The sequence below is a fragment of the Micropterus salmoides genome, unplaced genomic scaffold (genome assembly GCF_014851395.1).
Source record: "Micropterus salmoides isolate LMB-PRFRI ecotype aquatic unplaced genomic scaffold, ASM1485139v1 Ms_hic_scaffold_4, whole genome shotgun sequence".
NCBI lineage: Eukaryota > Metazoa > Chordata > Actinopteri > Centrarchiformes > Centrarchidae > Micropterus > Micropterus salmoides.
In genome coordinates, this window is record NW_024043372.1 from 37459856 (window position 1) to 37531944 (window position 72089).

General features: G+C 39.8%; 3 protein-coding genes across 7 annotated transcripts; 2 read left to right on the forward strand and 1 right to left on the reverse strand.

Annotated features, from left to right (window-relative positions):
• Positions 1-20725: 20725 nt before the first annotated feature.
• barx1 (BARX homeobox 1) lies at positions 20726-24719 on the reverse strand. Its single transcript, XM_038695492.1, has 4 exons — positions 24156-24719; positions 22552-22843; positions 21887-21971; positions 20726-21262 (listed from the first exon to the last, which is right to left on the reverse strand). Exons 1-4 carry the CDS (start codon positions 24355-24357, stop codon positions 21095-21097), a joined length of 747 nt encoding a protein of 248 aa, XP_038551420.1. The 5' UTR covers positions 24358-24719; the 3' UTR covers positions 20726-21094.
• Positions 24720-30208: 5489 nt separating this feature from the next.
• Positions 30209-50227, forward strand: ptpdc1a (protein tyrosine phosphatase domain containing 1a). 4 transcript variants are annotated; one of them, XM_038697236.1, is made up of 10 exons: positions 30209-30390; positions 34994-35077; positions 37536-37707; positions 39789-39869; positions 41775-41893; positions 44655-44792; positions 44874-45973; positions 48415-48600; positions 48926-49036; positions 49125-50227. In XM_038697236.1, the coding sequence occupies exons 2-10, from the start codon at positions 35002-35004 to the stop codon at positions 49236-49238; spliced, it is 2097 nt and encodes a 698-aa protein (XP_038553164.1). In that variant the 5' UTR covers positions 30209-30390; positions 34994-35001; the 3' UTR covers positions 49239-50227. The 4 variants fall into 4 exon arrangements, with proteins under 4 accessions (XP_038553164.1, XP_038553166.1, XP_038553165.1 ...); XM_038697238.1 differs by lacking the exon at positions 30209-30390 and adding an exon at positions 36958-36998; XM_038697237.1 differs by lacking the exons at positions 30209-30390; positions 34994-35077 and adding an exon at positions 35084-36998.
• Positions 50228-56867: 6640 nt separating this feature from the next.
• wnt7aa (wingless-type MMTV integration site family, member 7Aa) lies at positions 56868-66780 on the forward strand. 2 transcript variants are annotated; one of them, XM_038697547.1, is made up of 4 exons: positions 56868-57100; positions 57822-58048; positions 60790-61061; positions 64905-66780. In XM_038697547.1, exons 2-4 carry the CDS (start codon positions 57952-57954, stop codon positions 65382-65384), a joined length of 849 nt encoding a protein of 282 aa, XP_038553475.1. In that variant the 5' UTR covers positions 56868-57100; positions 57822-57951; the 3' UTR covers positions 65385-66780. The 2 variants fall into 2 exon arrangements, with proteins under 2 accessions (XP_038553475.1, XP_038553474.1); XM_038697546.1 differs by lacking the exon at positions 56868-57100 and adding an exon at positions 57107-57462.
• The last annotated feature ends 5309 nt before the right edge of the window (positions 66781-72089 follow it).

Here is a 72089-nt window from a genome sequence, read left to right on the forward strand (position 1 = left end):
GGGACATGGAGAAGGAGAGACATGACAAGTCAAGCTGTCACTGAAGAATGCTACAGTATAGCGCAGGTGTACTGGATGCTCAGATGGATTAATACGCTATTAATGAAACAAAAACATGTCAAAATTACCCCGTGTTCAATATAGTGTTTTAACACCTGCGGTTTGCTCTGCTGTTTGCATTTGTATGTCAGTTTATGCTGCATTTCACAGGCTGAGGGCAGACCAGAGGAATTAGGCTATCATAACATCTCCATGAAATATGACATTTCGTTCCTGATGACTGCAAAGCACAGAATTACAGTTACAAAGGGAGTGCAGTGGTGATTAGTATGGAAGACAAAACATATTGTTTCAGACACAGAGTATGCATCATATCTGTGTGTGGTCTCTTGTTATTTTGTTTTATAAACTGCCTGATATTTATTCCGTTAGCTAAATGACATTGTAATTAACAATGTGAATGTTTGCAGAAAATACTGAAGAAGTGCGGTCATTACATTTAACTAAACTGGGGCTCTGGCAATATGTTTTCTGACTCTGTTTTCTGTTGACTGAGTGCAATTACTTTCTTTTTTAAGTTATTCTCAGTTTTAAAATGCCGCATCACAAATTAAAATTATTCATTGGTGGAAGACCCTTAACTTAGTAAAAGTACAGAGGGTTATTGGCGAAATGTATATAAAGTATCAAAAGTAAAAGTACTCATTATACATCAGATTGGCCCCTAACAGAGTTACATTGTGTCAATATTATGGTTCTGGTTTATTAGATGCCTAAAGCTTAAGCAGCAATTTAATGTTGCAGCTGGTTTTAACTATATTTACCCACTGTAGCTTTCAGATAAATGTAGTGGGTTAAAAAGCACAATATTACCCTCTTAAATATAATGAAGTAAAAGTAAAAAGTAGGGTTAAATGAGGGTACTTCAGTAAAATACAAATACTTAAACATTTTACTCAAGTACATCTGCTTCAGTAAAAGTACTGTATGTGAGTATGCCATTAATTGCATTTTGTTAAATACCCTCCTATATTAAAGTGCACTAGCTGTGATGAGAATTCCTCTGGTGTTTGAGCTTAAGACGTGGAAAATGTCTCAGTTTATGACTTTGACAGATGGTGACAAATGTCTTATTGAAAGGTATGAATTTCTGATGAATTACGCCACAATCCGTTCAGTGAAACCTGATGATGTAGAGCCAAGCCTGACTTTATATGTGGAAATGCTGCGTCGCCCATCTTGAATTAATATTAACAGCTTTCACCGCTGCAGCAAGAATGGCCTCGTCTCTGTGATGGAAGTAATAAGAGCGTTAATGAAAAGTTTTTAATGAAAAAAAAAAGGAGTGTCATTTTCTCACTAATGTCTCCTATTATTCTTTCCAAACCTTTTCAGGAATTTTCCTTAGTAGGGTACAACCTGTCACACTTGCAACACTTGTAAGAGCCATTTGGCAAAAATGTGAACTTCAACTGTACCAGCAGGCTGTTACTGCAGAGCGTTACTCCTGAAAGTGAACCTTAACCGCTCTCTCTGCAGTGACTGAAATGCAACAGAGCATTACACACAAAATTAATTAATTCCAGCATGACAGGAGGAGGTCGTTGCTTTAAGAGCTGCGACATCACCTTGACACTCAACTGCCACTTTTTATTCGAAATTCAAACTAGTTGTTGAATTGGGGACAAATGCAATGTTTGATCAGTGATATGTTCAACTTCAAAACTAAAATGCACTCTCTATGTGACCCACTGCAAGCCCCGTTGCCTGCTAGGCTATTATTCTCTTACAATAATGCGAAATGGAAATAATGAGTGAGCAATGCTGAACTGATAATCATCACACCAAATCATCTGAGAAGTAATGCTTGAAAACATTTTAGATTCAATAGCCCACATGGAAAATAAACGTAAGGCTGATGTTGTAAAACGCTACTTCCCAGTAATGTTAGCTTGTCATCAGAGAGGAACTAGAGGCTGTGAATGAACAGAACAATGTTAGCTCTGTTAGTTCACAGTTTTGGATTAAACTACATCAAATTAATTCAAACAAATTACGCGTGGGTTGGAATTTGTTTGAACTTGATTTTTTGAGAAACTTACCGCTTTAAAACACTCAGAGGGAAAGCTGCTGTGACTGAGACGGTGAGAGGCAGCTGGGAAATGACGGCTCTTATATACAAACATGCAACTAGAGCAATCTTCAGCCGCCATCCATCAGAGGCTTCCTTTGTAGGTGCAGGTAGTTTGGCAGGAGGGTCATTGGTCAGCGTCTGGTTTACACCTCTCTCTCAGTTCCAGGCTGGAGTAGACTGACTAGAGGGGGGTCATTGGTATTGATCGGAGCCTTGGATGGGAGCCCTTGACCTGCGCCTCCATTTAAAAGCTATAAAGGAAGCCGTGCTCCAATCTAATGTTTTCCACCGAGGTGCCAGGGGAGGCGGTGGACACCTGCACTATGTCACTCTGTTTAGATTGGGAGCTGAGGCTGATAGGGCCAGCTGGGCCTCTCTATCATTAGATCCAACAACGCTTACAATAACAGAGAAGAAGGCAACTCAGAAACACATTAGATTTCGCCTTATTTATGGCATTTGATGACAAGAGTACAGCTCACAATCCAACTTGGACGTTAGCTGGCTAAATTGATGCAAAGCACTTACGGAGCTCATCCACTGTGTCTAGTGTCTAGTGCGAACATGCTTGTCTGTTGTAAATATTAGGTTTGAGGAACATTTTTAGCTTGTCAAAACAAAGCCCTGCAATTGCTTTTAACGTCCTTAATCTTTGGATGATTGTTCAAAACAGATTCTTGACTCACTCTGCAGTACATCTGCTCTAACAGCTCCCTTCACAGCTTTCTAAAACCGTACAGCTGTAGAGGACAACAAAAAGGAATTTCAGTTCAAATTTAATTTTATTACATTTATTAGAAATAACAAATTACACAGTGAAAATTAGCTTATGAAAGTCGTATGAATAAACTTTTTACCATAAATGCAGATTTGCAAGGTAAAAATATCTCTAACAAATTATTAGTGAAATGTGAGGTTTCTGAACATTTTTCCTCTTGCTTCCCAAAATATTTGACCTGTAAACATATTCATTTCATTGTGGGACTTTAGCATGAAAAATAATCTGATGAATGATCTTAATGATGAACCTAATCATAGAGCTTCATACTGATGTTTCAGCATGTTAATAAATCATAGTTTAGCCCATTCTGTCTAAAGCCTACCACCACTTTGGCTCCAACATTTGCTAAAGATCATACTATTAAAAGTAATGTTTCAGTGATGAGTCCAGACTTTAACCAAACAATGCAGTCCTGAAATCAAACTTTTTGTTGACTTTTGAAATTTGCTTAAAAGGATGATAGTGGCTGTAACCTATATTTTTATTCTTGTCAGTAAATCTCATGAAAAGACCAAAACAACAATGAGTTGATTCATTTACTAATACTTTCCGCATTCCCTACCATGTCTGTGGCTTTCGTTGAGCCAGTGGCTCCTACTAAATACATTTTTAGTTCAAAAAATTTAAACAGGAGGAAAAAAAACAGTGGCTCTCATTGATCAGATTTTATAGACAACACTTATTAGTGGGATCAGTATCATTGTGAGGGAAGGCAGTGCAGTCATATCAAATCAGTTAAAGCTTAAATTGCATTACTACACAATAATACAAGGACTTTAACAAGAAATGAGCTTGATTTCCATTGTAGTAATTTAGTGCCCAAATTGATTTTTATATTGTATATAAATGAATGAAAAACAGTGATTGTAGGAGAAATGGTAGGAAAAATAGATCCACATTTTGCAAAACATAAGAGTGAGGCTTTAGAAAATGGTAAGCTATGATGTAGATATCGTAAACGGGTTAAATACAAAAAACAATGGTATGGTCCTTAAAGCAATGGGCCAACTTTTATTGATAAAATCTCTTTAGTTTTAGTGAGACCTTTGAGATGTTTGAGAAACTCCTTCCCTTGTAAGGGAGGCGAGGAGCGCATACAGAGGCTGAGCTGCTCTGTTTCACTCAGTGTAAGTGTGTGTGTGTGTGTGTGTGTGTGTGTGTGTGTGTGTGTGTGTGTGTGTGTGTGTGTGTGTGTGGTAGGTCCCATTGCTAAATCTAAATTACAGCTAATTACTGGGTTGTTTTCTGTCAAAGTTTTCCTTTGCTGTTTCCATACACATTAACACCTACCTAACAAGGTTTATAATAGGACGTCTATGCTCGACAATTCTGCTGCCCATAACCACAGAACTTTTTGTTATGCTGTCTCTTGTCTGCAATTATCATGAGGGACATGAACTTTTATTCATAGCCAGCATACGCTTTCATTTAAAAGGAAATTAGGATCATGGTAGGCAGTTTTTGACAGAGCTCACAGTGCTGGGGTCGCAGGAGAGAAAGAGAGAAGAGAGGCAACAACGGAGAGGAAAAGCAGGGAAAGAGAAAGACAAGGAGAGAGAAATGCTGTGTGGCTGAGCAGCCTTGGGCAAGGTTAGCAGAAAGGCACCCATCTGGCAGTGTGAATTTTGACTGGCACATAGTTAAACAGTGATGCAGTTTGACAAATTTCAAACAGAGCTTATGAAAAGATAACATAAACACAATAGTCACTCCAGGCTCTGCGTCCACCTGTGTGTGTCGCCCCGGAGTGTGAGTTAAAGGCCACTGCTAATGAGCAGAGCTGCTCCGAGCTCTTGGATTAAGGTCTTTGTAAAGTAAATCACTGTCAGATAAAGGCACAGTGTTTATAACGTACCATTAATATTTTGATCGGTATGTTTAAGAGAGCCAGCTCCTTAATGCACACTGTCCTGGGCTTTAATGGGATGCCCTGGCATATCTGTCTCTGCCCCCCAGTGTGTTAACAGGTCATGAATCTTTTACCAATTTAAGCGCCATACTGTTAAACAGGCCTTTTTGTTCTTCATAGAGACGCGAGTCCGTGTATGGCTCGGTGAAATATTCTTGGCAGCTGCAGTGTTATTTGGTTGATCTTGCAGGTGGATGCGGGAGGCAGTGGGTATAAGAAGAGGGTGAGGGATCAGGGACATTTTTGATTGAATATCCATTTTTGATTTGACTGTAGCAAAGTAAAACTAGAATAATATAAAAACGTGTCATCTGGGCTTGTTGCCCAACGTTTTTTTCATGTTAAGTGTCATGAGAAAAGTTTAAAACTCTTGTGGTTTGGCAGCAGAATTTTCAGCTTTCATTCATTCATTCCTGCAGCGAAAACATTATGCTTCTGCAGGAAAATGAAACTCTAACTTTGTTCATTCTTCAAATATAGCCATTTATGTCATTGAGAGTAAAACATTTTGTGTAGTTACAAAAGGTAATTGATTATCAATTTTAATACCAATGCAAGCCTTAGTGCAGCAACAAAATTTATACAAAATACCTATTTTAATTCAAATTGATTTTTTGGACGTAGAACTTAAAGTGAGCAAACCCGAAAAGTGATAATCCCTATGAATTCCAAAATCTTGTGCAGCAAGTGTGGTACACCTAAGTTGGCCAGCTAAGTTGGCCAGCAAATTGTGACGTTTACAATGTTATTTCATAAATGATGGTCAAAACTACAAAATATATGTTCATATACTGTTATTATCCTCTAAGCTAAAGGTCCTATATGTAACATTTTTTAACGGTACTGTGTCATTACACTGCGATGGACTGGCGACCTGTCCAGGGTGTACCCCGCCTTTCGCCCGATGTCAGCTGGGATTGGCTCCTGTACGCAGGATAAGCGTTTGACGATGGATGGATGTCATATTATACTGATTGAATTTAGCGTTCAAATGTGGTCACAACATATTTTGGAAACAACTCCATAGAAATCCTTCACATGAAGTTTTAAATTTGGTGACTTCGACAGCAAAGTTGCAGCACTGACGTATAGTAAGTGTCTGGACAGGGTTGACCTGTGAGGAAATTAGAAACTGGGGACTCCACAAAGGACTAAGCTATCGTAACTTATAATTGTGTTGCACCATCCAGTTTTATTTAAATGTTGTAATCCGCTTCTGTCAGGGTTAGCATTAGTGGCTGTCTAGCATGTTAGCAATTAGCTTGCCAGCTAGAGTAGCTCACCAACTTCCCTAACCACTAGGGCCTACTGGCTGAGCTATATCATCAAGTTTGAAGATAATCTTCATTGTGCCATATATTGATCTACCCATTATCAATACATAAAACCGTGCATAAGTCTCTCCTAAAGTCTGTTGTTTCCTGCTGCAAAAAGAACGTTGCTTCTAGTCTGCCAGACATTTTTTTCCAACTTTACTAAACAGATAAATATGTTGGAAAGCAATTTTTGTTATGAGTGGCCTTAGTTTAAAGAGTTGATGTTGACTGTTGGTAGGAACAAAGAACGAACAGCAGTCTCCTGTGTTAATGTCCAACTCTCTGTTCAATCATCCAACCACCCCGACCACCTGACTTCCTCATTTGCTCCTGTCATAATTCATATGGACTCTAGAGGGCGCTGTCACATGAACGTGAACATATGTTGGTTTTGCGCATTTACTGAAATAACTTGCTTTTCTTGGGAGGACAGTCTCACTAACTGAGATGTACTGAAGAATTGATCATATACCTTAAACAGATAGGAGGATGGATAGATGGTTAGATCCTCCAGTTTAGTCCAAGTCATGTCCAAGTCATGTTTTCCATGCGCATCTTTTACATCCATGTGAAGGAATCTCTTCCACATATCTAGCCACTAGTCATGGCTATACAACAGTGATTATAACTGTCACCTCTTGTTACTGTCTCCAAGGCCATCATAGAATTACTTACAGTTCCTGTGCCAGGAGTTGCTGATTGTTTTACTGAAATCCACATAAGGCCTGAGAGGGAAACGTCTCCAGTGATTCCAGAGCCATGTGAGGCACATCTGGGAGATAACTACAGCTGTGTCTTCCAATTGACAAGCACCGAAGGCCTTCTGCTATTTTAATCCACACTGAATATTCCAACAGCCGGCAATCAAAGCAAATGAGAGAGGATTGGAAACACAACAGAAGGTTGTAAAATAAAAAGCAATTGCTGGAAATTGGGGGGTATGATTGTTATGTGCATGTACTGTCTTGTTCAAATGAATATCCAGACGTATCCTGAAACTGCAGCAATACAAATTCTTTAAAGATGTTACTTGTAGGACTTTATAATCGTTTAATGTTGTTGTGATGTACTGTAACGCAGCAGCTAAAACAAAACTCTGAAAATTTATGATTGTGGCTTTTGAAATAACCACACTAAGTTTGTGTTCTTCTTGTTTTGTCGCTGATATTAGTTTGATCGATTAAGAATCTTTTTTACTTATAATTGCAATAATATGATGCAGTGTTTGTAATAAGTGTAAGGGGAATAATTTGTCCATTCACACACATTATTCCAGCAATGTATTAATCATCATCACTGTCTTCCACTGTCAGAAAGAAAAAACATAAAAGGGGAAGAAAAACAACGTCAAAGGATCAGTGTGGAAGCTGGAGTGTGGGTGCAACCGCCTTCGATGTATTTCTCTCGTTTGGTGGCTGTGTCAGAGGTGTTACTCAATCAGCAGCTACGTAAATATAAACGTGCCATATTCAAAAGGCAGTGAATTGTTCAAGGCACTTCCATTTCCATTTAAATAAACATGTTGCTATGTTTTCTCAGGACTGAATTCGGCCCTGGTGTCTGTGTCATTCCTGTGCTGGCAAGCGACGGACAGCCCCAAACCATGATTCCCCCTCCACCATACTTCACAGTTTGGATGAGGTTTTGATGTTTGTGTGCTGTGCATTTTTCCTTCACACATAGGGTTGAGTGTTCCTTCCCAACAACTGCTGTGAAACACCCTTGTGCTCTTTTGCAAACTTCAGATGAGCAGCAGCGTTTGGACAGCAGTGGCTTCCTTGTGGTGTCCTCCACTGAACTCTGTTCTTGTTTAATGTTTTACGTATGATAGTCATCAACAGAGATTGTAGCATGTTCCAGAGATTTCTGTGAGTCTTTTTCCACCCTGTACTATGAATGTTTAAACAATGTGTTGAACATGAAAATTTGTTTGTGCGGTATCAGTTTAAGCAGACTGTTTTTGTCTATTTTTGTGACTTGGACGAAGATAAGATCACGTTTTGTGACCAATTTATGCAGAAATCCGTCTTTTAATCTTTATTTAATTGGAGAAAATTCTGGCATATCCAGTCATTGATTTGTTCAATGCAGTTGCACGGAGCTTTTGTGGAATTATAGTTCCATGGTTATGTAAATGTGTGTGAATGGTAACATGTTGTTGCTGAGCCAGTTTATGCAGGTAGATGTTATTATACAGATTAAGCCTCAGAATAGGGCCTTGGGGAATTCCATAGTCATTTTGTTAGTTCAGATGTGTAATTACCTATTGACAGAAGAAACCTATAGACCATGTCAAATTTAGTACTGAGATCCAGTAATACCAACTCTGCCACCAAAATTCTGCCACTGTCTGTGTTTAGGTCAATGTCAAGACCTTAATGAGAGCAGTCTCAGTGCTGTGGTGTGGTCAAAATCCTGACTGGAAGACATCAAAACAGTAGTTTAATTCCCAGTTGTTCTGCTGTTAAAAACAACCTTTTCAATGATTTTACTTAAAACTGGGAATTTTGATATGGGCCTAAAACTGCTCATAAGTGACGTGTCTAGAAAGGGAGACAAGCGCTCCGCGAGTAAACGGCAGGTGTTCTATGGACAGTAACCATGACAACGGCTTCTGTGCGCTACACAGCTGTAGCCTATTTAACTTAAGTTAAAATGATAGGCCACATAACTTGACCTGATAGGCCTTCATCTAGTTTTGCGGGGATGCTCTGCCATGTGAATTCCCTCCTGTTGATGTCCTATTTAGTGAACAGTAATAGATTCTGGAAAGTCACAAACAGCGAGGATCAGTCTCTCTTCCAATGATTTGTGCTGCGCGTCGCGTACAAAAAGTTCAAGACAATTCAACTTCAGCAGCGGGTGGGCATGTGCGTGAGGCGACCACTTCATCTCACTCTGACAGGTTTCAACTGTTTCAACTGTTTCTGCTGCTCCCTGATAAAAGAAAAAATGTTTCTGCTGATACCTGTTCAGAAAAACAAAACAAAACTGATGGTAACTTGTTTTACCAAGCTAGATAAAAGGTAACACCCTGGCAGTGGCAAATAGCTTTGGTTTTATATTTGATTTGATTACATTAATGTTTAAGTTGAGATTTACAGGAATATTTTATTGCTACTGTGTAAAGGGAATACTGCTGGTAAAAAGCACCTTATTTGTTTAAAGTGTTTCACATGTTAGTGCACTTTTGTGTATGTAGCAGTACATTTAAATTAAAAGTGTACAATACACTACTTTAGAATTCATTATTAAATTTTTTCAACCATGCGATTGATCGCAATTAAAATTTTTAATCATTGCCCAGCACTAAAATATTAAATTCAAATCCTGTTTTTTAATTTTCTATTAATTTATTATTTAAAAAAAATAAGCATCTTTAGTGATGAAAAACAACCAATAGGAGTTTTGACAAAAGTAGTAGTATCAATAAAATCCTAACAATACACTGTAAGAAAAAACCTTGAGAATTTACTCAATAAACATGAGGTAACAATTTGCACTCTATTTGTTTGGGTAGATATCACCACATGTTTTTTGTGTAGGGTGCCTAAATGTAAGAAGTATTACAGACTAAAAAAATTAGGTAAAGTCTACTTAACATTTTTTAAGACATTATACAACTGGTAACTTATAAAAACTGAGTGATTAACGCTTGATTGCAATGATTTTAACAATATATATATATAATATAATATAAAAAACAGAAAAAATTGTACAATATAACTAACTAACTATCACTTATTCAGGGAATCTCAGCTTTACTTAACAAATGTCAGAAAAGGGACACTGATGATGCAGTGCAAGTCCTTTCTTATTCAAACAGTCTATTTGTGTGGCTACTACCAATGTGGTGACGTGGTGCCAGCAGAGCAATATCAATATATAAAATATAACATTAACAGATACTACTTCATTTACTTATCAAACAGTGTTAAAGTTTTGACCCAGGTCAAAAGCACAGTCCCTAGTTTCCCAGCAGGGTACTTTCCTGAAGACTCTCTTGTCTTCAGCCAACCGGTGTGTGTAGGACTACGTAGTGTGGGCAGGGTGACACGATCAGAGTCAGGAGTAAGAAGTTCAGTTAATATTTATACAATTTCACTTACAGGTTTGATTCAGTGACACTTTGTTTTTACACTCGGTTATACACAAACAGAGTCAAATATAATGGATCTGACTGTATCGGAGTAGAATTAACTCTACATTTACTCAAATTTCACTAACACCAAAAATTACTTATTACATATTTTCTTTGGAATCAACATTAAAACATGATCAGTTACCATAAGTTGCGGCACTAGCTCAAACTCAAACTGCATTAATACTTACAGAATAATGGCAGAGCCACATGGAAGCATGACTGATTCTGCAACTTGAAGACAACCCTTCAAATCAAGTGGTGCTTTAAAGGAGCTTCTTTAAAGACCCTCTGCAGATCCACCTGTTTGTAGTGAACACACCAACTTCAACTACTAATACTTAAGATAATAACATGACTTCAGAGAATACCCTCTGAACTACATATTTTATGTTTAGCTTTGTGAGCCGCTGTGAATGATAAGAATCAGGAATCAAAAGTGCAGTACCTCTGAAGGCTCTAATGTTTTCTCAGCGTTTCTTTGCTGTTCAAATTAAGTTTCCTCTTTATGTTTCGTTTTATCTGTTTTCACTATCTGTATCACTTAAGACAGAGTGCTTCTGCATGTCCGCTGGTTTTGACCACTGAAATACTTAAGACTATCAGCGATGTCTAAATGAGAAGCAAAATATGAACACAGAACACATTTATAATGAATTATGAAGGGCTTTAATGAGAAAGTAAGCTGTTTCCACACAATTGGGCCATGATAGGATGTCTGTGGTGATGGATCTGTCCAAGCAGCCCCTGGGAAGCAACAGCAAGAGAGCATGGCAAACAGTCATGACGTTTGTAGCCTATTTTGTTTAAAGGGTTGGGAAGAAGGCCTCAGAAAAATGGTGGGGGGATTAATAAGGCTTTTCATGAAGAGAAATGTTTTTGGAAATTTGTGTAAGAGGTACAAGATTTGGTCGGGTTCTGAAAGAGTAAACTAAAGAGGAATCTTTCAGAACAAACAAACCACTGGATACATTCTTTAGCTATGCACCATGGGTAACATAAGTCTTGAAGTTGTTACCAAAGATAGATTGCTGCCTTGTCATGTCTTACTTTTGAAAAGCCCTAGAAAGTGGGATTGTCTTTCAAGCTGGATTTTAAAAGGGAAAGGGTTTTGTGCTGTAATTGCTATATAATGAGGCTTTCACTGACCTCCTGCCACATCTTGGCCATGTTTTTTTATTTACTCGTCTAGAGAAAAGCAACGACTCTGTTAAACAGATGGAAAAAATATATATCTCCAGCTCCTGCAGGAATTTGATTTCTTCCAACAGCTGTCTTGCTTTATACAAGCATGAAGTCAGGGGATCGCTCATCTCAAATCAATCAAGCCGGCTGACGTTTCCTGCAAACTGTGCTCACAGAGCTGACGGGAGGGGTGGTGTGCTGAGAGGGGAGCATCATCATGGCGGAGGAGCTGACGGGCTGATGTGCTCTTGTTTATGTCCTCTAATGCCTTCTCCCATTAGCTGCATGACTAAGAGCCGTGATCTGAGCCACAGGAAATCACCTGACACCTGCAGGAGGAAACTTTACTTTAACACAACTCCATTAGGTCTGAGAATGACTCTGAGTGCATTGTGATGATGATAGACCAGTTTGCTACTATTTCATTTAAAACATTTTTTTAACTGTGACTGTGAAAGGCAGCAATACCATTAAAGTAGAAACCCATGATAATTTTAGATAAATAAATGGCTCTGCAAAACTTTTTTTAAAAACCTGTCGACTGAAAACTCATCTGATCAGGCTTTACCTTGGCCCCTAAAATAAAAACAATTAAGAAGAAAACAATCTAGAAGTCCACATAGGAACGAGTTAGGGATGGATGGAAAGTCAACGTTCACTTATTTTAAGTTACGTACTTGACACTTGTGCGTGTCTTGACTGATGTCACTACCTACTGGCTAGTTAAGAGGAGTTAGGTGTCAATGATGGCATAAAACAGAGCAGTCAATAAACAGGTTTATCAAAAATTGTGAATCACTCCAACCACGAGACTTCCTTGTGAATACAGTCATAAATGTGCACAAAAAATTGTAGTATGTAAGATTATCTTCAGACAGACACACACACACAACCAAGTGCATGATCCAGTCCAAGCTTATGCCTGGCAGAGGTAAAAAGGACTTTCTCTCTCTGTTGTTCATTTCTAAATGTAGCACGTGAAGCAGTTCAGCATATTTGATAAAGCTGATGTACTTGATGGGTTGTATCCACATTGTTGAAATGCACTTATTGCGATTTGGATAAAAGTGCCAGCTAAATAATTCTAATAAATTGAAACTTGGTGCAAACTGAGGTGTGTCCCCAGGTCAGATTCCTATGCAAACAGATGTGTTTTCATTTGTCCAGATTTTGAGAAAAGTTTCATTGGAACAACTTTCTACCAAACAAATACTTCCCTTATAATAGGTGAGAGAATGTGTTTTCTGTTGCTGGATAGCATGAGCATGAGTTAAGGCCTACAGAGAAAAGAGCACTACAGAAAACCAAAGGGTCCATTTACCCAAATTATAAAAATAACTTCATCGCTCAATGCCATTTTTCAGTGCTGTGAGCAGCTCCAACTACAGTACCACAGATGAAATTGCATGTAGTAATACTATTGGCCTTATAATGACACACTCATTTTGTTGAGTAGTTGCCTCTTTTGTATTTTTGTTTAATAGTCATGTTGGCTGTACCTTCATGTTGTGTTGGCCACTTGGCCGCGGAGTTTTCTTGTAAACAAACAAAAGTTAAGTTTAAATAGTGTTAACACGTGTACACATGTATCCTTGAGGCCTACACACATGTTGAGTGCCTTTCCTTGTCCATCAGACATTTGCAAAAAGGATTATTTAATTATTTCAAATCCTTTCAAATTGTTTACATCCATGCATCTTGGCTTGTTACCGTCACCTGTAGTCACACGTGCATATGCATCCTTGTTCGCGTGCATGAGACAAACCGGGGCAGGGACACACTCATGGAAAAACAGCTTCATAGCACTACTTGAGGTCAAAACCTACAAAGGGTACTTTTCATTTTTAAAATGCCATTATTCTGTTAGAAGCAATTCCACTCACCTCCAATGTACTGAGGTAGCAGTGAAAATCTCAGATGTCTCAAAACCTACATAAATAAAAATATGACTATCTGCAAGGCTTTCTAAAGCTAAGTGAGAAAATATAATTTTTACATTTTACATTTTTGTAAACAGACCATTTGAACCTCATCATTAATAGAAAACTATATCATAAAAGACGCAGAAAAGTGATTTATGGGAAATGTAGTGCAGTGATGAGATTTCTGAACACAATATATACAAACATTTAATAATAATAATGGTCATGATGATCACAACAGTGTCTATATTAATGCTGCCATCGCCAAGGGGTGTATTTTCTGGAGAGAAAAACAAAAGTGAATGATATCCTAAGAATAATCATTTTCCCTCAAATGGCAGCTAGAATGTTCATTCTGGTCATTTTGAAGTTTGAGTACACAGAAAATAGTATTTATTTAAACTGCAGTCCTGGGTGAGTGCCCACTCACTGGCACAAGTTGTTGTAGAGAGCGAAACAGTGAGGACTTTATTCCCCGACACTTCAAACTGCAAATGTTGCTCTGCGGTTCACTTCATGTCCCACTCAGAAAGCTGAGAGTCCTGCCTCATAATGAATGGGAGTCACACTGAGCTACTTCTAAAGCTGAGGGTCTGTGTTAATGTGACTGCAGCTGATTACCAGGATAATTGATTATCATGCATAATGGAGAATTACTTTGGAAATGAATCACACAGTATTTGTATTTATAGTGCATCTTTACACCGTGACTGTTGAATCAGTTACTAACAGAAGTGTTGGTAAATGATACCTAGCTATGATTTATGATAGAATCCAATTGGTTTGCAGCTAGTCCACCATCCTTAATCCTTTCAGGTTTTTCTTACATTTAATATATGAAAAGCTCAGTTCACTCATGTTGCAAATGATGTACCTTCTTACTTTTGTGGTATTTAGCCATTCACATAGTTGTGTTTTCATTTGTACAGATTTTAAGATATCACTGTCTGAGTTTCCTCCCTCCACCTCACTTTCTGAACTACTTTCTACTGAAGATATATTCCATTAACACAGCAGACACCTAGGTCTGCAGATACTCCAGAGCAGTGATGACACTGTTTCTTAAAGGAGATTATGCTCTTATTTATTATATTTATATTTATTTATTTAATTCATTAATGTTTTGAGCATCATCGTAGCTGAAGTAACAAAAGGGAGGGTCCTGGAGCAAACATTAGTTGCTGGGCACCTGTTAACACCCTATTCTTCATACATACTCTCTGTGGGCTGTATAAGATATAAACAAAAAAAGACAGAAAAAGGTCTAAATTCTGTCACTAAAGCGGGAAGTAATAAAGCACCGTAAACATGACACTGACCTACTGCCACCTTAAAAAGTTGTTTTGGAGGCGTGGGTCTGCCCACCTGATTTATTATTTATCATCTGCCCCATACTATGCAAAATTAGTCAGCTAATACGACGTCTAGCTTAGCTAACTAGCGGCAGCTACAGTAGTTTGCAGCTAAAGTAACTGCTAACAACAGCTAAACTCCGTGAATCACCAAATGTTGAGGTGGAGCAGCCGGAGGACGTCAGAGGGAAAACCAAAGAATTATCCAGTTTCACCAAAATTAGTGAATATATATATATATTTATAGGGTGAGGTACTGAAGCAATGGACAGTATGAGAAAAATAATGTATTTTTTAACATTAAAGCATGTAAACATTTTCTAGTAGATGACCAAAATGAAAGTATGAACTTTATTATGGGACCCTTAGGTCCAATTTTAATTTTTTTTTAGCTTTGTCTTGGTCAACGGGGAAATATCAGGACCTTTTGCATAATTGCTACACTTTCTTCATCAGCTATAGGCACTAACTGTGTCTGTCTACTGTTTGGTGCTGAGCAGGTGCTGGTGCTGGCTGCATCAGAACTTTTTCACTGAAAAAAGCCGCCTGCCGCTGGTTAATGAGAGCTATGAGAATGAACCATAACATTAAAGTTGTATGGGCTGCAGAGTTAGGTAGTAATTCTTTGTGGGTTGATTAAGTGATTCCTTTCACATTACACACAGCTTTAAGGCCTTTATTATGTCAGCTGATACTGTGATTTAGTGGTAAATACTCCTAAATAAAGAAGCACAAACCAGTTAACACAACATGGAAGCTTTTGGGGCATTTCCCCTGTTGTCCAACTGGTAATCCAACCTTTGGACCACAAAACAGGAATCTATTAATTTTAAGGTGGAGGCAGTTCCACAGTCAGATATCTCAAAATCTGAATATATCAAAATGATCTAAATGGCCAGATACCACAAGAGGCAAGTGAGAAAATATGTTTTTATAATATGGACAAATTTGAATTCAAACTTGAAATGTTCTGGTGAACACAGATTAAAAGTGACTTGCCTATAAACTGACATTACACAATTATTTTTTAGCACCCCAATGACATCAGTAGTATCTATAATACTAGTAGGCTTATAATGACACTCATTTTGTTGAACATTTGTCTCATCCAGTCTTTTCCTTTTCCCTATGTCATTTGTACCTTTGTGTTCTCTTGGCTACTTTAGAAATGTTTACTATCTAAGCCCCCTGCTTGCATTCCCATCAGAAACAATGATAACATACCTCCCCTCAACATCAACAGCATTCAGTTACAATTATATCCACACACAGAATTTACAACAGTCTTATAAAAAAAGGCATGTTGTCAGGGAATGTCCAGAAAAAACAAAGAGAAAAATGGCAGAGCAAATGTAGGGCTGGGCCTGCACAGAGTTGGGTTTCAATCTAATTGGGATCATACGCGGCATGTGCAGTTTTGGCACATACGTTAGATTAATCAGGGGCTCTTTAATCGTGGAGAAATTCTCCTGTGCGTGGCTGGGCGGATGCTGGGTTCCCCCCAGACCCCCAGCCTGGGCTCTGTCTAAGCACAGACCTTTTGACTCCATAAACACCCGCTCTCAAAAATTGGGGTCAACCTCTCATTGCTCGCACCAGAGCACTATCATGCCACCACAAAGGGTCCCCTTAATGATTAAATTGCGTCGAGTATGGATGTTCCGAATCTGCAGATTCCTGGCGGCTGACTCTTCCTCCTGATTGTAATTTATGTCGGAAGTCGTTGCTGTCCAACACACGCCTCGTTCAAAGCCCAGGAGAGAGGATGTGCACGTGGATCAAGCCTGCATCGTTCAGTCTGCTGCAGCTTTAATCTGCGCTGTGAAGCCAAGGCGACCTCACACATTCACCTTGTACCATTTGCAAATTGACAACAGTAATAAAGGCATTTCTAAAATGTGCTCATGTTTTTCTTTCTTATTGCTGGGACTCTTTTGCCAGCCGCGTCTCTGTTGTTTAGGTTAACCTGTCATTAATCTGCATATGATTAGGCCTTGACATAAATGTGACATTCTGGGCAAGGACTGATTAGCCATTTGCTTGGATGATGATGATGGTGGTTTTTTGTGTGTGTGTGTGTGTGTGTGTGTGTGTGTGTGTGGTGGGGACTTGCAGATGTCCATGTGGATCTGTAGGTGAAACTAAGAACTGTTATACAAGACCACCAAGTAAAGGAGACGTGCACTTTGAAAAAAACAACTACATTATGGATTATCAGCAGGAGTTTTAAGAATCTGGATTCCATAATTTGTAAAGAGCTTCCCCTGAAAATGAATATAGAGACTTTATTAAGTCTCAGAGGCACTTCAGCTGGATGAAACTAATATAAATATTATGAAGTACGTTTCATCATTTATACCATAAGGTTATTTCATCCATGCATTCTTGCAATTTAAAATATGCAGCTTTGTCATCATGAGAATTCTATATTTAATATACATTATAACGTTGATAAAAGGGTGTTGTCTTTATATAATACTGACTCTTAGGTTAAGTTCTGAACATCACTGATGAAAGCAGCTCTTTGAAAAGTGCTGGTAATTTTATAGTAAAGGAATGGATTAAAAATAAGCAGACGCCCTGTAAAAAACAAAAAAACTAAAAAAAAACTTTAAGTATGATGTGTGTGGATACAAACTAAAACTTGTGGAAGTTTCAAACACCAAACTGTGTGTTTTGAGCCTCAAGATTCAGACCTTTCATTTTCAGATTTAAGAAGTGTTTAAGACATGTCTGCTTTGAAGAGAATTATCTAGGGGCTTTTGCTTTGTTCTTTTGTTTACAGCACTTTAACTTTGCTGACATGAGCGCTGAAGTTTGCCACATTATGACCCAGCTGCTTATTGATCCCACACACTACCAGCTTCAAGGATAACTCTTTAACCTCAAGGTCATCAGGCCCAAAATAAAGCTTATGGAAAAGAAACAGGAGCAATTCAGACACATGTTGATAGGACATTTCTAGGATGTTTTTTCTGATGCATAGCACCTAATGTTATTTTTATGATTAAATGAGGTGTTTTAGGGAAATCTAATGCCATTGTGAAGAACATTTCCTGCTCTCAAAACACAGTTGTTATTCAAAGCATTACCCATCATCAGCTTTGTCATAATTTATCACGGTAAACAAATAATTTTAAATACAAAGTATGGGTAAAACGTTTGCTTTATGGGTAGCCTATATTTACAGGTTGAAGAGGCTGAGAGTAGTGCAGAACGATGCACAAATATTAGAGGTATTGGAATTATGGCTACTGATTATTGACTAAAATATTTTTTTAAATAATTAACAATCTTTGTTTCTTCTATTTTTTTTAAATACTGTCCTATATACAAGCTTTAGCACATTTGTCATTTCAGGTGTAATACTGATGTTTTTTGTGATTAAATTTTGAGTTTTGAACTGCAAGTGTGTGTCAGTGTCTGTGTGTGTGTGTGGGGGGGGGGGCGGTAAGACAAATTGTCTCAATCAGTAGGCTATTCAATAACGAGCTATATTTTAGATTTGTGAAAAATATATATTAGCATATTAACAGAATTCCCTGCAAAAATACCAACTGAGTGTTAAGTTTTCAGCATACTGTAACTCCATATAAAACAGTTTTGCAGTGCTGAGATGCGTGTTTGGGTGAAATGCACAGCTGTATCTGCTTTGTTCATTTACACAATCAATTGGGCGTTTTACAGTTTAATGAAAAGCATGACTAAGCCTATAAAATGAAGCTTGGCTGTGCGCTACTGACCTGCCTGAACAGTGTGATGGATAGACTTCTCTTGATGTGATCACTTTGGCCTGTTTTACAGGTAAAACCGTCTTGCTTGTTTGCAGAGAAGGCACATCTTATTTTACCCTTGCTAAGGAAAAACTGTTTCCTTTTCCTTGAAAGCGGTATTAGATAATGAGCAGGGTGTCGGGCTGAGCTAAATCGGTTTTGCAAGTGTGTATTTGGGCCTACATGAAAGGAAAAGTTAACGATATCCTACCTGTAATACTCTCCCACGCATGAGGACTTTATCCGGCTTAATATTATTGGGCCTGCACTGTGCGCACAGCGGGCCTGCAGTGATCCTGACTTACTGTCGTCTTGACAGAAGGCTTGAAGCATAAGGCCAAGTGCGTAGGTTACAATTTAAATATTTCAGAACAAATTAAAACAGGCCTATAATACAGAAGTTTACAACCATAACAGCAGCAGCAGTGATAATACAATAGGCCTATAGGCTACGGCATGAAAAAAATTATAATCACTTTTCCGCATTTTGAGCTTGAAACCAAATCCTCCACTGACGTGAAGGCCGGCACACACACACACACACACACACACACACACACACACATACACATACAAATACCTATTTGCATAGTTGGATGTTGCATATTTCAGTAGCCTATAATGTTTTAAGAAGAAAGATATCCCCATTGATCAGCGTCTCATAAAGCTCACTGGGTCTCTGTTAAACCTTCAGCCCGCACATTTTCAGCGCAGACTGGACCGTGAAGAGCGAGAAGACGTTTTGACGTATAGGCTTATTTCTCTTCACACACAAGCAAAAATGTCCCCCCCAACCCCCCCCCCCCCCCCCCCCCCCCCCCCCACCTGCAATTCAAATAAACCCGGTGTAATTCTACATTTGCCCCAATAAAGGACAAACCGGCTGATTAAAAAGTTTAGCCAAGAACATAACATCAGGGGCTCCACTTCAATTTTCGTTGAAAAACTATAGCCTGTTGTTAAATAAATTGTTAAATTTATCACAGTGTCAGATATTGAAGTGATGTGAAAGCTGCAGCTCAAAGACTTGAGCGAGATGAGAGCCAAAAAGTGCACACAGCAAACGGATGCACAAGTAATGTTTCAGGAACATCAATTAGACCAAAGCATTCTGCAACTCTGGGCTCAATGTTAATGAACACCGCGTGCACAGAAAGTTGGGGCGTCCCTCACATCGGACAATTATTCGACGAAGCTGCAGCAGAATGTTTAGGCCTAAATGTTATTCAGCGTTTTTACAGAGTCTGAACTCCTCAGCCCCTTTACGCTTATTCTGTTGTTCTCCCATAAAGTCAAGGCAAATTCAACTCGTCAAAACCAAAACAAACCAGAAAACCTACTCGAATCTTTGTCCAGTGTAACTCATTGGACCCTTTGGTTTAAAAACCGCATTCAATAAAAAAGGAGTCACTGCACAAACAATGTAACACTGATTCTATCTGTTCTTCTCCAGCTGTTTGCTTATATAATAATGTGAACATAACATGGAATGGGCCTTTTAAATCAATTAAAAAACGAAAACAGTTTAAATTACAAATAAACACTGGCCTACTTGCATTTGGCTAAATCCTAAAAATGTAAAGCAAATAAATCTACTATCACCAGGCCTCACTAAATGCCCATGTGTTTTCTTCACCATGCAGCAGAAAATATAATGTTTTTGTTTTTTTCTTTTTTTTAGAATAATTAAGGGTAAAGAAAAAAAGAAAAAAGGTTTCTTTTCTCTGGACAACTCAGGATTGCTTCCTTTCTTTCAGCATAATGAACAGTAGTACCAATGCATGTGTGAATCCACATCTTAACAAGAACCGCATGTCTCCTGCTAAACCAACTTATGATAACATTAAACCAGGACATTCCACTTCCAAAGTTTTGTTTGATTGCTGGCCTGAAATTCTTGCTTTTACAAAAAAATGGCAACATAGAATAAGCCTGGCTGAGTTAAGAATTTCTCTTTCACACACTGTTATCTTTAGCGTGTGGCATATGATTTAATACCCAGCACAACATGTCAGGAATCAATGAGACATTCTCTTGTTGTGAAGATGTTACCATATTAGGCTCTGAGCCGTGTGAACATGACTGTGTATGATTAATCATCATCAACCTTTATCCTCATCATATGCACTCGTACTGTACCAACTACTGTACACACACTGGATTAAAAGCTTATCATGAGCCTGTCCTTTATAATAAATGGAAAACAGTATTAGTGAAAATATATTTAATAATTAAACATAGCATAGTTACACAAAAGGAATGCAAAACAGATGAGTGAGAGTGGATCCGTAGAATATAAAGGTAGACCTACTGCAAAGGTTTGAGTTCCCTCCTCAGCAGCAGCAAGTTCATCATGAGGGAATGCATGGTAAGGCTACAACAAAAACACATGGGTTTTTGGAGGATGTCGGCGTACAATTTAGGTTTCTGCAGGGCCTGCAAATCTTTGGAGATTGCACAAGCAGGTCCTGCTTCAGAAGCATCAGCACATCCTCTTCATGCCGTTTTTGAACCTGGCCCCATTCAAAACATACACACTAACTGTCCAAGAGGCTCTGCATATAGAGTCAGTGTCTGCGGGTCATTCCTCCTGAGTGCTCTCTAAGTGGGAGCTCGAGCCTTCGGACTGGTGGTCAGCGTCAGCAGAAGATCGTTCTTGTTCAGAGAGCTGCTCGCTGCTGGGGATGGAGTTCTTCTTTGGGCGGCCTTTTGGTTTAGTCGGTGACTCCAGGCCTCCTCCCTGCAACACCTGCAGTTTGAACATAAGCAGAAAAATCTGGTTTAAGTTCACTCACTCATCGTCAATCGCTAATCCTGTGAACATCCTGTGTCTGTCTGGAGCCAATCCCAAGTTAAATTAAGCTCAATTTAAATCAAAAGAACGCTGACCTGTATGACCTCTGGTCAGTGACCATTACCGCTCCTCACAACCACACAGACAGAAAATATGGTTTCAGACAATTAATTCATCTTTTCATATTTTAATACATATATTACTACTCCATCATTTTACCATTTACATTAACCAATTTTAAAGATATAACAAATGTCATATAACATCCTAAATAGGTGGACTATTCCTGCAAATAACAATAGGAAGCTGAGTAACACAGGCCTTTACTCTCACTCATCATCTAATTTGGCCCTTATGCAGGGTGGCGTATACGTTTCAGTCGGAAGCTAATCCATTTCACTGAACTAACTAACATCTGTTGAAATACTAGTAACACAAAACTATTTCCCATTCTTTGTTCTTGCTGTTAGTACTGTTGCTGTAGGCCTAAACTCAAATAAAATGGCCTCTACCATATCATCATCATCATCATCATCATCATCTTGGTAATCATCATCATTATAATGACAAATAACTTACAATTTTCTTCCATTTCATCCTTCTGTTCTGGTACCATGTTTTCACTTGCAGCTGACTGAGACCCAAAGACTCAGCCAGATCTATTCTGTGAGGAACAAATACATGAAGAAGATCAAACATTTCAAATTAAAGAGCAGGTTTTGCCAACATGTTTTCTGTAATTGATCAAATCTTGTCAGTTGCTAATAATTCAGGTAATAAATTGTCACATTCAAGTAGGCCTAATATAAATATATAAGTAGCCCAATTAACTTATAGAGGACGCTGTTAGACTTTTGCAGCTACTAAATACTAGTTGCAACAATTTCATTTTGCATTAGCCTATAATTCCCATATAGGCCTACCCTCTGAAAAAAATTCCCTTCATTAATTAAAATCACTGAGGTCATGTCCTCTGTATTTTTTTGTCCTCTCTTTTACATTCTACTGATAAAACCTAACAAATGGTGGATGATTTCACAGCTGTTGATGTTAGACTCAACAAAGGCATTTATAGGCGACTATAGTGACTATGATCGCTGTTAAACCGCCACAAAGTTGCCTGCTTTATAACTAGCCGTCCGAAGAAGACCTGGAATTATCATTGGCTATTTATTTAGGAAATAAAATGTATAGAAAGTACCACCGAGTGTTCTTTCTGTGAGCGCGGTGTGACTATAACCCACCTGTCAGGCGTAGAGAGATACTTCTGCTTCTCGAAGCGTTTCTCCAGGCCCATGAGCTGCAGCTCGGTGAACACGGTGCGGCTTCGGCGGCCCTTCTTGGTCTTGCTGCCTCCGTCGGCTCCGTGCTCCAGCTTCCCGCGGAGGTGCAGGTCCAGCGGCAGGTGGTGAGACGCCGCGCCGACCTGCAGGCCCTGGGCAGCGGACAGCAGCGGGGAGCCGAGCGGGGAGCCCAGCGAGCAGGACAACGGGGACAGAGGGAACTTGAGGAGGCTCGTCTGGTCGGCTTTTAGCACTAAACGGACCGAGAGGGAACAAAGACACACGCACACACACACGGGGGTTGGTTTTAGAAACGAATCTTATTTTAGGACCGAGACACCTCAGGCAGTTGGGTCCCTGCAAATGACATGCAGCCCATTTTGATTTCACTAACACTCCATGTTTGACCCGAGATGTGCTTGTCCCTACAGTCGCCTGGTGAAATTATATCTACCAATAGCCTACAAATTTCTGGGGTCAAAGTTCAGTGCCCTGTTACATGGGGATCCATAATCCCGCAGCTGCAAACTAAGGCATTTATAATAGATAAATAAGAATATTGGCTAAACATAAACACAGTGGCCTAATGCCAAAACCAACAACAATAGGGTCTTATCAACCGTATGGATATTATCTTATAATTATTATTATTAGCCTATTAGTTATTATATCTGTATCTATGTAGTAGGCCTAATATTAGGCTACATGTTCAAATTCAGATTTACGATTGCGTCTTTAATTCTAGGGTTGGAGGTGTGATTTGATTTGAGACATTATTAAACAATTCAAAGCATGTGAAGTACAGACTTTCATTTTGACACACATTGGAAATCATGTTAAAAGTTGGCATAATCTACATGTAGCCTAAACGTCTGAAATTACATTTTAGAATCAGATAAAGCATTCATTTCAGCGGGTTTCAATTCTGTGATTTTTCCATATGATAGAAAACGGCCGCGCAGTGGCCTCCATTTTCAAGAAATAAACAAACTTTGGCCTCATAAACTAGGCTATTACATTTTTTTTTTCACTTGAATATGAGTATATTGTAACAACTCCTAAACATGAAGGATTTTTTCTTTTTCTTCGAGGAGCGCTTGGAAGCACCGACATTGAATCCTATTTTCACTGAGCAGCTGACACACAGGGGCCTATTGTGTTTGTATATTTAAGATTGCTTTTAGCCGTTAGGTGATTTTCTTAATGCACTAGCTTACAGTACAATTTAATTTATCCCAGTTGTTTCCTCGGTAATGTTCTGACAATTTCTTAGTTATTACAAGTCATTTACTGTCACTAGATTGAAAAAAACAATCCCACATGTGACAAGTGTTAAATTATCTTTCCTCGAAAGACATTTTTTATCACGAGTAAAATACACACATTCACTGTAATATTTAATTAAAAACAATCCCAATTGAAATGTATGCTGTCATTAAATACTCTAAATCATTAAATAATTATTATTTCCAGTTCCTATAACCTATTTTTCCCCAGCATGAAACCGCTCACATCGGCTCAATTCATGTAATGTAAACACATCTTTACACAGCCGCCTCTCTTACCCAGCTGGTTATGGAAAGGCCGGGAGGACAGGAGAGCGTGTACCCCGAATTTAAGGAGCTCCCCGGCCGGAGCCGAAGCTTTGTGCTCCGGGTGATCAGTCAGGATCTCCTCTATCATGAAACTCCTGTAGCGATGAGTTCGGTGGTCGGGATGAAGCTCCGGAGGATAGTAATGCGCACCCATGTCCAAAGGATGCTGCATAATCTGGCTGTGCGGTCACCTTGACAGACACCAAGCGCGTACACCGATTATCACTCCTTCAGTGGCCCAAGCCAGCTGTCATATTCCCTCTGTAGTGCCTCTATAGTCCGGAGATCAAGACTGTAGAAGTTATCCTCAGGTTGTGGATGAAGGGAAAGTACCGGCAGCAGACTTCTCAGCGCGTCTTTGCGTCCTCTGCGGGTTTTACGCGTTACTTGTGAACAGATTTGGTTGTTTTTAGAGGAGAAATCTGGAACCGAGAGCAAACCTTTGACCAAAAACTCCGGGACCCGGCCGTGTTCATGCCCACTCGCTGTGTGCTGAGGTCGGAGCTATTTGTCAGCCGCAGAGCGCGTTACCCTCGCAGTGAGTTGAGGAATAAGCTTTGGGTTTTATGAGGCTCGTCATAGCTCCACCTCTTCTCAGGGTTTGTCTGCTCTTTGCCTACACTGAGCCGAAGTTGTATGCAAAGCGGTAGGCTACTTGTCCTGCATAGATTCATATGCAAAAGGGAAGAAAATAAGGACTTGAAAGTACAGACATTTTAAATACCATGCAGGTGACTTGAGTTATAGGCATTAGTTTGATGACCATGATGTCGATGATGATTCTGATGGTTTGAAGCAGTAAATGCAAGACAGGAAGCTCAAGTTAGAAGGTAAAGTTAAAACAAACATGATTCTTCTTCTAAAAATAGGTCTGTTCACACATTAATACTTTTTTGCAGGTTGTACAATACGCATACATGGTTCTTCCAAGAAAATGATCAATATCATCTGTTCTTTCTTCTGCTGTTGTGAATACAGCAGGTGTGATGATGATGTTGTGTATGTATGATGTAAAGTCATTACAGACTTTGAACCTCTGCAGGATGTCGCCCAGTGAAGCAACTGAGCAGCTCAAAGGGAAGTATTTCATTGGAGAGGTCAGAAAACCCAGGCTAGAGCACCTCTGGGATTTTTTGCTTTGTGGTTATTTGGCCCGCAAAAATTGTGAAATATCTCCCACAGCATATTTTTAGCATGTCTCAGGGCTGCTTTGAGAAAAGCCATGACCTTCTAAAAATCAACTCTGTAGCTGAAAGACTCACAGAACCTTTGAAGGCGTCAGAGTTGGTGGTCTGTTTAGATATTTAACTTTTTAAATCTTATTGTGTTTCAAGCTTTTCTTTAAAATATGACACCATGTAGAACAGACGGAACAGAAGCAGGAGGTGACGTGACAGATTCATAACATAAAAAGAACACAATTCAGAGCAGGATAAACTGCGCGATGCAAATACCTCTTCCAGTCAACGTGTTTGAAATTAATAACCTCCCAATCATATGTGCATCTCAAAAAGGGAATCAGAAAAGCAGCATTATATGGTATGTTGTAAGGGACGGATTGTAAAAGTGTGTAGAAAAGTGCAGGTTAAATGAGAAGGCACCTTTCTTGAATACTTTTCTGGCTTTTGTTATCCAGCAAAGGAGAAAGCAAATTTTATGTTAATATGACACTGACATTTAAGAGCACTTAACAAAGGCACACACTTTAAGGACCAACAGAACAGGATCTTTGTCTTATCTCTGAATGTAAAAGAGTCATATACATTCAGGTTTGAACCTCTTGCATGTTTTGTATGTAAAATCATTAATCCTCCAAAAGAATGTGTATAATGACGTGTCACACAAAGTCAGGTTTCTAAAGGGAAAGAAAACAGAAGTTTCTCATTCAACTGTCATTGGTCTTATATTTGCAAAGTATTACTAAAACAGTTCACATGAATCAAAATCAGTTACCAGTCACATTCTGTCAAAATTCTCTTCAGTTGCAATTTTAAAGACGTTCTTTCAGTCTCACAGGCCACTACGCATCTTGCCAAATCAATTGAATATTCAGGCTCAAAGGGTGAAAAACTCCTCTTGTCCTCAAGAACATACAGTGTGAGGTACAATAATGGATATGCCCATGTTGTTTTAAATGTGGCCTACATGTTGCCACAGGTGTGTTGTCTCTGTATCTCAACATGTATCTCTGGCTGAATAACCTGGCATTGCTGGAACATATCTTCCTCTGGTGGTCACTTTTGAGATTGCAAGGAGAGTTTCCCAGCCAGAGGATGTTCACCTCTGTAGTACAAATGAATGTAATACACAATCGCCAATAACAATAGGCTCGCAGCATGCCAGCTTTAGGAGAATAAATGTTTTTTATTAATATTATTATATTTTACTTTTCACTTCCACAGCATCTTTCTTTGGGCCATGAGCGTTGTGATCTGCCACCTGCACCAACTGCATTGTTCAAATCTCAAAGACTCCTCCTGTAAATGTGGTTGTATATATTTGTTTTTATATATTTGTGTATCTTTGTTATGTATTTATCTTTTTTTGTCATTTTACTTTTAAAAGGTTGTGTTTTGCTTACTGTGGCACAGCTGTACACAAGTATGTACATACACTGAGAATGAACTCTTCAGTGAAGGAGAAGACATCTTGTGTCCAGCAGTTAAATTTTTGAAGTGAGAATATTTGCATATTCATAAATTCTGGGGTTTTCAATGAGGGAGAAGGAATATCTGTAATTCTAAGATTTTTTTAATGAGGTCATTTAATAATTTGTTGGAAAAAAAATATTTGATGAAAATTATTATTCAAAGCAGTGCCTTTTTGCATGTCTGGACGGGAACTTTAAGATACCTATATGTACCTAATGCATCTTTTTTGTCTTATCACTATTTATACACATAGACCTGGTGAAGGTTTTTCAGCTTGACTCACTACTGTTAAACAAATTGGTGCCAATTTAGCCTCATTTCACATGTTCTTCCTGGTTTCTAATTCTGCTAAAGCCAGGAAAATACCAGAACAGTACAGATATGTTCTGTACATTATATTTTGAGTGGCCTCAACATGCATTACAGAAATGTATGCGGATATCAGCCTACAATTTCTCTGAGTTAGATGGTAGGCTTGCTTGGCTGTATGATCTGCATCCTGAGAAAGGGAATCATTTCTTATTGGCCTGGGATGAAATCAGAATGTAATATTCCATCTACAGGATTCTATTTGATCCAGTTCAGGTAATAAACATGCGGTATAAAGCACACCACTACATAATGCATATCTACCTTGCATACTATTTCAGTCTTCAAACAAGTCTTACTATTTGTCTGGGCACTTGATGGATCACCTCCCTCTTACCTATCTGACCTTTTCATTCTTTATACTCCACCTAGGTCATTCAAGTCGGCTAACCACTCATGTCTTCTTCTCAGTTGGTCTGTGGACCAATCTGCCCCACCACATCAGATCCGCCCCCTCTACTGAGTCGTGCGGGATTTCGTCGTCTGCTCTGCTGACCTGTTTTTTCTGTCTGTGTTTGCACAGCACTTTGATCAGCTCATGTTGTTTTAAATGTGCTGGAGAAATAAAATTGACTATACTCTGTGCAACTTCCATCATTCGCGCATTGTGCCATGTGAGAATTAGCTGTTTGGACAAATGATCACACAGTTACAGACTTTTGATTTCTCGTATCGGAGTCGGTAGATCCAATTAGAATGGTTAAGGTTAAAGTGGAAATATTTTCCAACTCCTAGCTGTGTAAAGTTGAATGCTTATTAGTACATTAGCTTACAATTGCCTAATAATTGTAGACACAATGTAGAAACCTGTCGTTCTTCTCACGCAGACAACATTATTTAACAAGACAGTCGTCTGGTTCAATTATTATTATTCTTGTCCCTGTGTTCATTACAGAGTAGAAATAAGTAAATTGTCAATAGTGGCAAAGAATTTGTATTTGACCATGAAAGGAAGAAAACATGCTTCAATGAGATGTTAAGATGGTATTAAATTTACTGCACCCTAAAATGTGATATTGATGTAGACAGCATTAACCTGATTTATTTATAATTAGAGAATGTGTGTGGCTTATTGATTACCTCAGATCTCTAAGAGGTGATAACATGATGGAGGGATATTTGGTGTAGATGGGTTTTTAATTATTGTGTTGTTTTGTTTCATGTGTTAATGTTTATCATAATTAATCTAATGAGCTTAGAAGCTCATTGTTGTCTTTGGGAATCACATGTACATGTTTATAATGTATGTGTGACAAAATAATAATATTAATCTCCACTTATTAGCTTTTCTTAAAACTTTTCACCACATGAAACAGCCATTACACCAGTTGACCACCAGGTCAGGCGCAAATGTGCAACCAAGAGTTGTGTTTAGCAAAGAACAATCTAAATACTAATAGGAATATATATACACTGCTCACAAAATTAAAGTTACACTTCAGATCTCACTACATCAGATCTCAACAAACAAAATCTTTACTGTACATTGCATCGTTGAGAACAAAATGACGTAACAACGATCAATGAAAACCAAAATTACCAACTGATCTGAACTGAAATGGATTTTAGTTAAAGCAAAAAAATTTAAACCAGTGGCTGATCCAACCTGCGTGACTTTCATCACAGCAACTCATGTGACTCAGTAGTGTGTATGGCCCCTACATGCCTGTAGGCACTCCTGACAAAGTCTGGGCAGGCTCCTTATGAGAAGGCGTATGGTCTCCTGGGGGATCTCCTCCCAGACCTGGATCAGGGCCTCAGTGAGCTCAAGGACAGTCTGTGTTGCTACTTGGCAGCATCGGATGCACTGAATCATAATGTCCCAGAGGTTCTCAATTGGATTCAGGTCTGGGGAACATGAGGGCCAGTCAATGGCATCAAAGCCTTTGTCATCCAGGAACTGCCCACACACACTCTGGTCACATGAGTCCGGGCATTGTCCAACACCAGGAGGAACCCAGGACCACTGCACCAGCGTAAGCTCTGACAATGGCTCTGAGGATTTCTTTTCGGTACCTAACAGCAGTCAGGGTACCTTTGGCTAGCACACAGAGGTCTGTGCAACGCTCAAGGATAGGCCTCCCCAGACCATCACTGACCCACCGCTAAACATGTCATGCTGGATGATATTGCAGGTCATTTTGTAGTGCTCTGCCAGTGCTCCTGCTGTTCCTCCTCACAAATAGGAGCAAATACCGGTCCTGCAGCAAGACTGATGTTCTTCTACGGCCCCGTCCAGCTCTCTTCGTGTAGGCTATCTCCTTTGTGCTCTTGAGACAGTACTACACAGCAAACCTTCTTGCGACTGCACGTATGGATGTGCCATCAAATATTAGTAATGCTGTCTTTTGCAACTGAACATCATCTTAAACAGCCACTAGGCTGCACCAGAGACTTCAGAAAAAGGATATATGGTCAACACTCTCTATTTTTCAGGGATCTTTATTGTCAGCCAGTTAGCAGAAGCAGTGTGTTAATCAGACCAGTTCTTTAAAGGTAAGGAGGAAATTATTTCCTTTGAAAGGCATTTACTTCAGCGTGGAATTCAATCTTGCCCATATACACAAAGATATAACAATACCAAATAGGTCTAAACTACATCAAATGTTTATATATTTCCTCATGTGTTAGGATGACAATGGTATAATTCTACATGAGGATGAAGATCCAGTGTCATAATATAAAATGCCACTGGGCATTTATTACAGATTACTGGGATTTAAGAATTATTCAGGAAATTTAGAAGAAGAATCACAAAGTATGGAAAACAAATAACGTTAGGCCTACAAGAGTAGAAAATTACAAAAATACAGACAAAATACAGCTGTGGGCTGACAATAGCAAGCTTCTTGTGACACAATTAATTAATAACAATTTTAATTCATACAAAACATTCAGTATTTTTCGTAAACAAATGAACATTAATATATACTAGCTACCACCATACAACAATTAAATGCTAACAGAGGTCTGTCTGTGGTCACGTGATCTGACTGGGCCGTTCTACATGACAACATGTCAGGTTGCTAAGTTAGCTAGTAAGCTAGCTGTACTTAGCAGACCAAATGATGTGGCCAGAAGAAAGCTCCGGTTTGCTTCGTGCTGGCGATAAAGCAACAATGGCTTAAAGCAGTGAATAGACTATGTTAGATATTCTAACGACAACCTCAGACGACAGGAAAACGGTAAGTTAACATAGGCCTTCTCTACCCACTAGCTTCAGCTAATGCAGTACAGCAAGCTAACGGTAATTAGCTCGCGTTAAGCAAGTCTCCAGCTTGCAGCATCAGCACCACACACTCCTCTGGGGCCAGCGTTACACTCAATAGGTTAACTTAACAATAATCTTTCCGTGCCAAAAGAAGCGTTGTGACTTTCAAACGTACATCCAACTTAACATATGACCTATTGTTAAGCGCCGTTATTAAGAGAGCTGACGTTACTGCAGCTAGCAAGACAATCAGCTGATGGTTAGCCGAAGTGTCCAAACGTGGATTTGTGTCCGCCGCCACATGGTGATAGGAAGTCAGAGCTGGGCAACCTATGTCAGCATCCTTATCAGCCACCTCGCTGCTAACGTTACTCTGTACACACCGCCAGAGTCAGGCGAGTGTATCCTAACACAAAGGTGGCCATCAGGGTTTCACCTCAAGTCAGAGAAGGTGATATGTGGTGGCAGTATTCAGACGGCTTTCGTGCTTTCAAATGGTTCTAATACTATTATTTAAGATGTTTAGAGACAGTGTTGTGTCTGCTTGAACGAGAATTGATCGAAGCTGGTCGTTGCAGACCCTGTAAGAAAAGCACAGGTATGACGTCTCTTCCCCAATAAAGAGAACACCTGTTACTGGTCTGTAACCAGGACCCTCTGTGCGCCGTTGCCTTCCTGTAAACTGAAGCTCATGTATTTGTCTAAATATTACTTAGTTCTCTTCAGTTGGCTACATTTTGTCAAAATTCCTTGTCGTGGTGGCTACTTGTGTGACATACGATGCTACCAGGTGGGGATGGGAAGTGACTTTGGGCATGCTGTTTTCATTTTAGCATTTTAATTAGTGGCTGACACCTGGGATGCCAGGTGAGAACAATGAACTAGCCCATTAGCCAAACATAAATGCCAGCAGTACTCATGTCTGCACGTGTCTGAGTTTGGAGTGGGAGTTTATATATTCCATCATGAGTGCCATCTCGCCTGACATATTTCTTTATTAGCACACTCAGTAGAAATGACTCTCACATCCCACGCTCATTAGCAGCGCCTCTGAAGGATATCTCACACACTGGCTTCCCAGTGGACACGAGCTTATGGATCCGCCACAAATGTGTGAAGCGTTTTGGTCAATTTGTTCTTGATGGAGTGAAAAGATTTCTTTGTGGTGACTATATTAGCTGAGTTTCATATAATTGTTAATATTTGATGCACATACGTCACATTTGTCATGAAGAACACCTTCTCATTCACCAGCTCGTTATCAAGAGCTTCCTATAAACAAAGCCAAGTGGTGTCAGGCTCCAGCAGGACAGGCTGCTGAAGTGATTGGATAGTCTTCTTTCCGGCACTAATGTTGGAAACACTTCAACCAGTGTCACACTGGATTTTGGTGCCATATCAGTTTGTAACGAGACGTGTGGATTACAGCGTAAAAGAAGTCTAAAACAGTTGTGGATGGAAAAAGACAGGCTCTAACTTTACACCATCAATTATTCATTGACTACAGGAGCTTTACTCTTAACAGGAGTAGCACTGTGACCTAAATGTGACCTGTCTCTGAAGTTGTAGAAGATGCTTTTCATTGCTATGATTAGCAGATAAAGCAATCTGCTTAAATATACAAATCAAATTTTCAGATGTTGGCATTTAATAGAAACTTCTGTCCTGGCATTAACTATTCATACTTCAAACAGAAAAATCTGAAAAAAACTGGAAGGCCTCAGGTTAAAACATTACACACTGAACACCGCAGATGCACGGGTGTCTTAACTTGTGGCTGGTTAGACCTCCTGTCAGGACTACATAATGTGACTTACGTTGCTAGTAAATATAATGGGATTTTAAAGAAAAATAAAATTTGTAAATAATTGAATGTAATGTTGAGTACATGTTTTCTAAATTTGTTATACAGTATATTAGTTTACTTTAAAGTTGAGAGTAAACTTTCAACACTGATTTGTTGATTTTCATAGTAGTACATAGTACTACATTTATTGTAAAAATTAATAAAAGGTTCAAAATCAAAATCAGTCAGAAACATTGTTGTGGACCTCTGTGCCTTTGTCCCTTTTCCTTTTTCACAGACATGTCACAGTAGGAAAAGCAACATGCGAAAATATGAATGATGGCTTAATTCCATTTAGCTGCTTCGGCTGTCCTGGTATTATTTCTGCTGGTTCACTGTCACGCTGTCATGACTTACTAGGACACTTGAACAGAATCGAGCTATTGTTAATGTTAGTAACACCTGTGCTTCTCCTAGTCAAAATGTCTGCTGGGAAAAGGGCCTATTAAAATAAAATTTGTACTTGTTTCAGAATTGCTGGCCACAATACTTTGTGTTACACTAATGTAATCATTTATTGTAATAAAGAAATATATGTGCAAACTAGGGATGCACCGAAATGAAAATTCTTGGCCGAAACCGAATATAATGAAAAATTTTGCAGAATACCGAACAAGTTCATTCACATTTTTTCCATTTATTTTGCTTTTTTTGACCATTGCATAAATTAAATAGTCAAAATGTGTTTTTTGCTCAGCGTTCCCACAGGATTTGGAGAGACTATGGTGGGGGGGGTCCGGGGCCTGAGAGGGTCCGGTAAAGTAAATTACATGTGTCCAATTACTTTTAATGGACACGTGTAATATGTTTTATACTTTCTGTGAATATAATCCAATTAATCTTATTTCCATCCTGTTTAGATGCCTTATTTTGAAAACCAGACGTCACATGTGTATCCTCGCACTAAATTCAAGTCCAACCCAATTTGATAAATAATGTTGTATGTGGTTCTCGTATTGCGTAACATGAAGACTTGACAGCCTCTCCTCAGGTAGGACTCTCATGCTGCAACAGTTTGTAAAGAGAGAAACTGACAGGATAAAGTCGCTAACCTGCCTGTCAGCTCACAGTGGTACGTTTCAGTTGATTTACCATAAAGGCTTTAATATGTGTGCACTCCAAATTTAGGTCCGGCTAGCTTAATCGCCTTCTCAGAAAAAAGTGACAGAAACACTCAAAGCGGGTCAGACCGTTTGTTGTCTTTTCTAAGAAGTCAGCCACAGATGGAGTGGATGTGCTCGGACACAGATCAGCAGAACAGTATCTGCAAACGGTGATTTTTTGTGTCTTTCCAGTGCTTCCCCACTGCTGACATGTCAACGCAATTGGTCGGTAAAATTCATTCGGTCTTTTGACTTTGACCAACGATTAATTTTTGGGTCAGCCCTAGTGCAAACAACCAAGTACTTTTTATGTAACAGCATTTAATATCATACCCGTCATGTCAAAAATGTGTTTCTGCCTCCTCAGTCTACAGAAGCTGATAACAGATATTAACTAAATGTATTGTGTTAAATTCAAAGCACAGTGTGTTATATGGCTTTGGGGTGAATATGATAGCTATCTTATGAAAATGTTTGGTTTGCAAATTTGATAAAATAGAGTATGTGTCAGTGACTTCTTAGGACTCATGGTGATTGTATATTTAATTTTTTACAGGGTCAGAGCTTCACCTTGATTTTCCTTTCAAATCAAGGGGAAATTGCAATTTTGGGCAAGATATTGCTTTAAGCTAGTGGTTCCCAAAATGGGTGGAGGACTCCTGGAGTGCAGAGGCGTGACAATTGTTTGGTTTCCAAAGGAGGGCATGGGAATATGAAGAATAGGGAAAACCAAAGGTTTAAAAATCTAAACAGTTTTTGGTTAGTTGGTTATACTATCAGTTTAAGAGGCAATTTTATAGTAAAAAAGTCAAACTATACCTCAGACGTCTTGCTCTTAGATTAAGCCATCCTAATTGAATTTATTAAAATTTATAAAACAGCAAGAGAAAAGCAAAGGTCAAGGAATCGTTTGTCCATCAAAACGTTAGCATGTGGAGTACAGTGACCCTGTTCAATTGTTAATGGGCCAGTGAGGCAGAGAGCTGTAAAGGTGCAGTTTACCTCCTGCAGCACCAGTTAGCACAAGTGACAAGGCCCATTACAGCCGGGAGATCAGTGTGCTACAAATCTGATAACAGGCTACATAAATCAGAGGTCAAGAAGTATTGCTCTGAATCTACACAAATGCAGGTGGATGTGTTTGCTTGAATAATTAATAATTGTGGCATAAGCCCAATAAAATAGGAGGCATTTGCCTCTCACATGCACTTCAAAAGATTCTGACTGGTTGCAGCTCAAAACATACTGAGATGGAGTTTTAGCTGCATGTGGTGATGCCATTCACCGCATGCTCGTCTTGAAGCCTCTCTGTTTGGCCTGTGTGGGTGCGTCTGAGTCCTCCTAGCCCCCACTGTTGTCCCCAGGCCACGCCCACCTGCTCCCAGAGGTGCAGTGGTCAGACTGATACATGAGCTGCTGACATCGTGGCTCAGTTTGCACATTTCCCTCTCTCCCTTGGGTTATTTTGCCAGGCAACGCTGCTCATGCTCCACATATCCCATTTGTGTGCACACCTTTGTGACTGTTTGTGTTATCAGCACAACCAAGGCTTCTGCTTGTAAGATGCTTTTTATTTCCTGTTTTTTTTCATCTGCCTTTGAGACACAATGTTTATTCACACCTTCTAGCCCCTGCCATGGCAGCTGGTGTCAGCGTACTGAGTGACCTGCCTTACTCCATCAGTGGAGCGATCAGCACAGAGATGGAGACAGGTAAGAGAGCTCTGCAGCACAAGAAAAGCTTCTGGATATTTTTCTTTTTAGCAAAGCAACAGCACAGGACTGTGATCTTGAAACTATTTGATTCAGTGAAGATAAATTACTTTAAGTATAACCTAATTAGAAGATGCTTTAGCATCAAAACTGATGCACAAGATGGACAGAGTATACTTCAGACTTGATGAAGGTGTCAGCAGGTCTATTACCTGACAAGAGTGGTGCTTAAATATATAATGATAACTAAAGCTGATGGTTTACAGCACCTATCCACTCCATTTTCATTAATAAAGATAAACACCTGTATCTTTTAAGTATTGATAGTTATTAGTGTTTCATAAATAAGACATCTGGTATCATTGCTGTGGAAGATAAGATGGCCACAGAACAGTATGTTGTGTATAAAAAGACAAAAACGTCAGTATTTGCTACCATGATAGGTGTTTATGAGGCAAGTGTATTTTTTGCATTTGTTCATATCTTTTCAATAATTTGTTTAGTATGCACTCGGAACGAAAGTGGTTTATAGAAAGACTTATTCCATATCTCATTCTTATACCATCTGCCACCAGGAAAAGATGAAACTCTGACAATCTGTCCAATCCCCTGTGTTGACCATCTTTAAAATGTATTTTTAATAGTTTAATGGATGAAAAAAAACAACAACACAATAAATCTGTTATAATTGCCTGATACTATATAGGCTAAGTATCAACAACCTAAAACTCTGTAACAGTAAAATTATTTATTAAAAGTGATTATTACAATTGTTTATAGCCTAAAATAAATGAATAAAGTGTTTCAGACCCCATTACATGATACAATTTCTTTTTTTTTTTTTTAAACATACTGTAGCATACATGTTGTTAGCCACTATTTTTGAGACTTCAGTACAAAATTTAGACTAAGATTTATCTGGGATAATTTGTCAGCTATTTTCAACTAATATTTTTCATTTCTTAAATATATAGTATAGGTAGCTTTTTAAAAGGTTTCAATCTTTATTTTAGAAGAACAATTTAAAGCCAGTTCAACTGAAACCTGCTCATTTCCAGCATACTCTATTGGTGGCCATTTTGTGTAATTCTTTCTGTAGCTGCAGCCCTCACTCATCTTTGCTGTTTGTCAGTCTGCCTGCTGCTCCCACACACTGAGAGGCTTAATGAGCCAGCAGTCTCATTTGACCTTTTGGCTTCAGTTTGACTGTGGACTGGCTACTGAATTGTTGAGCAGGCTTCAAGCGATATGTCAGTTCTCCCATTGTTACAACTCTTCTGTTATTGATTTTTAAGGATACAAAAACCTATTTATGAACATAACCATAATTCTTAATATTAGTAGTAGCTATTATTTCAAAATACATGTGGTCCCAAGCTAGGGCTGCATGATATAATAAAGAAATCATATTGTGATTGTTTTGGCAGATATTACGATTCACAGTTAGTGGGATGGATCATTTTTTTCTTTTCACTGGAAAAAACTACTATTACAATTCTGATGTGATGTTTGTTAGGGTTTGCACCAAACAAACATTTGTTCTTACGTCTGGAGAACAAGATTTATACACTTTATACCATATACTTTAAAAAATGTTTTATATATACATAATTCATAGTCTTATTCAGTCAGATATTACACCGCTGTGCATTTTGGCTGATTAATTAAAAGAGGTACAGGTGTTTTATTGTTAACACTAGTACATGCTGTGTATTTAGGGATGTACACCACCATATATGTATGTCCTTTTAAGGACGCAAACAGCATTTTCCTCTTTGATTTGCAAGCCACCTGCCTCAGATCTGTTCGTTGTGTCTGTCTGTGTGTGTTATTTGTGTGTAACTATCGCCCCCATTTACCTCCTACTGACGACTTTGGAGATGGTTGTCATGGTGACACATCAAATGCTGCTGACGAACTGGTAGGTTGTACTGTATTATATACAATTGATTGTTGTGATGATTCATCATGAGCACAGAGCTGTTGAGCCAGGAGCCTTTATCAGTCCAGAGACGCTCACCATGCAGGCAGCAGCAGCACAGACAGCAAAACCAGCAGTCACAGCACAACCAGCCATAAAACCAACAGCACAGGCAGCAGCAGCACAGACACCAGCATTGCACCGGGGACGCACTCCTTAGCCAGGGAGATGAAGGGCAGAGGGAGGAGGCACAACCGCAGGCACTCAGCCTCAGACATCCTGCAAAATGTCCTGCAGCGCAGACGCAGCTCTCCCCTGGAGACCCTATCCTCCTCCTCCCACAGAGTCATGGTGGCCGTCAGCGTGAACCAGCCTCAGCTTCCCACTGAATGCAAGACCAGGAGATGTAACCACACCGAAGAACTAGTGTTTTGCATTTTGGGATTTCAGCTACAAGGAAAGCATGCACTAAGCACTGTTGAGTACTGTCAAATTGTTCTTAAATTTCTTTGTTTTTGTTTTTGTTTTTCTCCCCAGCCAATGCTAGGGTCCCTACAGCAAAGTACACCAAGATGGGGGAGACCCTGAGGCATGTCATCCCAGGTCACATGCAGTGCTCCATGGCCTGTGGAGGGAAAGCCTGTAAATATGAGAACCCCTCTCGCTGGAGTGATGAGGAGCAAGCCATCAAAGGTCTTTACTCGTCCTGGTATGTTGGCTAGTCTTACCTTACTACTTTCATACAGCCTTCAGTGTTCGTGTAATTTCCTCTCAGCCAACACTTGAATGAGTGCTGTACTTGGTCACCGCGGGCCACTGAAGTCCAGATCAATACTTACATGAAAAGTCAATACATTTGTCCTGGTTTTTGCTTTGCTTTTCTGAGGACCTGTTGACAGAAATGCAATATAAGATCCATAACTATGTTTTCAGTGGTGTATAAAGACCTTACATAATGAACTGTTATGTTTTTATTACCTTAGAATGAGACATTTCTACCTACCTAACCGCAGGTCCCCCCTTGCGTAGACATTGCCATGTTGTGCCGCAATGTTTCTACAGTAGCCCAAAAGGGACAAATAGCGCTACAGAGTAGAGACCTGCGCGGTCTTGATCCCGCTCCCACTGATTTTGTGACCATTACCGCCCATTCCCGTAACATGTGTATCCATTCCCGCCCGTACCCGCAAACATTGTGACATGCAGAGTAAAAAAAGGACACAAATGTTTGGGCTAAACGTTCAGAATAACCGACATAAATCATTGCATTCATTTTTGTCTGTAACAACTGAGAAGTTTTCCAAATTTCAGACTTGCCTTGCTTTGGTCTTGTATTGTAAATGATCATGTGACAGAAGCCAGCGAGGCTGTGCAGTGAGTAAACTTCACTCCCCGACAGCTTAAGAGACGCACTGGCGACCAACGCTAGTGCCCATGGGATTTAGCCTCGTCAGCGTGTCCGCCTCCCGTACCTGAGGTTGCCGGTTTGAGTCAGGCATGTATGTTCTTGGCAGCAGCTACATACACTCTCTTTTCAACTTCGTTTGTTCAATTCAATTCAATTCAATTCAATTTTATTTATATAGCGCCAGATCACAACAACAGTTATCTCTGAGCGCTTTTCATAAAGAGCAGGTCTAGACCGTACTCTATGATGCTATTTACAGAAGCCCAACAGTTCCCACCAAGAGCAGCACTAGGCGACAGAGGCAAGGAAAAACTTCCTTTTAAGAGGCAGAAACCTCGAGCAGAAACATGACTGAGGGTGGGCGGCCATCTGCCTCAACCGGTTGGGGGTGAAGGAGAGAGAGGGAGAGAGAGAAACGTTTGTTGACTCCATCTTATCAGCGCTACTGCGGGATCTGCATTATAATTTTTAACCGTTTATCCATTAGATGAGAACATAAGACATAATATTTAGACTAGATAAAACAGTGTTTGGTTAGTTCAGTTGGTATAGTGCAAGTCTCTCACCTAGAAGGTTGTGTGTTCGATCCCATATCTGGAGAATGTTTTTTCCCTTTTCAACAAATTGATCATGAAGCGACTGTGAAGTGACATGAATGCTGACAATAAAGCATGTGCTTCAGTGTTTGTGTTTGATCTGCATCCATCAACCTACGGTTGCCTTTTCATTTCCCCAGTATCTCCAGGCAGAGGACATTTAGGGGAATCACATTTTCTGACGGCTCTTTCAGAGGTGTGTCAAGCAGGCTACAGACTCTTTAAGTAAAAGCTCTCAGTTCAACTGGAAATAAAGCATTGCTTTATTTATTTTTTGCCGCTATCAAAGCACCATGATCTGGCTGCAGCCCAGAAATTATTGTTGGCGGGCAGTTTTGGCAAGGGTCCATAATCACAGAGAGAATGAATGTGAATGTTCACTTGTCAATGTTTGTATAAACTTTATCTATTCTATGGTTTCTAATGGACTGTGGTGCAGAAACAGTGACAGTGTTTCACACTCTTGGCTCACATTTTCTATGTTATCTGTCAGTGGCCAAGTCACAATAACATAAGGTTTTACAGAATAATTAAGTAAATATAATTTCTTAATATATCTACCTAAAGCTGTCCTACACTCTTTGAAAGGTGATTGGGGGGGCCGATAGTCTAGTCAGTTGGTTGCATTTCGCAACCTCACTGCTAGGTGCCACTAAATGTTACACACTCAACCTTTATAGGGTCTTTGTTATCTTGTTTTTATCTTGCTAAACAGTATATTATTATTTATTTTTTTATATTGTGTAAACCATATATCCCCCTAATTGTCATATTCTCCACTTACAGGATCACTGACAACTTGCTAGCTATGGCAAGGCCTTCTTCTGAAATAATAGAGAAATATAATATAATTGAACAATTTCAAAGGTACAGTAGTCTCCTTCTTTTACATCTTATTTTCATTATTATTATTTGATTCTTTATTAACATTTAGATTAACAGTGTTTGGTTGTTAAATGGTTTGGTCCATCTGTGTTTGTTCACCTGCAGTGAAAGAAAAATGATGATGGTAAATGATAGACCTCTTGAATTAAAGAATATAGTATGCAAAATAAGATTCATTTCCACATCAACTTATACACACCCTTCCTTTTCTCTAGATGGCACTTTACAGCCTGCACATACAAGTGATTATCAATTACACAATCACCTTCCTCAGTGTATCCTTGCTAGAATTAACCAGAAAAGAGTGAAAACGCAATTAAACTAAACAAAAATTACCAACAATAAATAAGCAGGACGCAGGGCAGTGGAGATGGCATCCTCTGTGGATCTGTTGGTTCTGAAAGCAAACTGGTGAGGGTCCAGGCTGGCTGGGATGTTGTTCTTTATGCGCTAAAAAGAGATTTAGATGTCGCAACAGGTGCAACAAGCATTATCAGGCTACAGAGATGAAATAACCTGCCACTTCTTACTACAAATTAACAGCAGAATAAAACATGACCATGGCAGACTACACAGATGTATAATAAATGATAGAAACTTTACAGCAGCTGCAGCCACAAACACACATTAAGGCTGTACGCTAGAGGTCAATAGGTAAGAAGATAGTAGATAGTAGATAACTCCATAGATGAAGCCAGGTTCAGAATTCTTGTTTCATTTTGTTGACATATTAGAGTCAAAGGTTTTTGCAGAAGGAATTATGGAGATCTGTTTTTATCACTTCACAAATCAGAAATTACAGCCATAAAAAAGTTTTGTCATGTTATTTGATGAAAAAACGCCTCTGTAAAACCTTCAGAATATAGATATGAATAAAACTGGAAAGTTTGATGTATGCAACTACTATTGGAGTGGTGTTTTCTCACTCATTTTGAGAAAACAGCAAAAGATGTGCACTGTAAAATTCCACATCTTTTGCAAGACAATGTAGGTCAACAGTGTAAAACACAACTAATAAACAAATATTTCACCATGAAACGTCCCCTGTTGATTACTTACAGTATATTAAGACAATTGTTTTGGTAGTGTTCTGAAATGTTATCTTTAAATATCCTGATGAGACATTGTGTAATGCTAACTTTTAGTGAATTTAGGAGAAGTCTACTGTATGCAAATAGACAAATGTGTTTTTGTTTCTGAAAGAAGACATGTTATTCAAGCAAAATAGCCCAAAATCTCAAAATTGGCCAGTGCATAAAATTCAGATGTTTTAGCCTTAAAGCAAAAAGAGAGAGATTGACATTCTTCTCTGTACAGCGAGTTGGAACCATCACATTAAGTTGTTGTACTCACCTATCTGAACGTCATTCTGTCAGTCTTATGCACTGTCAAGTCCTCCACGGACTGCTCTGCTTGTTCATTCTCAGTGTATAATGTGACCAGTCCACTCTGTCACAGACACACCAGCAGCTTCTTCTGCTGCAGATGCTGATTTATCAGTTTTCCTTCCAGTTCCATTTTCACTCACTTTATCAGGACTTTATCATGTGATTTTTGTTTTTACTTGCTGGTGCGACTTGAACTGTAGAGAAGTAAGATAAAAATGACTTGCGTAAAAGTAAAATTACACATTTTTAGTAATTTTAAAGCAATAAATACAACAAAGGACTTTGTTACATTAACAAGAATGATTCAATTCAATTGTATTTATATAGCGCCAAATCACAACAACAGTTATCTCACAGCACTTTTCATAAAAGAGCAGGTCTAGACTGTACTCTATGATGCTATTTACAGAAGCCCAACAGTTGATGATGTAATGAATTGAATGTGTTGTGTTGACTGTGTGGATTGCTTTGTACACTGACACTGAACCTACTGTGACAGGTGTGGTTTAAAGACAGTCATTAACCTGCAGCGGCCCGGAGAACATGCCAGCTGTGGCAACCCACTGGAGCAGGAGAGCGGTTTCACTTATCGACCTGAAACGTTCATGGAGGCAGGAAGTGAGTCTCTATATCCACTCAAACCAATTGTGGAGATTCCCTAAAATCAGGACACAAACCAATAAACATATGTAGTCGTAGTCTCACTTACACAGTAGGTAAGTGATGGAAGAAAACAAAACTACATTTTCCCCCACATTAAGCGTACTGCCCGGGCCCACTTGAAGATGTGGGCCTGCTCCTCCTTAAAGGCCCGAATTCAGCTCCAGCAAGCATGACGGGGAAATAACTGCTACAACTTGCTAGTCACCATTATTAGCTTAACCCTACGGCATTTTAGACTGCATAAATTAGCCTAGGGGCTAGCGAACTTTTCCTCTATTCACAGCATTACAATTTACATAGTATTTATTCTTATACTAAACCTGTGTTAAGCCTTGCTTTACATGGTCCGTGCTTGTAAAATATTCAACGTGTCCCCGCTTGTATTACAGGAATTACACTTTTCTCACCGTTGGTTTTCACCCCTGTTGAATTTCAGCGTTGTAACATAACAAGTTGTCACCTGCTCTGATCGTATTTGATTACTATTGAATAACACATAATCTATTTAAAAAAATGAAGCATTCAATTTTAAAAGTTCAATAGATCCGTGGTGATTCCTAAGTCAATCAGTAATCGTGTTAATAATCGTGATTTCAGTTATGACCAAAATAATCGTGATTATAATTTTTGCCATAATGGAGCAGCCCTACTGGTATGACCGCTAAGTCTGGAACGTGGGCTGCTCTATGTAACTTTGGAGGCGTAAACATCCCAGATGTAACATAACATCTAGATGAGCATCTAACATCTTGTGGGTTGTGCGAGATTTACATATGTAAGATGAAACAAAGGAGATTGAGGCTCACGGTATTTCAGTTACATGCACTGAACTGTTTTTATTCAACTATGCCAACTATTTCCACTCTACGACACCTTTAAGACTTAGCAAAAACTTCTAGCTTGCTATTCACGATCCATATACTAACACAAACACATGGAGGAATTATTTATGGTCGATGAGCAAGACTGAAGAAGCAGTGCTAATTTTAGTTTCACATCACATGGGAGAGACCGTAAGAATGGTTGTTTCCACAGTATGCTCAAAGATGTAGTCACTGTTTTTATGATCACTGATTATACTGCAGAGGAAACAAAGACTCATGCATTTACACCTTTTCAGCATCTGGCTAAAATGCGTGGCAGTCAGATTTCAGTCTGTCTTGAATGCTTCGTTGATAAATTTATACTCAGTTTTGGACTGAATAGCTATCTGATCTTTCCAAGACTCATACAAGGGTCAAAATAAAGTCTAATTATGGTATAAACTGCATTTAACAGTCATAATGAACCAGCATCATCATTTTTTTACTTACTCTGACTACAGAGACCCAGAATAATGCTGCAGTCTTATTCCTTAGGTATTGTTAAATTAAAGTTCAGTCTGTAGCACAATAATATGGTTCAACTAACCAGCTAGTGGTATGGCAAAATAGATAAACATGTCCAGTAATGTCCCTTAGGTGGCATAGATTCGCTATTTCTCCCTCTAAACAGTATAAAGCAAATACTTTTAGTTAATTCCACACAGGATTATTAGATGCAGAGTAAATGATGTACACATTCAAAACCTCTCAGCTCTTATTGTGAAAGGCTTATTAAGTCATCACATTGGTCCTATGTGTCATCACATAGGACCAATACGCCTGGCTGACTACATTTTTGGATCGTAGTCACACTCCCTATGGTAAACCACGTTCAAAATGAGTTGTAGACAAACGGCAAGCGATCCGCAAATAGCCTACACTGTGATCCGCAAACCCAGATTTGACACTTGAATGCTGAGCTTATATAGTTTTTAAATCGACTGATATGAGAAGAAGCTCCTCAACAACTTAGAATTAGCTTGTTCACAGTGTTTCCTGATTTATTAAAATTATTTTCTTTTCTTTGTCGATTAGAATAAAGATATAGGATAATAAATGTATTGTGTTGGAATGAAGTGCTGCTGTAGCCTTAACATTAACCTGACTTGTACCATGCTGAGAGTGGAAATATTACAGATCTGACCTAGTTTATGTGACTTTCACATAAAGGTTGGTGCTTAGCTCAATTGCCATCACCTTCAGATAAAGAGGTTCATGTCTGAAAGGGGCCGAATAGAGTAGTTTGTTCATTAAATGTCTAGATTTGAGTGTGCAAAAGCTAGAGCAAAACAACAGCCAGTGTTTATGCTGGAGGCTTTTTACTGTGTGTCAAATGAAAGACAGCACTATTCAAAATGCAGCTGATGCTTTGATGAGGTAGCTTGGGTAAAGATCTCCAGAGAGCTTGTTAAGAAGAGGAACCAAGATTGCCTACTTTCAAAGACAACATTATGTGAGCTCCCTCGGTAATTACGTGGTTACTAAGCACCATATAACTTTCCAAATGTAGGAGTAAACACAAAAAAACAAAAAATGTCAAATCTACCTTAGCCTCTCATCTAATACCTGCTGTTGCTACTCACTCTCATGTAGACTGCTAAGATACCAGGGGGGTACATCCGTGTAAATATCATTGGAAATGCACAGAATTTGTAAACACGATATACAAATAGATTCAAAATCCACAAACTCACTACTATAGGACACTACTATTTCTGTGTTTTCCTAATTATAATTTCTATAACTGCACTCTTCACAATTTGTAAACAAACACGGTCTAACTTGCATTTTTAAAGTTAAAGATTACTTTAAAATTCTTCTTCTAAGAGTTCTTCTGGATTTGTGTATTTCAGTTTATTACTACAACTTTGGGTGGAAGGATTATGGTGTGGCATCTCTGACTACAATCCTTGACATGGTGAAAGTCATGTCTTTTGCTGTCCAAGAGGGTAAACTGGCCGTCCACTGCCATGCTGGTCTTGGAAGGACAGGTTTGTAACATGGAATTGCTTAAATCACTTATTCTTGAAAAATCTAAGTTTCTTATTTTGTTTAAATCTTTCATTGTGTAGGTGTGTTGTTCGCTTGTTACTTGGTTTTCACGTCCCGGATGAGCGCTGACCAAGCCATCCTTTTTGTGCGAGCCAAGAGACCCAACTCCATTCAGACCAGAGGCCAGCTGCTGTGTGTCAGGGAGTTTGCCCAGTTCCTGGTTCCTCTCCGAAGCGTCTTCTCCTGTGCAGAACCTAAAGCGAGTGCCGTCACCCTGTCGCAGTACCTTACCCGGCAGCGCCACCTGCTGCACGGCTACGAGGCACGACAGATGAAGAACGTGCCAAAGATCGTCCAGCTGGTGTGCAGGCTCCTTGTCGACATTGCAGCCAACCGAGAGGTGGTGATCGAGGAGGAGTGGCTGGAGATCCCTGACCTCACAGCCGAGGTGGAGAAGACTGTGTCCCAGCAGGCCCTTCAGCAGCTCGGGAAGGAGATGAGAGGGAAGGGGATTCCTGTTCCACCTTGTTCATCTCATCATCTCAGCCCACCTGCTCTGCAGTCCAGACCTCCTCGTGATCAACCTCTTGCCAGTGATAATGAGCTGGACCCTCTTTGGAGGCAGCAGAATGTAGAAAGTCCTCTGAGATCCTCTTTGTCCAACAGCAGGAGCCTCAGTTACAGTGATTCTGTCCTTCACAAACTTGGACCGCGCCAGCACCATTTAGGAAAACTGAAGAGCAACAAACCAGGCAACTGCCTTGTCAAACATTCCTTGTCTCACAGCAGCCTTATAGCCTGTAACCCTCCCAGATGTTGTGACCCCTCTCCTCAGGGCATTATCAGCAGAATACAGGACCCCATTACAGAAGCAAAGCAAGACACTGGATCCCCTCTTTTAAAAAAGCAGCTACACAAAGGGCGTCAGAATTTGTCTTTAGATCTGTCCGAGCAGGGAAGAAAATCCCACTGCAGCGTCTTATCAACCAAGAGCAAACCTGTAGCCAGTGAGGAGCAGCTAGGTGGGGCAGGTGGAGCAGACAGAGAGAATGATGCAGAGGTTCCCTTCATCCCCCTCACGCCTGAGCTCTCACCAGAGAGCAGAAGCCTACTGGTGGCCAAAGCTCTGGCCAGGGGCCTGACAGATGAGGATCTCACCTCCAAGGTCTCAATCTGGCAGGTAGGCCATGTAGCCAAGATGTGCCAGTAGCAGTCTTTATGCTAAGCTAATCAGCTACCGGTTCTTACTTTATACTATATGATGGACAGACATCACTGTGGTAATGAATCTTGTCATCTGTCGCTCGGCTCCAGTGTCATAAACAAGAAACTCAGTTTCAGTTATTGGGTTGGTGAAAAAGAAATCCAGTTTTCCCAGCTAGATTTTTCCTGGAGGAACCAGTACCCTGGCCATGCATACATGTAACTGGGTTTCAGAGAAAGTATTGCTGTGACAGCAGAGTGGAAATGAGAGATCATTACACAATTTGTCTTCGTACTCGAAATAGTTCCATCTCAAACTGACACTGGCGTAGCCTCCAGAAGTCTAAATAAGTCCATCTCTGAGCAGATGTTTTTTGTAAAACTTCGACACATTTTTACTGCAAGGAAAAACTGTGTTCTCCAACTACAGAGTCTGTTCTCCAGTTCCATTGTCTGGTCAACATAAGTCCCATTTTGTCCTTATTGGATCTTTAAGTCCAAGCTGGGCCAGCATGGCTCCTCTCCTGGCTCTCTTTCCTCTCCTCTAAGCGATCACAGCACCCGCTGTGGCTCCTGGTCCAGTTGTTTGGGCCAGGTGGATCGTTGTCCAAAAACCGCGTCTTCATCTTCCAGTGACTCTATGTCAGAGGTGTTTTGGCAATAAAGCTGGAAAAAACAGATAAAAACAAAAGTGTAGAGAAGTTTGAAGGAGCTACCGGTGCTGCTTCTACAAGCGCTGCCGGTTGCCATAGCAAAGCAATGACACAGCTTTGTCTTCTGCCCAGGTGCGTAAACAGAGATCTAAAAACTGCCGAAAGGCCATTATTTAAGTTTAAGTTAAGTTTAATACAGCCAGCAGTGTTACATATTCTATGTCTGAAAAGGGCTTAAGACAGCAGTTGTTCCAAAACAGAGTCAGCGGTAGGGGAGCACTCATATTACTGACCTGCTGCATGTATGCAGATTTACAGGGAGCAGGTTACTACAGTGTCTGTGAACACACTGTCCAGTTTGTTGTACAACCTGATTTCTACCAGTAACCAGGTTTCTTGTGTGCATGTAAACATACTCAGTGATGAAGCTTTATAGATATTTGCAATGTCAGATTGTAGAAAGATTTAAATTGGAAAATGAAGTCCAGTGTTTGTCCAGCGTTTGTCCAGCAGACACTCCCAGAGCACCACCAGGGAGATGCGGAGGATGTGCAATGAAATGTGCTGTTATGAGAAACTGTGGCACTGACAGTACTGCCAGCATGAGATATAGTAGAACTCTAATCATCATCTCTACTACTTTCAGACACACCTGTAACATCCAGTGCCACACATCCCATTTAAAGTGCAAGACTTAACTCTAATTACTGCAGTGTGACTTGCCGCAAAGCTGCAAAAGAGATGCTTACTCATTTTACTTATGAGCCATGTGGTGCTCGCCCGACTCTTCAGCTAATGTTCAGAATATTTTTTTAACTTTTTTTATCCACAGATCAGTATGTATGCAGTGACAGATAGACAGACAGGAATAGGCGGGGCAAGCCGCTGTGTTTGCAGCAGAAGTGTAGGGAGCTTTCCAAAACTAGACCCTCGCCACTTCCATTCCGACGCGGCGTGAACTCTGCTCAGAGTCACCCTCACAGCCAAATGGAGCTCCCTAACCCACGTACAGGGGCCAACTTTCGAACGAACTACCCTCTCCCCAGTGTAAATAGGATGTGATGTAACCGCTGCACTCACTGCTAGAACGTGTATCAAATAAACAGCAGTTGTATTAAGATTCAGGATTGATGTTGAGGAAAAGTGTGTTTGTCATTTATTTTGTGTTTTTTTATGAACCAAATTATTTTTGTTAGAGGTTGAATATTCCTTTTAGACTATGACTTTAGATATTTACGAAAAAAAATATTATGTTGTTTATGAAAAGATTTATATTTATTGTAAAAGAAAAGCCTATTTGAACCTCTTTATCTTATATATAATATATATATACATTCACAAATACATTTCAAAATAAATCAAACATTATATTGAAGCATATAGTCTGAATAATTTAATACAGTTAAAATGTATAAAGAATTAACTATTTTTCTTTAATGCCTTTGTTGCTTGTTACGTGATCCCCCTGTGTATCTAGTTGTGTCATGTTCTGTCCTTTACTGTAGGCTATGTTCTTTTGGCTGAAGATTTACGATTCAATAAAAACAACAGTTGTATTGTCTATCAGACAAGAGCATTTTTTTATTAAACACAATATAAGCTTTGGGCTACGTTGTTGCCCTGTGAATGGTGATATGAAATGTTAGTGTAGTTTCGGAATTTATAACAGACTACTGTGCTAATTTTCATTAGTCCCATTATCCTTGATTCTGTGTTTTTGCCTAGTGCCACTTTTCAGCTCACTGCTCTTTGTTGTGACGTGCAGACAGAGCTGAACTCCAGAGAGGGAGCGTGGGAGAGGCTGTGCATGGAGAGAGATCCTCTGGTTCTGTCCTGTCTGATGTGGTCGTGGCTGGAGCAGCTCAAGGATCCAATCATCAGCAGTGAGGATATAAAAGCCCTCAGTGAGAAGAATGTAAACCCACAGAACGCCCTCGACTCACTGGAAAAGGTAGATGTGTTGGCTGGCTGAGGATTACAGTGATAACACACACTGTTTAACACTGGAAACCTTGATTATGGCACAAACTGCACATTTTAAAACTCGAGAAAGACCTAATAAAACTGTCCAGAGTATTTAACATACCGGTGGGAACTATTTAGCTCACGTTTTCCAAGAATAGAAACATAAAAAGTTGTTTAAAGCCATTGGCTTTATTTAACTTGTCTTTTATTCATATGACTTATGTGATACTATTATTGCTTTAAAAAAAGATTTATGAAAATTTAAGGGACTGAAAATGTTCGTATCCTTTCCTTCTTCCTCCCACTGACAGGGCCATAGACTCACTTTGCTGTGTATCCTCGACTGTGCTGCTCATCTCCTGCCGATGCCTGAAGAAGAAGAGAATAGATTTCTCAATCAAACAATACACGCGTTCACTAAGGTGAGTATTGAGGTGACATGAGGTGTATATAAAATATATATTAAAATGTGTTTTGTAAGGATGGATTAGATTTTGCTGTTCTCTCTAGATTGACCCTGCCTCAGAGGAGAACCAGTCTTTGTACACGACACTGAAAGCAATCCTGAGTCCCATTCTTCACGAGCTGTTTGACAAAGCTGCAGAGAACAGTGAGGACTCCTGATCCGCCCTCAACAGGACTCGCCTGAAAGAGGAAGACTCACAAACAGGGTTCCACTCTAATGTTTGGGCATTACTGTATTTTAAGCCAGTTCCTTGCATGCTGAGATCTGCCAGTCTTCAGTCTTCAGGATATTTGAAGGTTTAGCAATTCATTTTCTTGGAAGCTCTTAATAGACTCTAAGCACTGCCATTCTGTATGTTAATGTGCCACTGTGCTCAGTTTGAAAGCATTTGTTTGTCATCTGTATATTCTACTGTAATGTTTGTGAGGGACTAGATGTTGTTTTTATTAGCTAACTGTTAGTTAGTAGAAAAATGACTGAGAAACATTCTCATGATGTTAAAGTAATGTTATTTAAATGTTAGTTCAGCTGTCAAAGCTGTTGGGGGGAGGGGGGGAGGGTCTTATTTAAACCAAAAGATGAATTTACACTGTGCAATGCTGCAATGTGTCTTATTTATTAAGATCTTATTTGAAATGCAACAATTGGTTTAATAACCTAAAGACAAGTTGCAAGGTTGCTTTGTTGATATAGAATGTAAGGTGTTTTCTTAGAGTCAAATGCAAACTGTGGCTATTGTTATGGCAATGCAAATTCGACAGGCCACAGTTCATTTGCTTTTCCAATCAATTTTATGTCCTTAACACCAAAAGCCTCAATGTTCTGTTCTGTTCCTCCACCATTGCATTTAGCAAAATGCTGTCTGCCTCAACTCAAACGGCCTCTGTCTGGACTGACCATGCTGCTGTGTTAAACGTGTGTGTGTGTGTGTGTGTGTGTGTGTGTGTCAGGCTCACTTCATATGTCTCGTATATGGACCCAATGTAATGTAGATGTGCTGACACACACTGAATGTGGAACATTGACGATAATAATAATAATAATAATATGAAGGACATGAGACGTTGTACTGTGGGGAATTTTCAACAAGCACTATTTTTTCATTGTTGCAACAGGCTTCTTACAGAATTAAACTTACTGCAAGCTATGTGAGCTGTGTCACTGTTTTAATGGATTTAGGCTTTTCAGCAGATAAGCAGAGGATTTAGAATGACAGCAAAGTGTGCCTCCTGGTGTTGTCACAGAGATGTAACATCCAAACCCATTTCATTCCAAAAAGGTATTCACCATTGGATCTCAAACGTGTGTGTTTACACTACATAATGACGTGCAATACGTTGCATTATCCTGCAAGGGATAATGTATGACATGAAAAAGTCAATTCAACATGAGTTGGGTCTTAGAAATGTGAAACTGTGCTTAAGTAATTAGCAAATATCAGTCATAATTTATGATGACCATTAATGCTGATGATCATGTTAATGATAATATTCACATACCAAATACAAACCGCGGTGGTTGGCCAATTGAAACTGCGGGAAGTAACAATGTTATTTACAAATGTTGACAAACACATTCATATGCACAAACACAACTAGGTATGAATGTATTACTGAAGCCGGAAGGCCAACAGTACTGGCTTCAGCCAACATATCCTGATACCATTTTGTTTGCGATAAGCTCATATCAGTCGATAATATATCATTCTCCTTGCTCTACTGCATTCAAGTGTTTGCATTATAAGCATTTCTTTGTGTTTCAATTAGTGCATTTTCAATGCTAATTGATTTAAGTTAACAATGAACAGAAAATCCAACATCCTTTTACAAACACTGAAGCAGAAGTCAGTTGACATTCTGACATTCACTGCGGGAAATATCAAATAAAGGGTGGATGTAATGAGATAAACTTTATTCCGTTTTGAGAAGGAAAACGAATCACAAAATCAAGCAGGTGACTTTAAAATGAATGTGGGTGTACTGTGCACTGGGTGTATTCGACATGCATTTATTTATGAATGAATTATTCATTCATTCATTCATACATTGTAAATAGCGTTATTGCTGTAGTGTACACACCGAACAGCAGGGGGACGCTGGGCGCCTTTAAGGTGGTTGTAAGCTGCGCCTAAGAAGAATCACGAAGAAGAAGTCAGAGGGTGGAGGAGCGTTTCGACATGGCAGACAGGTGGGTTACTGTATTAATGATACAGTTTTAATTAAATGTACCTCAATACCCGACGTGCGTTTTTTGAAAACAGTTTAAAAGAACACCTGGTATGATTTTTAAGCGGAAGAGCCAACTGCTGTACTTTTATCCGACGTTTGCTTTTCTGTCCAACCATGCTGGAACGTGCTGCTAGCTAGTCGTTAGCTCGACAGTGTTAGCTAGCAAGTTGTAAGGAGTGCTCAGCCGACGTAGCTAGCAGAGTGCGGTGCAGCGAGTAGAGCACTAGATATGCTTTTAATTGCTACCTTTAGGAGGAGATTCCTAACTGTGGGAATATCCATGTAAGAAGTTCAAGTTCCTAAATGTCCTGTCACGTTGGCCATTATTAGAACTAACGTTAGCTAAGCGTGCTAGCCTCCTCTGCATATTGAAGTAGTGCGGTCCTGGTCCTGGTCCCGGTCCCAGTATTGGGCAGAAACGCGTAATTTATATCCATTGTTAACCTCTTAATTAAAGGCATGTCACATTAACCTTAGCTGAACAACAGAGTGGCCTTGCATGCAAACCAGCTGCACCTATTACTCTGGGAAGACACTGGGCATGCAGCAGAATCGTGATTTTCAGTGCCTTTTAAATGGACCCTGAGTAACGCTGACGTCCGTGTTTGCTTGGCGGGGAAAGGATATGTGGGAGTAGATGGGCTTCAAGAGAAAATACACCACAGTGGAGAAGGTTGGCAGCTGGAAATGACCGTCTGATTTGGTTTCGAGTCAAGAGTTAGTCTTGGAAGCAGTTTTAATGTTATAGGCTGATTGTTGCACTCTTCAAGTAACAGTTATAATTTCATGTCCTCATTATGATGATACTCACTTTTCATGCAAATGGATTGGTAATTTGTGCCTGAAACAATTAGTCTGCTAAACTAATGGATCAACACATTACTATACACCATCATGTTGTTATAAATTGCTTGTTTGTAATTGGACTCATTGCTTAGACTAAACACAGAATTCCTTGGGGGGGCTTTAATCCTGATTGGAAAAAACGCACCATTGCTTGTCTTCCCTAAAGCTTAATAAGTATACTTTTTACATTTCACAAAGTAATATTGTCCTGACATCAGTGGATGCCCTTGTTATTCCTGCTGCAGGAATCCTTTAGTCCAAATAAAATTCACAATATAAACGAGTTAAGTGAGGGCAGGTCTGTGAATTTGTTGCCACAATTGAAGGCTAAATTAACAATTCATCAAACACTTGAATTTATGTTGGTTAATCTTTTGTCATAATTGGTGTGAGATAAAATAAAAAGCTTCATTCAGATGTGGATTGCATTTCGCAGCGCAATAGTGCGGAGATGCCAGCAGCTTTCCATGGTCCTGAAGTTCAAATGAAAACTACTGTTTCTCAGATTGGCCTCCATCGTGTTTGTTTTGTAGTCTATATGTATGTACATGGCTTTTTGTCGGTTGAGAGACTGGATAAAACTGCCGAGTAGGGCTGAACGATTTTGAAAAATGTAATTGGAATTTAAAATTTTTTTTTTTACTAATTTTATTATTGCGATTTAATTTTTAAGCTCTTTACCTTCTGTATTATTCAAAACGGACAAGCAATAAATCAGTGTATAGTATCTTGTGGGTCAGGCCTGTGTTATGATGAAATTAGGTGATGCATGAATTATTATCATGAGCTATGGTGCATCAAATTTTAATAATGAGAGACAATTTGAGTCAAGTCATGGCATTAAATAATATCATCAGGTAGGCCAAACTACAGACCACAAGTAAACACAGTTCCCCACAGTGTATTATACAGTAGGCGCTCAATACAAAACCCACAGTTCAACCACCAATTAATGCGTCCTTATCTCTGTTCAAATCTCCCAGGAGTCCATCTTTCTCTATCCCAGTAAGCAAACAAAAAATACTCAGTTTGAGGTTCAGTTCAAAAGTTGGCCAATGAAAATAAAACCAAGTGACACCTCGTGTTTAATAGACAAGCTTAGTAATCCTCCGACAACTCCGGAGTTCCCCCGCAGCCTCTGATGCTGGTAGCATTGACGATTTCACCCGCCACCTCCAAGTTACCCGCGGGTGCTATTTCCGTTCCCTGTGTGACACTACAGTTTCTGTCAAGCTTAAGGCCGCTGTGCAACAAGTCAAGATACCGCGTAACGTGCAAAGTTGATGCTTTGTCTGCAGACTGCTTTACTCTTGGGCGTCATGTGACCAGACTGTAATTGCGTTTTATCACATCGCGATAATATTGCAAATGGAATTAATCATTCAGCCCTATTCAACATCCAGCGCTCTCATAGTGTTGTTCCCCCAAATTGGCTCTGGTTTTGGAACAGAACCTGTTCAGGTTTCCTGGAACCTTGCTACTATCTAGCGAACCAGCGTGTGTTTTCACCAGTTTTGAGCGGATCCTTTGTAATCAAGGATGTAGAACGTTGCACAATGGAGGCTACCTGTAAAATGTGAAACGGCTACTTTGGTTCACAAGGACTATTTTTTTGTTCCAGTGGAAACTAACTTTTGGGGTTCTGAACCAAATAATTTTTGGTTGAAATGCTCCAAACAGTTCAAAGTTCGGTTCTCGAACCAGAAAGGAGCTGGTTCCATGTTGGTGGAAAAGGCCTATCACAGGCTCTGATGAGTTGTTCATACTTGTTGAGAACCTGCCACAAATGTAATATACTGATGTAACGTCTACCACATGTGACTTTTTCTCCACAGTCCGATGTCTGTGCTGTCAGAAGTCTGCTGATGGACTCCGTCTTCTCTTTCACTGCAGAAAACGGCTTTGTTTGCACTGTGGGATGAGGTAGTAGGTTGTATAGTTTTAGGGTCACACCCACACTGGGAGATAACTATTCAACCTACTGTCTTTCTCAAAGTGCTGAACACACGTCTCAGTCGACCCTGCATGTCTTCTGAAGGCCAGTTTTCTGACGTCGGTGTTTGTGTGGGTCAGATGTTTATCCCGGCTGCTCACACAGTGTGAGGTAGTAGATTGTATAGTTGTAGGGTAGTGATTTTGCCCTGTTGGGAGCTAACTATACAGTCTATTGCCTTCCCTGAGGAGTGGCTTGACACTACACATTTTCTCTGCAAACATCCTCCCCAGAAATTGCAATGTATCAATTATTTTACATGTATTTATTTATTTATTTCTTTGCTTGGTTTAATTTAATGGTATGTTAACTCGTCGGCTTTCTTCTACATGATGATACTGTTGGATTTAAGAACACCTTCAACGCACACACTAGTGGAACAACATCACGCCACCAAGCCCTGATGTCCAAACCAAGGATACATTTCTTTTCTATAGACGCACTTTGCAGTCTAAGCATACAACTGATGATTAATTTTGTTTTTTGTGTGTGTATGCATGTGCATTGTATTAGAAATGCTTATTGGTTCCGTAGTAACAATAGCGGGCAAATCAGTTGGTAATACTTTCATTTTCTAGCACTATGCAGTCTGATTCTTATATACTACACTGTCCTTTAGTCTGTACATAGCAGGCCAGGTGACCATGCAAAAAAGTTAAACGTGTATACCAAACAATGTTTTTAAGTAATTATTCAATATAAACTCGGGTTTAAATGGAGCCGGTTTTCAAGGAAATACATTTTCCCCTGATTACTAACAAATGACGCAACTCCATAGAACTTACAGGCTTGCATGACCAATAAATACAGTGGAGTTAAAAGTGAAATTTGAATTTTAGTGGTGTAGGAGTACAGATGAAGATAATGTGGAAATAGAACAACAAAAATACCTTTTTAAAATTGTGCTTCGAGACCTTGCGGCCCACACAGGTGTTTTTATTTAGCCTGGCTGGTTAGACCTCTGCTGTACTAGTAAGTGTAGTATGTATAATTTGTCTCACTCTGTTGGGTGCAGCAGAACTGGCTGAAAGATAGAGATGTCCATCAGTCTGCACACACTTGGTCCTCAGTCGAGGTCTGACTTAGCAACACCTGTGTGGGTGGACCGTTGATGTGAGGGGTACAAGTACGGTATTTGAGTAAATGTCATTACTCAATTTGCAACGCTACTAGTGTGCACATTTGGTCTAAGTTGACATGTCAAAGTACAGTAATGCTGTTCTGTTTTCCAGTCATGCACCTGGTTCTGTAAGCGTGTATTGATTGATCATCTGTATTTCACTTGTATTGATTTTACTCTATAGAGAAAAATGGGAAGGATTTGTTAATAAAAGTCTTTAAAAAACTGAATTAATTTGACTTTGTGTAAATCTTTACCCCTGCCCAGACACGTTTTGCAGGCTGGCACCTCCACAGCCCTGTTTGCTTTTGAGTGATTAGATTAGACACCAGACTCATGTACAGTATCAACCGTCTTGCATAGTTCTATATTCATGAGGCCCTCTGTTAAAATTGATTTACAACACATTTATTCATTTAGCTGACGCTTTTATCCAAAGCGACTTACAATTGCTGTACATGTCAGAGGTCGCACGCCTCTGGAGCAACTAGGGGTTAAGTGTCTTGCTCAGGGACACAACAGTGGATGGGTCCCAGTGGGGGATTGAACCTGGGTTTCTCACACCAAAGGCAGGCATCTTTTCCACTGCGCCATCACCACCCACCACAACAACACCTTTATTATTTATTGAGCCACGTTCACCAAACTGGTTCATTCTGCCCTGCATTTTTGAACATGATCAGTAGTAACACAGTTGTGTCAGCAGATGGTGTAACAGTCCTATAAGTCAAACCATCTTCCTGTACTGAAGACCATCATGAAGTCTGAGTCAGCCAACAAATACTGGGATGCTAACTATCCTGACTGTTGCTCTTACATGTTATATTATTCCTGTTGTTGCTTATGTTATTTTGTTATATGGTCAGACTGACTGTGCTTTGGAATGCCATTCTATAGCTTAAATTCAGTTTCTTGGCCTGTTTGTACTGTTTTTCTGCTTTCTTCTCCGTTGATGAAGTTGGTATTTTCCAATCTAAATCGATGTTTAAATCGTCTTTAAATTACTGGTGTTTGGCAAACAACCTGTCCACTAGCTTCTTGAAAGCAGACATGGAAAATAAGAAGATGTTAGTGCTGGAAGAAGTACTCAAATAATTTACTTGAGTAGCAATACCACAAATGATAATTTAACAATTTACTGAGTGAAAATACAGAAGTATAGATACTTAGTAAAAATACTCATGCGTAATGGCTGGCCTTCATAGTTTGCACGTGCCATCACCTTCCAAGGGGCTTGAAAACGGAATTATTTGTCATTAAGTTACAGTTTTACCATATAAGTAGCATTTTAATGTAGCTGGTAGAGCAAATTTAAACAACTATATCGTGTCGGCTGTTTGTGTCAGATCACATTTTATAAGATGGCTGTTGAAAAAAGGTTATTCTGTTCTAAGCAGTAGTAGTCAGGTAAATGTAGTGCAGTAACATGTTCAATATTTTTCTCTGGAATGCATAAAATGTAAATACTTAAGTAAGGTACAAGTTGAATTCAGTGCTTATAGCCCCTCTCCACCTACAGTTCATTGGTTTTGAGATGAAGCGCAACTCGCAGCCCATGAAACGTGTCCAAGATAACACTGCATCGGTGGGAGGGGCGTTTATTTTTCTAAATAAAACGCGCGGGTGATGTCCAGTGTCCGGGTGAGGACGGCACGTGAAACAAGTGTGAAGAGCTGAGGTTCTGTCTGGCTCCCGGTCTCAGCCGTACCCAGGTCTGCAGCTGTGAGCGCGTGTCAGATGGAGAGACGGATGAGCTGAGCCTGTACCTGCAGGCTGAGAGAGCGTGCGCGGCTCGGAGGCAGATCCTCCGCAGAACACGCCCTGATAGAAAAGGTAGATATTCCACAGACACACACACACACACACACACACACACTCCGCCTGATCACTGAGGACCCGCTCTACCTGAAAACAACAGTCCCAATGCTACAGCACAGGCGCACACCGCCGGACACCTACCAAATGAAATCAGGACGAGTTCATTTCCACAAACTTTGGTTTCTCCCGAGGAGCATTATTTACGTCTGCAGCCCGGAACACCTGCACACCCTGCGGGACTCGATAGAGAAATAAGGCTGGTTGTTGCGACAGCAGAGCATTAATCCATCGGCTGGGCTGAGCACCATGAGTAGGAAGACACGGCGCTGGATTTTCCATTTCTTCCTGTGCCTTGGAGTAGTATATTTGAAAATCGGGTGAGTTATTGGGATGCCCTGCAGGTTGTCTTTCACTCAGTTAAGATTTTAAAACGAATGCAAGAAAAATGTTGCTGATTTTAAGAATATTCCACCTATGACAGGCTCCTCAGGAATGTAGAAAAATGAAAGGATCCCCAAAGTCAGGTCTGGGGTCCTTACTGGCTGTGTTTCCCCTGCAAGTTTTGTATAGTTAAAGTTATGAACCTTTAATTACATTCATTTGGGGGAAGATCAAGGAATGAGCCTACATGTGTGATAAGTCAGAACAGTGTCTGTTTTATAAAGCTTTCTGTCTGAAAACACGTGCAGAACTTCCATAGGGAAATGCCGCATTTAACCTCTTACCTTCACCGCAGGGGTCTGTCATCGGTGGTTGCACTTGGAGCGAGCATCATCTGTAATAAAATCCCCGGCTTGGCCCCCCGTCAGAGGACTATCTGTCAGAGCCGACCCGACGCGATCATAGTGATCGGAGAGGGGGTTCAGATGGGGATCAATGAGTGCCAGTTTCAGTTCAGACATGGACGCTGGAACTGCTCGGCCCTGGGAGAGAGGACCGTGTTTGGGAAAGAGCTCAGAGTGGGTATGTAGCCCTTTGATTTCATTTGAAAAGCTGTGCACCAAGGAAACGACTGTACATATTTACTCATTTAATTTATTGGCTCTTTGAGCAAATCCAGGGTTTATATGTCAGATTGAATTAGTGCTATTTTCCTACATAATTCTACTGGGTCTGTGATGGATTTAAAATTATTGTACTTGGATATGCAGACTAATAGTCCTTTTAGCTGTCTATACAATTACAGTGCAGTTGAGTATAAATGTAAGTGTTACCGCAGAGTTATAATTATTTTTGTTGTTGTTTTTGAAGGTAAGAAAGCTATTAAATGCTTATTACACTGAGAGCTCCACTTCATCATTGAGTTTTTCTTCCAATGTGCCATAAAAGACATTGTTGAAAGACGTCAGCATGGCTTGATCGTCAAAGGTACAGTGCTTACAAGACTGTTCTTAACTAATAAAATAGTTATTACTGGGAAATAATTTTAAATTCCTGCATTAGAGTACACTAGCAGCTTGATAATTGTGTGCTGCTTGCACACAGATTCAGTTTTCAGCTTTATTGAGTTGTATGTATGTTTGCACTGTCTGAACAAGTATAGGAAGTTTTGAAAGCTGCTATAATTTGTCCAAGAATAGTCCAAAAAGGCATTCCTCTGAAGTACTCGACCTCTGACACTTTGACAAATGTCTGAAGCTCAGATTCAGTGCATCTACTCATGGTGGGAAAATAAGGCACAGATTTTATCCTGCATGTGGAATAAGGCTCGAGGCGATGCTTGCTCCAAAGACAGGACTGCGGAAATAAGAGCAGAATCATTATTAACACGCTGGTATTCCACCGTCTTATCCTTTAAGTTCACCCTGTCATCTCAGAGACAGACGCAGAGCTTGGATGCCATTTTTCACTTCAAGTGTCATGAAGGATTATAGCTCACATCTTGTTTGAGCCTTTAATTTATGCTGATTGCTGCATTGTACAAGACAGCTTTATTTTGAATTGTATTGCCTGAGATGGTTGTAGTATTAGCTGCAACAAATATGAGTGCAGTCTGAATGAGTCTTCCAACCCAGCGTGCTTCACCAGCCTGTAGAATACATATTTTGTCTGAATGTGTGAATGAATGGGCCTTTGCCTTATAGGTCAATATAAACTGAGTCACGCTTTCTGCCTTAGAATTCATTAGGTGACCTCCTATTGCAATGGATACGGTGGCATCGTTTATCAGATCATTTCAGTGTTCTATCGTGAACACATACTAATACTATACTATACTAACTGTTTGCGTTTCCAACCTTCTGTCTCTGTTTCATAGCTTGTTACATGCAGACCTACATGCTCTTTAGCTACTCTCAGCTAAACCACCTTCATGTATGTTCATAAAATACTTTCCCCCCAAAAGCTTCAAGTTCAGACAAGTACTTTCTTCTAGGTTTACAAATATACCTCCAGGTTCTGCAGCGTTGGCAGGCGACGTTTTGTGTAGAATGATTTGAGACCACTGCTTCAGGAATGAACCACACTTTTGATGCATATCATCATATTGAAACTAAACTAATTTCAGCATTGCAGTAACCAGATTTTACCCAAATTTAGATGAGAATTAGGCTGAGTTCCAGGATACAGCCGGTCGGCTCAAGCGCTGCCCGGGTCCAGCTGCCCTGCACAGAGTCGGTCTGAATGCATTGTTTTGTTTCAGCAGACTGGAACACTGATAACTGACAGAATACATCAATTTAGGATTGTTGTTGGCAGTGAGGCAGCAATGTACAGTATGTTGGTATTAGGACTTCTCCACCCACCAGGTCGGATCCCTGAAGTAACTGACTGTGGGCACAGGCTGCTTCGTTACTGGCTGTAAAGGCAGATCAGAGAGTTAGTTCAGGATCTCAGGTTTAATGCCTGGATGCTTCTGTGTGTCTACTTTGCCCTTCGATATCGTCTTTTTAACGAAAAGTGAACGCGAGCATGACAGCAAAGAATCACATCCTCTTGTTCCAGCAAAGCTCAAAAGTTGCACAAACATTTCAGTGTTTGAATGAGAACTATGACCTGAAAAGTTTGGATGGCAGTTTAATTGTTAAAGATGAAGATTTATTGCAGCATTTGTGCAACTTATGCTCATGTTTGGATACTTTCCACATGTGCTCCAACAGGAATTATCTTCATTTTAATTAAAAAATGCAGTTGACCTGAAGCACTTGGATTTATGATGTGGAAATTCATCCACGTAGGGAGGCTCTGCATGCCTCTCAGATTCACCTCCACAGGGCGGATCCCGGTGTGACGGCAACTGGGACGAGGGCCAAAAATGATGCCTAAGCATTTAATGTTTTATCTCCCACTGAATGGGAATCTTTACCAATCATATGTAGTAAGATTGACTACTATTTGGTGGATTTGTTTAATTATAGATTTGCAGACTAGTCAGAATCCTGCAGGTCCTTTGATAATAACTCATCATAAAGACAATAAAACTGTCGCGCTTCCCTAGAATTAGTTTCCTTCTGCACAGCTTTTCTGTTTTTTTATTTCAAACTGCTCCACTATATTTTGTGCAAGATTCAATGCTTCCTCCTGAATATCTGTCCTATCTGTTTTAAGAGAGCTTGATTAATGAATTGCACTTGGCTTGGCTCGTGTATTTTATGATTTGGTCTGAGGTAGCTATGCCAGGTATGTAAGGAGGCTTGACAGTGCCTGAAATAGTGAATCCTGTTGTTGGCAATTGTGATTAAAAATGTCTTTTCTCTTACTCGTAGGCAGTAAGGAGGCTGCGTTCACCTATGCGATCATCGCTGCTGGGGTCGCCCATGCAGTCACTGCGGCCTGCACCCAGGGGAGCCTGAGCGGCTGTGGCTGCGACAAGGAGAAACAGGGCCTCTACAACCAGGAGGAGGGCTGGAAGTGGGGTGGCTGCTCTGCAGATGTCCACTACGGCCTGGGGTTCTCTAAGGTGTTTGTGGACGCGCGGGAGATCAAGCAGAATGCCAGGACTCTCATGAATTTACATAACAATGAAGTGGGGCGCAAGGTATGTTTTGTTATTCTGTCAATCCAAAATCCACTTTGTTGCAAATTACACAATAATCACCAGACAATAAGAAATTTACCGTAGAGGCTTAGAAACAGTACGATTTACGCACCAGGTGACAAAATATTAAGCATGAGTGAATAAATGAAATAATGACTTAGCCTCTACAAAAGGCCCACGCATTAATCTGCTAACTCTAACCCACTTGACTTCCATCACTACCATACTGCCTGCTGAAGGAGTGCATGCTATATCTGTCCTTATGCAAGCCTGTAAGCAGTCTACAATGCAAAAGGTTTCTGTTTAAAAAGTCAAATCCGTATAGAGGGTATGCGCATGACGTCACAGAACGCAGTTACGCTCACTGAGTGGCAGAAAGACGAGCAGCAGTGTTAGTTTGAATCAACTAAAACACAGACAACACATCTAAAATGGGGAAGAGCTGGACCGCTGGTTCTTCAAGTCCAACTGCCTTAATTTGAGCAAATAATCACTTGTTTTACTCCCGATTTGCTAAACGCAGCCATGGTAACAGATGTTTGGCCACTCAGTCCAGCGTGTTCTGGAAGGGGAAGTGACATCAATGCATACCCTCTATACCTCACTGCATGGGACTCCCTTTTACATAAACCTGATCCCACGCATGTAAAGGGATGCCGTGGTGCTAAAGACAAGAGCCATGACCGAATGATTTAAACTGAATCTTATAGTGCCATTAACAAATGGATCGGTCATACCACATCCAGCCGATCGGATTGGACTGGTCATAGAGAGTAATTAAACAGGACAACATATAAATCGGAAAAACATATTTTTCGCTTATGAGGCCTTGGTAAATATGCAAGTTTTACACATGGTTTGTTGATGAGCTGGTGGGCAGGATTTTGGAAGGGTGTGAGATTGTTACAAATGACAAAGTGAGAGAGTCCATCACCAGGACGCGTGGGAGCTCATGCATGGTGAGAAATAAAGTCTAATCAGGAGCCCCTGAAGACAAAGTATGGTCAGATCCTGAACACAAGTAATGTAGGGTCAAGAGGTAACTGTCAGACAAGATGCACAGTGACCATGACCATCTGAGAGAGTGCATTAGCCAGACTCTGATGTTTACCAGTGGACAGACGTAGGGAGCCAAATGACAGATCAATAGAAACTGCAGGACATCCACAAAATGGCCCCACAGGAAAGCACTCTGCTGGAAAAGCCTCAGCAGACACGTGATAGATCAGGGAAAGTCTGAGGTAAACTAATAATACGGCGCTTATTCTTGAAAACACAAAGTGTTACGACTGGAGTGAGATTTTAAAGGTTAATGCAAACGGATCTGGAGATCACGTGCCCTGAACATTAAATTATGTAGACGTAGATTACTAACATGGCTTCTGAAAGCACTCGTGTCTGTACAGAAAATATAAAGCTACTGCCAGCAGCCAGTTAGCTTAGCTTAGCATAAAGAGGCTCTGGTCGGACAAAACAATCCGTCTAAAGACAGTACCTTAGGCTCCGGGAAATGACCATTCTCAACCGTTTGCTCCAATTTGAACAGTTAACTGGGTCATTGAAGCAGTGCTCTTGAGAATTAGTAGTCCACCTTATTGCATCATCTGTTCCTTCATATATCATTGCAGAGTAATGAGAGTACATCTGTTGACCCCCATCATGGTTTTATCCTGTGTAAGCTGATGCTGGAAGTGTGATTTTCATGCAGGAAAAATAGAACTATCAGTACCTGCAAAGCCCATTGTAATGCTAGATGTTTCAGATGTTTTCTGTTTGCGAGAGCAAACAATATCTCCAATATTTTATATTAAAATATCTTAATAATTTATTAATATGCACTACTATTTATTAGAGCAATATACATGCAAATGTATATTTAGAGGGCATGTAAAAGACCGAGAAGCTGAAAAGTGACTTATCTTGAAGAGATTTCCGTCCAGTGTCATAGTGACAGGTTGTGGTCCCATTCAGGAGGAAAGAGTACTTTCATGTCTCTGGACTAGGCTTCATGTTTGAGGTCTGGCATCAGAACAGGCGTCAGAATGTGATACAGTATGTGAATCTCTTAATATACGCTTACTAAACTGACACCTCTGTAATTATTGTAGTGAGGCTTTCATGTTAAATTGGAGATGATGTCAGTGTGTGTTTTGAGTGCCAGCCTTCAAATTTCTTGAGAAGAATAAACAATAGTGTAAAAGGTGCCACAGGAGGCTTACAGGACTTCTGTTAGACAAACAATGGCAGCTTCGTTGGCAATTCACTTCACAGAACTCCATGAATTAAATGTTTGTCAGGTCTCGAGGGCATGACCACGCTAAGCTGTATGCTTCCAAGGCTTTTGACAATTACCCCACGAGACTCCAGAAAGTCTGAGGCCACATCAGAGTGGAATAATTAAAAAGCAGAGTGAGGCTTCTCTAATGCCAGCGAGGGTTCCCACTCAGTGAGGAGGAAGGAGGGTATGCTGATGTCATTCAGCCTGAGGCACACAGAGAATACCCCGGCTGCTTTGCCAAACACACCAAAAGGTTCCACTCCAGCCCTGAAAAGGTCTTTCACCAGTCTGCCCACTGTAAATGAGACCAGTAGTCACCACAAGTCTAACTCGTAAATTAAACCAGCTTCTGTCTGAATTCATCATCTACATACAGATGAATTTTATTCAAACTCTGTTGAGGCAGAGGACAAAACATGCATGAAGGTTTGCAGACCTGAACATTATTAAGGGCTGTTGAATTTTGATTCTTTTTTATTATCAACGTTTATTTTAATTGTCAAAATCAGGTTAGAAAAATAGGGCTAATGCCAAAGTCAGGAAAAACATTGGATTTAAAAAAAATTATTATTATTGACTTTTTAATTGAGTTGATTTTCCCAGTTTTTCATACTGAAAACATTTACTGGGCTGTGCTTTTCTCTAAAGGAGGACATTTACTGAAAATTGTATTTTTGCAGCACAAAAAAATGTTTTGATGAAAATCTAATAGAATCCATGTGCTGCTTTGAATACAACCCAGATATTTTTAGTTGAAAAACAATCAAAAATAAGGTGCTAGAAAACCCTGGACTACATTTCCCATAATGGAACTCAACAGTGTTTTTAATTCTCATCTCCCGCAACCCCATTGCAGAACACAGGCTTTCCTTTAAAACAATATTCTCCAAGCACACGCTGAGATAACCCTGATGACATCACTATGACATCATGAGGGACATGTTTTCTGAAATGACGATGCCTCCGAAGCATTTTTAAGCTTGTCCGTTAAGTTTACTTTTATAATTACCTAAATAATCCCCTTTGAAAATCTGCCACATGCTCTCATTGACTGCTTGTTTTGACGTAAGTATTGTATTGATGTAAGATACCTCCCAAAATGTACCCTTCAGTTTCAGAGCTTTTGAATATGTGTATTGCTTATAACTGCATTTGGGTTTCCACGCTTGTGTATGAGTTTGTTTCTTGCATGAGTGTGTTTTGAGGCTCATCCTGTCTTGTAAAACGGATGGCACACACATAGCTACTAGCCATATGGTGACATACTGTAGCAGCTCTGAGCTCTCTGGAATGCTAGAAAACTTTTGTCTCAACCTGTTGAACTATTCATGCAATATGTTGACTGAGTATTGCTGTGAACTCATATGTTTCTTTATTTGCTCATTATGGAAGGAGAGCAACAAACAAACTGAAACAGTGTATGTTAGATCTTTTATCTTATGATAGTGGAACTACTCAGTTTATTAGGCAAAGCACTGGTAAAGGAAATGAAATAAGTAAATGCGACTGGATTTCAGTCGGGCAGTTGCAACTCGCTTCATGTGAACTTTTCCTCCGTGTTGCAGATGCTAGAAAAGGGCATGCGGCTGGAGTGCAAGTGTCACGGTGTGTCGGGATCCTGCACCACCAAGACATGCTGGACGACGCTGCCCAAGTTCCGCCAGCTGGGATACATCCTCAGGGACAAGTACAACCAGGCTGTGCACGTGGAGCCGGTACGGGCCAGCCGCAACAAGCGCCCCACCTTCCTAAAGATCAAGAAACCCCACTCCTACCGCAAACCCATGGACACAGAGCTGGTCTACATCGAGAGGTCGCCCAACTACTGCGAGGCTGACCCTCTGACCGGCAGTATGGGAACACAGGGACGCCTGTGCAACAAAACGGCTCTGCAGCCCAACAGCTGTGACCTGATGTGTTGCGGTCGAGGATATAACACACACCAGTACTCTCGTGTTTGGCAGTGTAACTGCAAGTTCCTGTGGTGCTGCTATGTCAAATGCAACACCTGCAGTGAGAGGACAGAGGTGTATACCTGTAAATAGAAATATTTATTGGATGTGTATTTAGGCGCACAGCTAGACTGGACTGCATGTGAATGTTAATGTATTTCAGAATAAGGCTTCTCTGTGGCTGATGCACACCTGCGGAGTGACGGACTTCTTGTCTGGCCACGATCACGACAGCTGGTTCCTCCAGCGTGTGTTGATTACTCTGATGCCAATGGACATCTGCCGTGACACTGGATTCAAACTATGGGCTCTCAAATTGTATTTTTACTTTTGATTGGAATGCCACTTCACGCCCCAGGTGTGACTTCTCTGCAGGCCGTAAGGCTGTACTGGCATGGCTCACCCCAACAGTGATGGGTTTGTTTTTATTTTTATTGACTAATAATTTATTCAGTGAGAAAACTACTGATGATTTAGAAAATTTGTTGTTACCTAAATGTGGTAAAGTTGTAAGTTGGTGTAGATGCCTGGGATTTTAGTTTAATAATATTCAAGTGCACTTAAAAGCAAAAGGAATAGTTTCTTTGTTTTTTTTACAAGACAAATTACACACTGGAGCTAAAAACAGAACTGTACTCGACTGAATGACATGTTTGGGACCCTGCAGCTTATTTGCATTAAGCCTAGCAGTAAACTACTGATCCTGGGCTCGGTACTTGTTTCTGTCCCCCTTCCCCTACATTTTGCTGCTAGTTGTCTGGAAAGTTATGCGACTGAGCGGCCTTATTGACTCTTCCTCATATTGACACCACCACAAGAAAATGCGAGCTTCCAGACATAAATTCCCCTTAATGTTGGCTGATAGAATATATTTTGTAAGAGATTATTTTTATATAAAGTTTTTTTTATTTATTTTCTGTCTATGTGAGATATTTCCCCTTAGCATTTCTAACTGTTCAGTTACTGTGCTTAAAATGTGCCTTTTCCTCAGCAGCAGAATATAATTATGTTATACTTAAATGTGCAGCATTGTGATTTGTAACCCATTTCAGGAAACACTGTCTCACCTTGCCTTGGTTCCTGACATCACACCCAGGCTAGCTGCTGGTCCACAAATGTTAGCTTCTATGACTCAGTGCTATCTCTGAGAGTTTCTCACAGTTTCTTTCTCTTTGTATTTAAAAAAAGGTAAAATTTGTTAGCATACTACTACTATAACAGCTACTATGAATTTTTTATTTGTATTGCCAGAAATGCGTAATCATGTTGCTTTCCCCTTATTTATGATGTCTGTTTGTCAGCTTTCCTTCTTTTTAGCTGTAATCTCATGCTATTGCTATTGTTTTAGCCATGACAGCCTCTCACCTGTCCTCTTCTGTTGAGATACAGTTTAACCCACAAAGGTCTTCACTGGTGTTCATTAAAAGCTGCTAAAAGTGTAAATATTGCAACATAAATATTAGATTAAAAAATCTCCATCCTTTTTAAATCAGTCTACACATATGATTGAACCACATGACATACTTTGGACCGTGATCCACAGGTAAGCTGTATGTGCTCTTTGTGCTCTTTGTTAAGTCTCTCACTAACACCAACTAGGGCTGGGTATTGTATATAAAAAAGGTTTTGCATTTTATTGGACAGTCAAACATAGAGAGATGGGACATGAGGGGAGAGATGGATTGGGCCCCTGAACGGACGTGAACTGGGGATGTTGGGGTTCACGGTCGGCTCCTTAACTCCTACACCTTTTTTGATATTGCTTAAAAATATTTCAGATTTGTGTACCAATACAAAAACAAAATAAATAATAATAATACAGTTAAATAGAATTAAAGTTTTGATTTTTCATGAAATATCTAATAAGAAGAAGGATAAATAAACAAGATAAAGAATCCAGACTAAGCATTGAATCCAAATGTTTGATACTTGAAAGTTTTTGATACTTCAAATGTTCTACGGGCACATTTCATATTCAGCAAGTATGAAGGTTTGATATCCAGCCCTAATACTTAATATAAAACAATCAGAGGTACCTTAACAGGGAGTAACTAGTAGCCAGTCATGACAGAACAGTATCATGACAGGTTGATTACAGATAGAACTGGAACCTGCCTTCATCACAGGATGTTATGGTAACAGAAACCATGCAGTTTTTCATAGTTATCTTTTTTGGCATTATAAAGAGTGTTTCTAGTGCCAGTCAATACAGACTCAGTCCTCATTAAAGGTTGTTCTTGTCTTGACTGAACTGGTGAATTTATATCACCCAACTTGCTCCTAAATCAGAGGTCATTGTTTGCTTATTCAATGTAAAACACATTCTCTTTTCATTCGACTTTGGTTAATAAATGTTGTCTCAGAATTAATAGATGGAGGTCATTTTGTATTTAATGCACATTTTCCAAGTCTTGTTATGAGGACAGATCAGAGTGAAGAAGGCGTTATTGAGGATTGCGGTGCAGAGGGTGTCACAGCAGTGTGTTCCTCAGCGAGCAGTGGGAGGGTGGAGCTGCCGGCTGATGGATTACTCTGACATCTGCTTCATTCACTCCTCAACAACGTTGCTACAACAACCACAGTGTGCCCCCAAAAATGCTCCTCGTCTCATCGAGAGGCCAGACTGCCCATTAACAAAATGGTAACCATGCAAAACCCAGATGAAATTTGGATGCTATTTATTTTGTGAAATGGCAAATGGGGACGAAAGCGGGGAGGGGGCTTTACAATTGCGAGGGGATGATGTCAAGAAGGATTTCAATCTGAGGAATAGAAAAGGTCTTAACTCCCGGAATAATCGTCACAAAACATTCCTCGGCTAAACTTTGCCTCAATAGAGTGATGCTTTCAAAAGGCAGCTGGCCAAACAGCCTTGGTTAGATTAACACCAAGGCTCTGTCACTGAGAACTCAACAACATTAGCGTCTCACAGAACACTGGCTTGTTACATGCTTCACTTTTCTTTGCACATCTCTAACGATTTGGCTTCCAAATAATTCTGTCAACATGAATTAGACACAAAACAGAACTGATTCTAAATATGTTATCTTAATATCTATTAACATTTTTTTTTATCTATCTTATGACAACCCCTTCTTTTCACTAACAACTTTGTTTATCTGTAATGTTTGTTCCACTTCCTTCGCATCCTTCATAAAGGCCTCACTAATATTATTTTAATTTACAAATGCTTTATAGTTCTGTTGTAGGCAATTATGTAAAATAATGTTTGTTGTTGTGAAAAATATCTGGCTGGTTAATTGTTGATCTAGTGTATGCTGTCCAGTGCATGAGTGAATGCACAGGCCTGTATATTGGGGGAAACTAAAACTACACTATACAAATGCATGACTCAACACAAAAGGGCCAACTCCTCAGATCAAGACTCAGCAGATTACTTACACCTGAAGGATAAGGGACACTCTTTTGAGGACAACAATGTCCATATTCTGGACAGGAAAGACAGATGGTTTGAAAGAGGAGTAAAAGAAGCCATATACACCAGAGTAGAGAAACCATTGCTCAACAGGGGAGGCCGCTTGAGACACCACTTATCCCCCGCTTACAATGCTGTCCTTTCATCCCTTCCCTGGAAACTGAACAAACACTCTCATTGGGCCTCATGTGAGAATGCCAAGACGGCCGTTCAGACTTGGCCTCAGGTGACTCCAACAACAATAAGCACTGTCGTTACAACATCCAGGAGCACTAACGAACCGAGCGGTATCCATCACCTTGATAACGACCCCAAATAGGCTTAATAGCTGGGACTCTCTGCCTCTTGCGTGAGAGGCAAAATATCTTCAAGGATCTTCAACTAACTCCAAGTGCCCTTGATTTAACTTTCTTGGGATAACTATGACCTAGATGACTTGTAATCTTCACAGACATCTCACATGCTCTACTATTGTGGGCCATCCCATTATAATATGTCGTTCACTCGCTCCTTTTTCAAACCCACAAACTAGGAGCATTCTTGCTGCCTTGTTTAGTATGATACGCAGTCTCCTCATGTCTTGCTGAGCTGCGTTGCCCCAAACTGCACAGCAATAAAAATGTGCCAGTAAATTAAACTATGAGAGCTTACCTTAAGACTGGCTTTAGATAAAACTTTGCAGTTCATCCAACCACCCTGCCATTTTCATCACTCTTTTAGAAAGATCTGTAATATGCCAGCCATGAGAGATTATTTTGTATTTTAGTTCCCAAAAATTTAACTTCCGCACCCTCTTTGATTTTCTTCCTCTTTCTTGCAGTAGGCCTACATATATAATCATATATTTTTGCTACTCCAGTGATTGTTGTATCATCCACAAACATATGTGCATTTAAGAGTAACGATAAAGGAAGACGATATGCATATACAATAAACAACAATGGTCCGAGGCAAGTCCCTTGTGGAATGTCAGGTAATGGGTAAGAAAAGGAGCCATTAACATCGATAGACTGATAGACCATTTAAATAGGAATTCATCCAATTAATAGCATTTTTAATGTTTTCCATTCTTTCCTTGTTGCAAAGAAAGTCAAGAAAATCAATTAGGTACTTTACAGGTCTAGTGATATATGGGGCTGCAGATTTCAACAACTAGATATGAATAAGATACCAGAGATACCCAGAGGATTTCTTATCAGAAAGTGAAAGCAATATTTTCTCAAGTGATGTACTAGTTAATGTAAAGTTGCATTTTTGATTAAATGTCTGTATTTTATCTATAATATGTACAACAATTGTAAAAGTATTGACCATTCAATATCAGAATGAAATTACATTTAATTGGGCTCCTCTGTTTTACTTATACTTACCTACTATACCTACTTTATGAGTACTTTGGGTAATATTACCTTTAGAGGTATCATAGTAATTGTCTTTTCATACCCACAGTGCCACCTGAAGTGCCATGGTATCTTACCCTGGAGCTACTGGTACCCACATGCTGTGGTAACTACCAGGGAAATGTCATAAGTGCCACGGTGACCTTTCAATTTTATCTACAATTCCATGACAACTAGGCAAACTCTCCTGACAATGATCATGCAATATAATTTGAAAGCTGTTAATGTGTGTTAATCCTCCTCCAGCATCACTCTTGCTTTTGCTTGTTAGCTAGCTTCTCCTCTATTCCTCAGGAAGACCTCTCCAATGGATCATTTGATTGGCTTGATTCAACTGGATCGATAGAGCAGCGGATCCTCTGGGCCTAAATCTATTTAATAAAAACTTAATTTAAGAACCCTTTATTAATGACTTGATAGAATGTAAAATTGCTAATGACTCACTAACCTTTGCTGATGGCTTATTAGAAAGTAAGAAATCAATGAGAACTTATCAATGACTTACTAACTTTATTAATGAATTGTTAAATGTCAATAATATGTAATAATATAATTCCTTATAAATGTACAGAGGCCAAGATGACATATTCAAATGGCTTCAACCGCCATCAACCTGAAACATACAACATCAGCATAATTACATCGAAAAAATCAGGAAATGTCCACTCTTCTGAGAAGCTAGAACCAGCAATTTCGCAGGGGGCTGGAGCCAATCCCAGCTGACATCGGACGAAAGGCGGGGTACACCCTGGACAGGTCGCCAATCTATCGCAGGGCATTCACTGATTCTTTTATTATTTTATGATTTGAATCAATTGAATTTTCTTGTAAATCCTGTGCCACATGTCTCCAATTTGCTCCAAGTGCATGGTTTAATTGTATGTCAAATTAAACCATGCACTTCCTAAGAGAGGCAGAAACTGACAACAATCGCACACAGCAGTTACAAGTCAAAGCTTCCACAGGCCTCACGGGATCATAGGAGCATTAATGAACTGCTTCGCGGTGTTTTTCCTATAAACACCAGGGCATCACTGCCAAGGTCCCAAGTGTTTATGCCTCTGCTTGTTCAAAGGTTGTGGAACTGCAGGTGGTAGCTTTACTGTGTCTTTCTGCATGCATTGAAAACGAGCATTGAAGTAGCAGTCTGCTAGAGTAGAGAATCTCTTGTAGCAATGTCTGTTTCTGAAGCTGCTGGTGTGAGTTGCCTTGCAGACCCTACAAGTTGTAATCTGGAGTAGATATTTTATTTGTGCACTTGATTCACTTGTTCATTTGTTTCACTTGTGCCCTTTAATATAGAACTTTGATGTTTTCAGATGAGAGTCTCTTAGCATAAAGTAGTGCTCCACTGCAAATAGCACTGGAAGCTGTCACGCTTGGCTTGTGCAGGAGAGATTCTTTGTCAGAACGTTGATTATTTAAGACAGGGGTTGCTTAATAACTATCATTATAGCAGTACCTTGAAAGCGAGGGCCAATCAGGGTCCAAAGACAAATCTCCTCTGCCAACAATGACGTCGTAGCCGAGGAATGAGCCAGAAACAAAGTACACATACTTTGGAAAACCAAAGGGTGAAGATTTTAATTGACGGATTCATAAATCAAACATTTCATATCACGTACACTGCATCTACAATGAATCACAATTTGGCTCAGAAGTGATTGAATAATGAATGATGTGTTATTTGTTGGTTAAAATGGGCCAAGGTTGGGGCATGCCAGATAATGATAAATCTATAGCCCTGAGCTAAACTTCTGCTGTCTGGCTGTAAAATATTTTCAGTGCTGAACCAGTCTTACAGTTAAAGCAAATGCAATAAAATTGTTTGCATGTACTCATAGCTTTAATCCTGCACAAGTGTCGCAAAAATAGCCCCGTCCCTTTCCATTAAGGAGAGGGTTATTTTGTCAATCCAGAGTATTTTTTGTGTGGCATATAGTGATATTTTGTTAAACTGAC

Excerpts from the sequence above, each read along its gene's own strand:
- ptpdc1a (XM_038697235.1), top strand. The coding sequence starts at position 37,227 with ATGAAGGGCAGAGGGAGGAGGCACAACCGCAGGCACTCAGCCTCAGAC. Across the intron at positions 37,708-39,788 it reads AAAGGTCTTTACTCGTCCTG|GATCACTGACAACTTGCTAG; the intron begins GTATGTTGGCTA and ends CTCCACTTACAG. Across the intron at positions 45,974-48,414 it reads CCAAGGTCTCAATCTGGCAG|ACAGAGCTGAACTCCAGAGA; the intron begins GTAGGCCATGTA and ends TGTGACGTGCAG.
- wnt7aa (XM_038697546.1), top strand. The coding sequence starts at position 57,392 with ATGAGTAGGAAGACACGGCGCTGGATTTTCCATTTCTTCCTGTGCCTT. Across the intron at positions 58,049-60,789 it reads TGGGAAAGAGCTCAGAGTGG|GCAGTAAGGAGGCTGCGTTC; the intron begins GTATGTAGCCCT and ends TCTTACTCGTAG. Across the intron at positions 61,062-64,904 it reads ACAATGAAGTGGGGCGCAAG|ATGCTAGAAAAGGGCATGCG; the intron begins GTATGTTTTGTT and ends TCCGTGTTGCAG.
- barx1 (XM_038695492.1), bottom strand. The coding sequence starts at position 24,357 with ATGCAGCATCCTTTGGACATGGGTGCGCATTACTATCCTCCGGAGCTT. Across the intron at positions 22,844-24,155 it reads GCCTTTCCATAACCAGCTGG|TGCTAAAAGCCGACCAGACG; the intron begins GTAAGAGAGGCG and ends CGGTCCGTTTAG. Across the intron at positions 21,263-21,886 it reads GGATGAAATGGAAGAAAATT|GTGTTGCAGGGAGGAGGCCT; the intron begins GTAAGTTATTTG and ends TTCAAACTGCAG.